Source organism: Choloepus didactylus, chromosome 12 (genome assembly GCF_015220235.1).
Source record: "Choloepus didactylus isolate mChoDid1 chromosome 12, mChoDid1.pri, whole genome shotgun sequence".
In the NCBI taxonomy this organism is placed as follows: Eukaryota; Metazoa; Chordata; class Mammalia; order Pilosa; family Megalonychidae; genus Choloepus; species Choloepus didactylus.
In genome coordinates, this window is record NC_051318.1 from 9,336,807 (window position 1) to 9,408,895 (window position 72,089).

General features: G+C 39.3%; 1 protein-coding gene across 2 annotated transcripts; it reads right to left on the reverse strand.

The window, feature by feature from the left end:
* Nucleotides 1–11,517: 11,517 nt before the first annotated feature.
* USPL1 (ubiquitin specific peptidase like 1) lies at nucleotides 11,518–52,958 on the reverse strand. Of its 2 annotated transcripts, XM_037800293.1 has the most exons (9): nucleotides 52,829–52,958; nucleotides 48,961–49,126; nucleotides 48,277–48,405; nucleotides 44,246–44,888; nucleotides 36,194–36,307; nucleotides 31,384–31,513; nucleotides 22,398–22,523; nucleotides 16,031–16,188; nucleotides 11,518–14,084 (listed from the first exon to the last, which is right to left on the reverse strand). In XM_037800293.1, the coding sequence occupies exons 2-9, from the start codon at nucleotides 49,057–49,059 to the stop codon at nucleotides 12,190–12,192; spliced, it is 3,294 nt and encodes a 1,097-aa protein (XP_037656221.1). In that variant the 5' UTR covers nucleotides 49,060–49,126; nucleotides 52,829–52,958; the 3' UTR covers nucleotides 11,518–12,189. The 2 variants fall into 2 exon arrangements, with proteins under 2 accessions (XP_037656221.1, XP_037656222.1); XM_037800294.1 differs by lacking the exons at nucleotides 11,518–14,084; nucleotides 16,031–16,188; nucleotides 22,398–22,523; nucleotides 31,384–31,513; nucleotides 36,194–36,307 and adding an exon at nucleotides 43,549–44,138.
* Between the last annotated feature and the right edge of the window lie 19,131 nt (nucleotides 52,959–72,089).

The following is a 72,089-nucleotide window of genomic DNA, read 5'->3' on the forward strand; positions in this document are numbered from 1 at the left end:
GGCGGGGTGGGAACGCTCCTGCCCAGCGCAGGCGCCACAGCTCAGAGCTGTGCCAAAAAACCCAGTGTGACAGGAAGTGTTTCCAGCAACACATGCACACACCACATTATTGGGCATGGACAATAGCCTTTCACGTACCCACAGCTAATTGTCCCAGAGCTGGGAAGGCGGAGCTGTGCAAAAAGTGGGAAATTAACACGCCCCATTCAGCCATCCTTACAGCAGGCTGGGAACGCACCTACATGCCTGGCAGCCCAGGGCTTCCCTTGAGGGACAGTGCGCACTTGTGATGTAGCACAACCTTCCCTCAGCAGAGGCCCTAGAAGGGCATGGCTTGGAAGAGGGACCCACTTGGAAATCCCAGGGTCCATAGGCCAATACCAAGGATGTGTGGGTCAGCAGCAGAGATAGTCTGTGGTGAGACTGAAATGAAGGTTTAGACTCTTGCAACAGCCTTAAATCTCCAGGAACACCTGGGAGGTTTGATTATTAAAGCTGCCCTCTCTCCCTAACAGCTGAGACACATGCCCCACATTCAGGGCGGACAGCACCAACAACACTCCCAAACTAGGTGCACCAATTGGACCCCACAAGAATCAGACCCCACACACCACAAAGACAAAGTTGGGGAGAACTGACTTGAGGAGAATAGGTGACTCTCGGACGCCATCTGCTGGTTAGAGAAAGTGTATGCCACCAAGCTGTAGAGCTGACAAATTAGAGATTAGCCTTTGAATAATTCTACATATCCTAAAAGAACCCTATCAAGTAAAGCAAATGCCAAGAGGCCAAAAACAACAGAAAATTTTAAAGCATATGAAAAAAACAGACAATATGGATAACCCAAACCCAAACACCCAAATCAAAAGATCAGAGCAGACACATACTTAGAGCAATCAATCAAAGAACTAAAGACAAACAATGAGAGCATGACACAGGATAGAAAGGACATGAAGAAGAGCATGGCACAGGATATAAAGGTTATGAAGAAGACCCTAGAAGATCATAGAGAAGAAATTGCAAGACTAAATAAAAAAATAGATGATCTTATGGAAGTAAAAGAAACTGTTGACCAAATTATAAGATTCTGGATACTCATAGTACAAGACTAGAGGAAGCTGAACAATGAATCAGTGACCTTGAGGACCACAGAGTGGAAAATGAAAGAACAAAAGAAAGAATGGAGAAAAAAATCAAAAAAATTGAAATGGACCTCAGGGATACGATAGATAAAATAAAACATCCAAATATAAGACTCATAGGTGTCCCAGAATGGGAAGAGAAGGGTAAAGGTCTAGAAAGAGTATTCAAAGAAATTGTTGGGGAAAACTTCCCAAACCTTCTACACAATATAAATACACAAAGCATAAATGCCCAGCAAACTCCAAATAGAATAAATCCAAATAAACCCACTCTGAGACATATTCTGATCAGACTCTCAAATACTGAAGAGAAGGAGCAAGTTCTGAAAGCAGCAAGAGAAAAGCAACTCACCACATACAAAGGAAACACCATAAGACTAAGTAGTGACTACTTAGCAGCCACCATGGAGGCGAGAAGGCAGTGGCATGATATATTTAAAATTCTGAGAGAGAAAAATTTCCAACCAAGAATACTTTATCCAGCAAAGCTCTCCTTAAAATTTGAGGGAGAAATTAAAATTTTCAGAGACAAACAAATGCTGAGAGATTTTGCAAATAAAAGACCTGCCCTACTTCAGATACTAAAGGGAGCCCTACTGACAGAGAAACAAAGAAAGAGAGAGAGATATAGAGAAAGGTTCAGCACTGAAGAGATTCAATATTGGTTCATTAAAGGACAATAACAGAGAGGGGAAAAAATATAGCTGACAAACATAAACCAAAGGATAGGATGGCTGGTTCAAGAAATGCCTTCACAGTAATAACGTTGAATGTAAATGGATTAAACTCCCCAATTAAAAGATATAGATTGGCAGAATAGATCAAAAAAAGATGAACCATCAATAAGTTGCATGCAAGAGACTCACTGTAGACACAGGGATGCAAAGAAATTGAAAGTGGAAGGATGGAAAAAATATTTCAGGCAAGCTACAGCCAAAAGAAAGCAGGAGTAGCAATATTAATATCAGTTAAAATAGACTTTAAATGCAAGGATGTTATGAGAGTCAAAGAAGGCCACTACATACTAATAAAAGGGGCAATTCAACAAGAAGAAATAACAACCATAAATGTTTATGCACCCAATCATGGTGCCACAAAATACATGAGACAAACACTGGCAAAACTAAAGAAGGCACCCAGAACCCATGAATCTTGAAGACAATTGTATAAAAATGTAGCTTATGAGGAGTGACAATGTGATCGGGAAAGCCATATGGACCACACTCCCCTTTGTCTAGTTTATGGATGGATGAGTAGAAAAATGGGGGAAGGAAACAAACAAACAAACAAACAAAAGCACTCAGTGCTCTTTTTTACTTTAATTGCTCTTTTTCACTTTAATTATTATTCTTGTTATTTTTGTGTGTGTGGTAATGAAGGTGTCAGGGATTGATTTTGGTGATGAATGCACAACTACGTAATGGTACTGTGAACAATCAAATATACAATTTGTCTTGTATGACTGCATGGTATGTGAATATATCTCAATAAAATGAATTAAAAAATGACACATGAACACAGCCTTCATCATATATAGGAGTGTAAAAATAAATTTATATTTTTATTCTATCAAACTGAAATAACCTCAAAGAATTATCCTAATACAGTAGAAAGAAAAAAATGCCAAACAAATTCATTATGTCTCAAGTCACTGAAAAAAAGTATTTTCCCAAAAAAATAAAATATGCTTTTCATTTGTAGACATCTGTTCTTCTATAGCTAATTCAAACCAAAACAAACAAAAAACACATACAACCCTGGAGTGTCACAATTTTTCTATTCATTCCCAAGAACAATAAAGCAAACATAATTAAAAAAAAAAAAAAAAAACTAAAGGGAGCAATGATAGTTCCACAATAATTGTGGGAGACTCCAACACATCACCCTCTCCTATAGATAGATCAACCAGACAGAAGATCAATAAGGAAATTGAAAACCTAAACAATCTGATAAATGAATTGGATTTAACAGACATATATAGATCATTACATTACATTCTTCTCTAGTGATCACGGAACTTTCTCCAGAATAGACCATATGCTGGGACATAAAACAAGCCTCAATAAATTTTAAAAATTTTGAAATTATTCAAAGCACATTCTCTGACCACAATGGAATACAATTAGAAGTCAATAACCATCAGAGACAGAAAATTCACAAACACCTGGAGGTTAAAAATGAGGGGAGATGAAAACATTCCTGGATAATCAAAAGCTGAGGGACTTCATCACCAGTAGATCAGTCCTATAAGAAATGCTAAAGGGAATTGTGCAGGCTGAAAGGAAGGAACACTAAACAATTGACTGAAACTACATGAAGAAATAAAGATTTCCAGTAAAGATCTCCTGGTAAATATAAATACCAATACTAGTGTATTTTTGATTTGTAACTCCACTATTTACTTCCTACAGAATCTAAAATACATAAAGTGTAATGATAAATCAGAGGTTTTGGACTCAATGTAAAATATGTAATTTTTGATGAGAACTACATAAAGGTGGAGGAATGGAGGAGTATAGGGACATTGTTCATGGGTCCTATTGAAGTTAAGATGGTATCAAAGAAAACAAGATTGTTATAGATTTAGGATGTCAAATTTAAGCCCCACGTTAAACACAAAGAAAGTATCAGAGAATATGATCATAGAGATGAAAAGTAGAGTATGGGTCAAGAGAAGTGGGGGAAGGGTCAGTGGGAAGCTAATAAGAAATGAGTGTAGGGTTTCAGTTTGGGATGAAGGGAAATTTCTAGTAATGGATGGTGGGAAGTTGATGGCATTGCAACATTGTGAATGTGATTAATCCCACTAAATGGAATGCTTGGGAGGGGTTGGAATAGGAAAATTTATGCTGTATATATGTTTCCACAATTGAAAAAAAAAAGACAGTCTAAATAGATAATGACAATTAAATGCCATAGATGATCCTGGATGAGATCTAAGAATAGAGGAGAAAAGGTTCAAAAGGACACAATTGGGACATAAGAAAAAAATGAAATATAGAATGTAAGCTTTATATCAATGTTTAATTTCTTGAATCTCTTAACTACAATTAATGTGATTACATAAATGAATATTCTTGTTCATAGGAAATGTATATGTGAATTATATTATTTGTTCAAGGATGTGTGAACTTGCTCATATGTTCAGAAGACAGAGCAATAGATAGATGGATAGATAAGGAGGGAGGGAGAGAGGGAAAGAAAGAAATGGTAAAGTGACAAAATATTAGAGTTGGTAGATCTGGGTATTGGTGGAGGGGGGGTTGGGGTACGCTGGAGTTCTGTGTATGGGGTTTGTATTATTTTTGCAACTGTCTTATAAGTTTGAATTTATTTCAAAATAAAAAGTTAAAAAAAATAAGAGGGAGTTTAAAATATTTTCAGACAGACACTGGGAGAGTTTGTGAACAAGAGACCTGCTCTACAAGAAATACTAAAGGGAGTACTACATGCAGATAGGAAAAGACAGGAGAGAGAGGTTTGGTGAAGAGTGTAGAAATGAAGACTATTAGTAAGGGTACAAAGAGAAGGGGAAATAAAAAATAAAATATGACATATAAAATCCAAAAGACGAAATGGTTAGACAGTAGACATTATGTTGAATGAAATTAGCCAGAAACAAAAGGACAAATGCTGTACAGTCTCACCAATATGAACTAACATTAATGAGCGAAACTTGAAAGTTTAAGTTGTGAACACAGGTTATCAGGAGACAGGAAGAGGGTAGAGATCAGACATCTGATGCTGAAGGAGTACAGAATGTTCAATAGGACTGATTGTATAAATCCAGAAATAGCACAGTACTCTGTGATGGTAGCACAATATTGTAAATACTCTGAACAAAGATGAGTGTGAGTACAGGTGAAAGAGGAAGGTTAGGGTCATGTATGATAATGGAAAGACACAAGATAAAGACTGTAGCTGTTTAACTTAGTGAAACCTAGAGTGCTCAACGATGGTGATTAAGCGTACTAATATAAGAATGTTTTTACATGAGGGAGAACAAATGAATGTTAACATTGCAAGGTGCCGAAAACTGGATGGTATAGGGGAAAAATATAATCAATGCAAACTAGAGTCTATAGTTAAGAGTAACATTGTAATATGCTTCCATTAATTGTAACAAAGACAATATACCAAAGCTAAATATCTATAAGAGGAGATATATGGGAGTGGCATGGGATTTTTGGTGGTGGTGGTGGTGTATGACCTTTTAATTGTGTTCTATTTTTTTCTTCTATCTTTTTTTATTCTTCATTTGTTTTCTCCTCTTCCTCTTTCGTTGTAGAAAAGATGGAAATGTCCTCATAAGATGGTGATGGTAAACAATGTGATTATACTGGGAATCATTGTTTACTTAGTATGGATAGTAAGGTGTGTGACTAAAACTGTTTAAAAAATAAACAGAGTTTATTTCATGGAGAAAATGTGGGGAGAAGAATGTACCTATTCACTGTTGGTGGAGAAGTAGAATGGTGCAGCCCATCTGGAGGGCAGGGTGGTGGTTCTGCAGGAAGCTAAGTATGGGGTTGCCATATGGTCCTGCAAACCTGTTATTTGTTGTACACCTGGAGGAACCGAGAGCAGGGACACAAGTAGATATTTGCACACTGGTGTTTGTGGCAGCAGTATTCATGATTTGCAATGGATGGAGGTGGCCTAAGGGTACATTGACTGATAAAGCAAATGTGGAGCTGTGGTGTATACATACAATGAAATATTGAGTTGTGGCAAGAAGGAATGAAGTTGAGGTATGCAACTAGATGAATGGACCTTGAGGACAGTAGGTTAAGTGAAATAAGCCAGAAATGAAATGAGAAACATTATAATGCCTCACTAATATGGACTAACAATAATGTGCAAACTCTGAGAATTCAATTTGGGAGCACAGGTTATCAGGGAAAAGCTTATGTTAAGGTACCTAGATTGTCAGTTCTTACAGCGTCACAGCTATTCATGAGTTGTAACAGTTATTTCTAAATTCTGAGATGCTGAGTTGTGTGTGTGTGTGACCTGGTTGGTCTCTGGAGCTTTGAGTGTCTGTGTGGCACCTGGGACCCTCAGAGCCAGAGTTTGACAGCTGTGAGTGTCAGCATTGTCCCGCGCAGCAACTGTAAAAGAGGTTGAAAAGGAGTTCGGACTTCGATGGGAGATATGAACAAAATGGACTTGGTTGAGATTGGGGTGGATCAGACTAAAGGGTAGTGTATGATATTAACTGTGTTTTAAAACTTTGACTTCTGTATGGGACCAAAGGAAGAGATGTTTATTTGGTGCAAAATCTATATTTTCTTCAGCACGCTATAATTTAACTTGTATAGTCAGTTTACTCAAAAACCATGATTACATGGAACCTCAAATAGGGATTGAGATCTGGTTGGTTTATACATGTTAATGTGAAGCCCCGATACATCCCAAAGTAATTTGGGCAGAGAACAGAAAGTATTTGCAAAACCCCCTTGAGGGACTGGGGAAAAATGTGGAAATATTAAACTTCCCCAGCTAGGAAATTCCTGATATTCTTGCAAGCATCGGGACTACCAGTTTAGCAGGCTGAGCCCTTGATCTTGGGACTTGCCCTTATGAAGCTTGTTACTGCAAAGGAGAGGCTAAGTTTATTAGTAATTCTGCCTGAGAGTCACCCCCAGAGAACCTCTTTTGTTGCTCAGATGTGGTCTCTCTCTCTAAGCCAACTTGGTAGGTAAACTCACTACCCTCTCTTCTATCTGAGACATGACTCCCAGGGGTGTAAATCTCCCTGACAACGTGGGATGTAACTCCTGAGGATGAGCCTGGACCTTGGCACTGTAGGATTGAGAAAGACTTCTGAACCAGAAGGGAGAAGAGAAATGAAACAAAGTAAGTTTCAGTGGCTGAGAAATTTCAAATGGAGTTGAGAGATCATTCCGGAGGTAACTCTTATGCAATATACAGATATTCCTTTTTAGTTTTTAGTTCATTAGAATAGCTAGAAGGAAATATCTGAAACGAACTGCAATCCAGTATCCTTGATTCTTGGAGACAACTGTATAACTAGATAGCTTATACAGTGTGGCTGTGTGATTGTGAAAACCTTATGGCTCACACTCCCTTAACCTAGTGTAAGGACAAATGAGTAGAAAAAAGTAAATTAAAAATAGGGGGGGAGGAGGTGTATGGGATGTTTTGGGTGTTTTTACTTTTATTTTTCTTATTTTTATTTTTATTTTTCAGAGTAATGAAAATGTTCAAAAATTGTGCTGATGAATGCACCATTTGATGACACTGTGAACAACTGTTGTACACTTTGGATGACTGTATAGTATGTGAATATATTTCAACAAAATTGTGTTTAAGAAAAAAAGAATGGTCAACTGGAAACCAAAATTGCCACCTGACAGAGAAGAGCTTAACATCTTTATACACAAAGTGCCAATATAAGTGAGCAAGACCACAACTCAATCACCATAGGACTGAAGGGAGGCCCCGAGCTCTTCACAGGCCCCAGGCTCCCCACTCCCCCAAACTCACATCTCACCTCACCATTTCAACTGCCCAAGAGGTCAATCCCAAGAGAACTCATTATCCCCCACTCCTACCCCCCTAGAAATTCCATCACACCTTCCAATCTTCTTTGCCTCAGACACCCTAGGAACACTAAGCCTCTAGAGACATTCTACTCTGGGTATAATCTCACCCATTCTTCATTCCTCTCCCACCCTCCAACCCGCCCAGTGCCCTCCGGAATCTAGGGTCTCTCACTGACAAGGCCTCCAGGTCCGGGACCTCTTCTGTAAACATCCTCTCCACTACCCTTGCTCTAACCGAAATCTAAATACCCCCTGAAGAAACAGCTTCTCCCACAGCCCTTTCAAGTGGTGGCTTTTCTATCTCCTACATTCCACATACTCTCGGGCCTGGGGATGGGGTAGGTTCTTCCCTCTTTCCTGTTACTATAGCACCTCGCAGCACAGCCATTAGCACCAACCACCCACTACTGCTCCTTCTGCTGCCTACCATTTCCATAGTATTCTGCCTTTCCTTGAGCATTTTAGCTCCTGAGTTACTGTATTTTTCTTGCCACCAGGATTCCTGCTGCCATTTAGATGACTTTGCCTTCCATAAAAACTGTTCAAACACCATCCTAGCCTCTTAGCTCCTATATCTCCTCTTTTTCCACGGCCATCCATTTTCAATTTCATTTCTCAGAGCTTGTCGTCACCAAGACCAGCACTACACCTGAAAGCTCAATTTCAGGCACCCCACTTTCGGACCAGCTTAGTTCCTCCCACTCTGGCATTCTTTGAACCTCCCTCCAATCCACTGAGATCTGTCACTAGTCCCTTCTTCCCTTCTTATCCATCACTATATTCCTTTCCCTTGCATAAAGCCTTAATTCCCTTTCTCCGTCCCACTTTGCCTGACACTGTGGCTAAAGCCAACTTCACAGCTTTGTCCTGCACCTGAGCAGCTAACATGGAGAAAAATAAACCACCGTCTCTACCAGCTGCAGTTAAATTTATGACCAAAAGCCTCTGGCAGGCCCTCAGCAATGCCTAGCTAGTCTACCACATGGGCCTATTCGGTTAGCGTTCCCCTCTCCAGACTAAGAGTTCAAACCTCTGTCTCAACCCACAACCTCTTCTCCTTTCACACCCTCAGCTACTGATCTTACTAATCAGAAGAGAACTTTCTTTTTCTCTAGTTACCAAATCTCCCAATGTCTTTTCTTCCTTAGTATTAAGAAGGATAAACTCGTCTTGATCCTCAGGTCAAACACTCCTCCTCCTACCATGGATCCCATCCCTGGAGAAATTGGCTCCTGCTTCTCTCCTTCACTCCTCTCACATACAACACGTTTGTCTCTCTCCTCGGAACACTGAATTCCACACATAAACATATGACATCTCCCATCTTAAAAACATTACCAACAAAAACTTTGTCCTCACATCCCCCCACCAGGCCCCTGCAAAATGTTTCAAAAGAGTGGGTATGTAATCGAATGTACGATTTGTTTTTGTATGACTGCGTGGTATGTGAATATATCTCAAAAAAAAAAAAAAAAAAAAAAAAAGTGGGTATGTACACTCCACTTCCTTGCCATCCTTTTTCTCTGTTCTCACAGCCCCACTAATCTGTCCTTGTTATCAAGGACCTCCCTATTGTCCATTCTCAGTCCTTACCTCGCGCTACTTCTCGGCAGCATCTGACAGATCATCACCGTCTTTAAAAAAACTTTCTTCCCTAGTTTTCCAGGACACTACCCTCTTCTTTTCTTCCTCCCACTGCCCTTCCATTCCCTGGGGCTGACTTACCTCCCCAGGTGCACTCATCCTGTACCGTGGCATTAAAGATGATCCTTGCATTCATAATTCCCAAATGAACACCTCCCAAGTCTCCACCTTTCTCCTGAGTGCCAGCCTCACATAAGTAAGCATCTCCACTTGGGAGCTTAATAGGACTCTCACACTTATACCCAGAACTGAATTCTTGATTCACCCCCTTTAAATTCTTTCCTTCCTGAACCTGTCCTATCTCAATAAACAGCACTATCCATTTGCTCAGGCAACAGAAGCCTGGGATTCGTCTCTGACTCCTTCCTCACCCCACATTCACTCCATCAACACGTTCTGTTGACTCTTTGAAACGCAACGTAACACCTCTGCAGCTACCTCCATAGTCTCAACAACCACCAGAAGTCTGTTAGACTCTCACTCTCCTCCTGGCCACCCGTAGTCACTCTCCACTTAGTGATCCTTTTAAGCCTCAGATCAGATCATGCTACTGTACTCTTGCCCGATCGCTTCCAGTGGCAGAGTATTCACAATGATCCACAGAGCCCCACAAGATCTGGCTGCTGCCACCCTCTTTGATCTCATGATCGACCCTCTCCTTCTCGCTCACTCTGCCTCTCCCGTCCTCAATCATGCCCAGCACACTGGCTCCTGGGGACTTCTGCTCTTCCTCGTCACTCAGCCTCCTACTTCCACTGAAGTCTGCTCCAATGTCACCCACCTCCAAGAAGCTTTCCTGGGCCAGCCAGTCTTTAATAGTTCTCCCGTTCACTCTTCACCCACTTTTCTTCACAACATTTGCCATCTTGTAACATTATATATGCATCTCCTCTGCTACTGCCTGACATTATATATTTCTCTCCCTGAGTAGAAAGCAAACTCCTAAAAGAGGTATCTTTTGTTTTACTGCTCTACCTCTGGGGATTAGAACTGTGCTAGGAACATAAAAGAAATCTAGAAATACTTGAATGAACCTGTGGGACTTGTTGAATGAATAAACAACAAGCAAAGGATGGGCAAGCAAGAAATTCAACTGGCCAATAAAGTTACAGAAAATGGTCATCCTCATTAGTAATCATGGAAATGTGGGAAAAAATAGCCAAGGTTGTTTTTTTTTTTTTTTTTGCTAGTACTTAGCGTTGGTGAGGTTTCAGGGAAAACAATTATGTAATCATTAAAAGATGTATCTGTAGACCCAGCAATTCCACTCTCAGAAAACAAAACTTTGATCTGTGCAAAAAATTATCAACAAGGGTAATCTTGCTGCAGCACAATTAACAATGGCAAAACACTACAGGTCACCTCAGAATCTAAAAAAGATTTGATAAAGAATGGTACAATGTAATATTCAGAAAAGGATTCAAAAAGTTGCCCAAGACTATTATGTGAAAAAAAAGTTCTTTAAATATTAAGTAAAAATAGATCATAAAAATAGGAACAATAGGACCTCACTTTTATTTAAGTCTATATGAATAAAAATATTAAAATGTTTCCAGTAGTTATTATCACTAAGTGTTAAGATAGATTATCCAAATTCTTTTGGCTTTTTTCTTTACAATAAACATGCATTATTTCACAATCAGAATGTGGGGGGGTAGGTTTGGGAGTAAATTTGACAATTAAGTACTGAGTACTTGCAAAATATGTTACTCCAAGACCACTGCTGTCACCCTTATTTCTCAGTAACTACTGTTACTAACTCAAGTCATCCCAGCAGTGGTGCTGTCTGGGTCCCAAACATTAAATGAAGCTTGAGGTGGAACACATACAATGATGATCTCAACATCTAACTGATACAGCAACCACTTGACTCAATCCCAGTTCTACCACTTACTAGCTCTGGCCTGGTCCATTTCCTTCTCTGTAAAATGGGATAATAATATTTCTGCCATAGGAATGCTGAGGTTTAACTAATTTAATGTTTCCTAGATAACAGAACCCAACATATAGCAAGCCTTATAAACCTTGGTTATTATTCTCTCCTAAAACAGAACTGCTGGATTGTGCCCCATTATGGCTATAGAAATAAACATCTTGGAGAAAAAGTTGGTATGTTATGACAGTATGTAAATTTCTTGCAGATCAACGCAGAAACAGATTCCTTTTCTCAGTTACAGATCATTTATTGAACAATCACTTAACATCACTCAAAGTTTTAATAAGGTTTCCTGCCATCCTTTGTGAGAAGAGAAAAAGGAGACAAATTGTATGGGAGAAGTCTACACTCCATGACACTCGACTGGTCTAAGAAACAGGCTTAGTGTCTTATCTAAGGCCTCAGAACCATTACCAAAACAAATACACATTCACATTCTGTCTGCAAAGCCTTAATTCTGTAAGTGTTTTTCTGAATCAATATAATCAAAATTAAACTTTGTAACCAAACCAGTATAACCCACCCACCCCAAAACTTAATACCCCGAAGGTACGACTTGCCAGAAACTAGGTAATACTTTTCATTTTTAATGTTTTGAAACTCTCATTCTTCTATAAGTACAAAACAAAGCCAAAAAAGGAAGACAAATGTCTGATAATTTTAATGTGTAAAACCAATTATATTATTATATATATAATATATATAATTATATATAATAATATATAATAATATATATATTATTATATAGAATTGGTAGAACCAAAAGTTAAAAAAAAACCCTCAGTAGCTTATATTTTGTTCATAGTTTTCAGACAAGGCCAGTGTATACACACTATCTAAAAACATAACAAGTTTTTCAAGAGCAATAATAAATAAATGAAAAAGAATTAACAAGCATTCAACAAGTCTCAAACAGATATTCATCAAAATGAGGTAAGTCTAATGTGTCATTTGCTAAAGAATTTAACTCTGAGGTGGAAAAAAACTCGTCAAAAATATCAGTCTTCGTGGAACTCTCCAAGTTTAACGCTCTAGTGCAGGAATTATTTGTTAGTGGGTCTGCCTGAACGTCACACTGATTTTTCTTGGTGGGGCTACAGTAATTGTGATCCTGACTCAATTGTAGGTTTGGGGGACTACTGTTTGATTCATTAGGTATTGGTGCTGGGACATGGTTATCTCCCATTTCCAAATACCTAAAGTCAGCATCTCCGTTTTCTGGGAGCTCTGTCGAAACAAGAGTTGTAGGAGACAATAATTCTGCTAAAATTTCTTCATGAGTCTGATTACTGTATGAGGAAACATTAGAAATTGTGGTGCTTCCAGATTTATTATCTGCAATATCAATTTGATATTGTAGTTCACTTAACAAGTCTTCTATCGACTCACAATCATTTGGAGACCCACAATGGGATGCGTCTTCTAAATTTTCACTTGGAAGTGGTCCATTCTGGGGAGAAGACATAAGAGCAGCTAGTTTCTTCTTTTTTGCCTTAAGTTTTTTAAGAAGTTTTAGACGAAGTTTATGAATCTGGCCATCAACTGAGTCTCCATGGTTTGCTGAAGAAACACCATTTCCATTTCCATGAGAACTGTGACTGAGGTGAGCTCCGTATGAGGTGTTTTTACACTTCTCCAAAACTTCCGACTCAGCACTCATGCCGGCGTGCAGACGAGATGCTGTGCTGTCTGAAGATGCATTACTTGGGGGAGCATCACTAACTGGGGGAGGCTTACATCTATGCGACTTCCTGGATACCCGGTTAGCTTTGGGGTTTACACCTTTAGTCTTAAAGCCACCAAAATTCCTTGCCCCTTTAATTGAAGACTGCAAATCAGTTACAGTGTTTCTCTTGTGAGCTGAGACACAAGGTGGCATAAAAGAAGCACCTCTGCTTAATAAGCCTTTAACCCAACTTCCCACAAACGGTTTCTTCTGACTTTCTTTCTGAGACTGACTCTGCAATGCCTTAGCTGTTGTGACTTGTGAATCTGCCACAGTTTCTTTCTTTAAATTAGATACCTCCTGAGAGGCAACATGTTGTTCTGGGGTTAATGTCTCAGTTTGGGGTGAAAGGAATAGTCTTAACCTAATGTTCTTTTCTGGGACAAATGCACCCTCCACTTCCACAGACGTTATCCCTTGGATAAGATCAGGAGCACAAACGCTGGTCACAGACGTGGCATCTGCAGCGCCTTCTGTATTCAGCTGTGTTGACTGCGTGTTTGTACCTACAATGGGAGATGGCAAGCCGAAATCCACAATTTGGTCTTGGATAAGCTCTTCCTTGTGTAAAGCTGACACCACAGAAGCCACTGGTGATTCCTCTGATTGCGATGTATTTGTTGTGACAACTCCTTTATTTTCTCCCACAGGTTTACCTTCTGTTAGGAGACCTTCAGGGTCAACCTGTATTTCTTCCAGTGTCAATGTTATAAAATGACTGTCAGCCAAACCTTCTGGACCTGAAAGTAAATGATCTCCATGAGCCTCAGCTTCATTTTGCGGAAGAGTGTTTGAAGCATCTGACCCACGTGGGGCGCAAGTGGCGGAGGACGCGCCAGTGGAGGAAGGCTCCCCCGCAGAAGATGATGCCGGAGACGCTGGTGTTCCGCCATCAAAGGCATGCTGGTCATTCGTCTTTTTAGGCAGAAGGCAGGCAGCTGCTTTATCTGCCATTTGGGATGTTTTTCTCTCCCAAATAACAATATGAATCTCCGAAGCAGGAACTTCAAATTTCTCATGCCTCTCAGAACACAGGCCTTTCAAGTCATCACATTCCAGCCAGCATCCTGGGAGGATGGAGGAAGAGAGCAGAAGCGTCAGACATTTCCAAACCACCAACCCCCTTTAACTTCCTTCTGGCCTTTTGAATTGCTGTATCACTGAATACAGATCAAAGGACAACCCTCTAAGACATGGTCTTGTCCTTATGGCACCATTTTTCTCTGCCAAATGTTAAGTTTTTATTTGGTAACAAAAGTTATGTATACTTACATATCCAGAAATTTGAAAAACTGAGTTAGTTCCAGATAGTTTACACTCTTTCCTTAAATACCCAGAACACTCAAGACAAAAATATAATATGTTAACTTTTAGGGCTTAAATTTATCCAACATGTCAGAAAATAAAGTACTTTCATATATGTGAATTTTCAAGATAAATAAAGCTTGTTAGCTCAGGTACCAACATTTGTTTTGATTCTTATTTCATCTCTTAGCTTCTGTTTTCTCATTTCTACGTGGGACTGATATCATGGATGACAAAAGAAGTGTTTAAGGAACAGGAAGAGCCCACAGCATCAAATACTACAGCACTAAGGTAAGAACTGTGAAGGGTCCATTATTTACAGCAGTTGGGTGACTGGCAGTTATTGTCACACAATTTACACTGTGTTGTGAGGCAGGTCATGCTGTAGTGAACTAAAGTGTGAACAAGGGGAAAGGAGGTAATTTGTTTCAATTATTCCTTTAAACAAACAAACACACTCAACTGAGAAGGAAAGGAAGGTGCCTAGGTACTGAGGGTGATGAGGGGTTAAGGGAAGGTACATTTATTTCTATTTTACTTACTCTCATGTGGTAATTTGGGAAAAGCTAAGCAAAGGCCTGGATGGGTAACAACCTTTCAATAATCAACAATTATCTGTGCTTTTATTGCTAACTTTTCAAAACAATCCACGTCTCCCCAGAATGCAATGGAAAGTTAAAATAAGTTGGCTTTTTAGTTTTTGTTTATGTTATTGAGAACTACTACCTCCATCGAAATTCTGAATAGGGTAAAACTTTAAAGTAATAGTTGCATTTATAGGATGAGTTTCAGTTCGAAAAGTACTTTTATAACATATTGTGTCATCCAACCAAACCACCCCCAGGAGGGAAACAGGAGTTTCTCAAATATGGTAAGTATCCAAACAATAGAAAATGGTTGTATCAAAGTAACATTGTACCACCTGCCTGGTCTACACTTTAAGGGGATCGAGTTATCTTGCCTAAGACAAAGTGGCCACTGTGAGTGAAACCAACGCAATATTAAACCACATCAGACAAATGGAAGGGAAAAAATTAAGCAAAATTAATGAATTGTACTTAGCCTTCAATTGAGAAGTTTAATTATTTAAATAAAGGTGTAACCTTCAAATGTAGCTGTCAGCAAACTACACATTTCTACTGCACAGCAACAGAAAGTTACATCGTTTCTAATGTGCAATAGTCTTAGAAATAGGTGTGGTTTTTTCTTGCTTATACTTACTAACAACTGGAAACTAAACAAAACTTTTTTTATTTTTGCTGTTCTTTCTCAATTAAAAATTTCAGTATGAGGCACTTTATTTTCAAAAGTACAAGGTTAAATATGCAAAAGCTAAAATTCCTACCATTCATTTCTCGGTAAGTTATATTGACTCATGTAATAAAAAACAAAAGAAAAAATAATAAGTGGAAGAGAGCAAACTGCAAACTAACAGTAATATATGCCTCACAGTCTGTTCAAACAGGAAACACGCACATGTGGCTGTGTACACTCACGAATAAGGTGATGTCACAGGGGAAAAAAGCAGGAAGGACACTCAACTCACCCAACCTCCACGGGGATTGGGCATGGGGGAGGGCAGAGGAATTAAAGGCAAGAATAGACAGAAAAAGGTCCTGGCAAAGTCTGTCTTTTCAATTTTTATTTTTTAAACTAGAGTTTAGTTTTCAGGCCTACTCTCACAAAAGAAATAAGCTTAAACACTTACCATCAGCGCCTAAATTCCATGTGACGAAATGATTATTTGCTTGGTACTGAATTACGGAAGTTACTTGATAAGGAGAGCCTTGGAAATGAAATGAATACCGCTGCAAGTCACTGTGTGGTAAGCCTTCTACAAAGTGCAGCATGAATACGGGGGCTAGTCTGTGGGGGAGAAAGGAAAGGAAAGGTGAACAAATTTAATGCCATGTGTCTGCTTATACCAAAGGGGGTCTGAAACAAACAAGTCCCACATTAAGGCTCTCAAGGCTAACTGCACTCATTTTTCTTGAGAACCTCCAGATGTGTGTCTTAATTAGAAATGGAGAACTTTCTCGAAGAAGCCGGTAACACTAAACCCTTCTCAGAAGGGTATCACTGACAGTTGGAAGCCATCATGCAATAAGGCTCTATCACAGATCATTAAACAAAAATTGCTCTTTCAGCGGCAATACTGCTTTGGCTTAAAGAAGATTGGCAGCTACTTCATAGAATCAAAGGGAAAAAATCCAGACCTTTTAGAATTTCTTTGGCATTGAGTACCCAAATTAGTTGCCTTTGTTGGGTGGGACTGGTGCTATGTGAAAAACAAAGTAACAAACTAAGATATTCAAACAAACATTTAAAAGAAACCCAACATGCTAATAATTTGGCCCACTATGTCTTATCAAATTCAAATTTCTATTTGGGAAAAGCCTAACTGTAACTAAGGACAGAAAAAAATACAACCTACCAGTTGATTTACTGTAAACTTCAAGACATCCATAATTCCAAAAATGCATTTTACCAATACAGTCACATGTCAAACCAGAAAACAGAACCCAAAGATGGATCTCAAATAACTAAATTTAACAAAGCTCTCAAGATTTAGGAAAAATGTCAAAGATCCCTTTTTCCTAATATTTAAACAGCTGTCAAAACTTACCTAACTTCTCAAAATTTATTCAGCAGAAATGAACTTGAATCAACGTCTAAAATGCCGATTATTAAGACTGACAAGGAGAAATTTATAAATTACCTTTGTCAATCATTATGTTAAGAGAATAAACAAATATTCAAATTTAAGTATCCATAAATCAAGTCCTGCAAAATTGTCCATGATGCTAAACTCTTTCCCATGGTTTATCGTACCTTATTTGATCAACCCTAAGACGTAACTGACTGAAAACGTACCACTGTGAAAGAATGCTGCCAATTAAACTCCAGCAGGCCACCAATTTTAAGACCTATCCCCACTTCAGCCAGGTTAAATGTAAAGTACGTGCTTTGAATCAAAGATACCCAGTAAAACTGGAGCTGTATTCTCACAGCTGGATATACACGCTTAGGGCCCTTTAATGATCAATATGTAGTTCCCTCCGCCAAATACAAGACCTTACACAGCTCAAGGCTAGTTACTAAGACAACTCTTGTGGATCCCGAGGCTACACAATCGTGCTAGTTCCCTGTTTTCTTTGTATGAATTTAACATGTAAAATGTTTTCAGGCATGCTTATTAATATGAATAAAAATAAAACCCTGACACATTTCATGCTTTTTGTATGTTCCAAGCCTTCTAAAATGTTCTTTTACAAATCAGCCAAAGTAAAAACTGCACTGACAGAAAGCCACACCCAGCACACTTCCTTGGACATAGGAGATCCTCAAACTCTAGTGAAATACAAGTAAATCCCCCTAGATTCCAAGAAATAACTAGTCAGAAAACTCCAAAGTCTACTTTAAGATTCAGTTAGAGTAGAAACTTGATCTTCTCATGCAGTGGCAAGAAAAAAACAGAAAAGACAACAATCAGAGCAATTACATACATTTTAAGACACCCTCTTAAATGCATTAGCCTCTCTGCCAAAAGATCCAGTGGTACACCGATGCGGAGTGAAATGATGCAGACGTGGGCAAAGTACTCAGCATGCCCTCCACACGACTCCCTTTAACTATGACGTGTCATAAATCTCTGGATTTTAACATCTCTGAAGTGGGATGCACCTTACAACTGATAGCACACAGTTTAATAGGCATCATTTCTTTCTTAACATGTTAAAAGATGACACAATTGATTAAACAATGGCATCTTGGAGCAATCAAATAAAGCACATGCCTCCTCCTCTTTTTCTAGCTCATCTTCCTCTTTCGGCGAGCACTGTTCCCCTGAATCCAACTATTCTCCTCCCATAATTCCAGCCTGTCTCATCTGCTGCCTCTAATGTGGGCTTAGACCCCTAACTTGGCACATTATCCGCAGGCGTCTTCCCACCTACAGTGGGGGCTGGGCTGTCAGTCAAAGATGACGCTGGGAGCTGAGGAGAGCGAGGAGGCTCTGCTTGGACCACAGGAAACCTGCTGGAACAGGGCAACAGAAGTGGAACCAAGAATCCACAAGGGACTTGAATCCACAAGGGACCCCAGGAGGGTTGAACTCCTCCCATTCTATGGTTTTACCCTCAGGAAAAGAAAACAGAAAAGAGGGAAAGAACACCCATGGCAACGCAGGGACCCTGAGTGCCCAAAGACAGCAGGGGAGCGCCAAGTCGGCAAAGTTTTCGATTTTTATCCCAAATGAAGCAATGTAATAATTTGTATTTTAGAAAATTCAAACTTAGCAATGTACATTCAAAACATGTATTTCTCTAAAGTTTCACTAGCTGAGAGATTTCAAATGGAGTTGAGAGGTCACTCTGGTGGACATTCTTATGCTCTATATAGATAGCCCTTCAGGTTTTAATGCACTGGAATAGCTAGAAGTAAATACATGAAACTATCAAACTTCAACCCAGTGGCCTTGATTCTTGAAGACGATTGTGTAACTATGTCGCTTACAAGGGGTGACAGTGTGATTGTGAAAACCATGTGGATTGCAGTCCCCTTTATCCAGTGTATGGATGGATGAGTAGAAAAACGGGGACAAAAACTAAATGAAAAATAGGGTGGGATGGGGGGGGGCGATGATTTGGGTGTTCTTTTTTACTTTTATTTTTTATTCTTATTCTTTCTGGTGTAAGGAAAATGTTCAAAAATAGATTGGGGTGATGAATGAATAACTATATGTTGGTACAATGAACAGTTGGCTGTACACCATGGATGATTGTATGGTATGTGAATATGTCTCAATAAAACTGAATTTAATTAAAAAAAACAAAACCATGTATTTCTCAACCATGAAATGTAGGTTTTAAACAGAAAAAAACTGCAAATGCAATTTTTAAACATCAATACATTTCAGATCTACTATATCATTGTTTGAACTATTTCAGACTCTAAGACAAAAAATGAAATCTATGCAATTAGCCATAATTCAAATAATTAGACTTGGTCCACAAATTGTTCAACAAAGACTTACATACTATGTTCTTTGGAGGTAGTTCAAGAATCTTATAAAAAAAAAAAATAAAACATTTTCTTCCAGACAATGAGGATTTAAATTAAGAAGAATCCTTTTAACTATTTTATACATTGGTATTCCAATGAAAATTTCATAGGGGAGAGTATAGTTTATCTGCCTAAAAAAAGTCTCAAAATCACTGTATTAGATTGTAGAAAGCTCTTTTTTCAAATCATATTTTTTATTGTAGAATATAACATATATACACAGGAGTGATAACTTTCCCAGTGCAATTTAACAAGCAGTTAGAGAGCAAATGTGGAAAGCTCTTTAAGAACCAAAAAGAAATGTCTTAGTTTTCTTCCTACCACTCCTGTATCCTGTACCATACAAAGAGTTGTTTGAGAAATCACTGTTAAATACGGAAACTTAAATAACCAAACTTTTCAAATGTCAACTCAAGACAGTATATGACCAGGTTCCTAAAGAAGACTGTAGCAGTATTGAGGGGCTCATTTCAAGAGTCAGAAAAGTAAAATCCGATTGAAGTTCTTGGGGCTCCTCATCACCATCTTCTGACTGTAACTTCTCAATAATTTACTTGAAGAAAAGTAGCAGCTTTGGGCCCACTAGATGTCATTTACCTGATTTATCCATGGACTCATCTGGGGACACGTTAGAACGTGGGCTATGGGAAGAGGCCTTTAAGTAATGTATAACACTATTTGGTTTTCTGCTGTAAGACTGAATTATGCTTGATATCAGGATGGACCTAATTACTTCTAGGTTATCCTAAAAATCATATTAAATTTACTTCTAAATTCCACTAGACACCATCAAATCAAGACATAAAAATTTCAAAGTAAAGAAATATAAGTACAATTTTACATACTAGTTCAATTTACTTTTGAAGAACAAAGGAAACGTCCAAGTTATAAACTGGCCCCTGAGAATGCAAAACACATTTTCCACTGAAACACTGCTTTATCTAGTGGATACATTTTCAAATCAGAACATAAATCTTCAATGTCAGTAAAGCAATATAATAAAAATAAATTTAATATATAAATTTAATGTATCAATATAATTTAATATTATATGCTGCAATGCAACCAATTAACAAAATAACAGTATCAGTTTATCTTCAACACTGGAGCTTGAGAAAAAGCAGGTATACACAGAGCTAGATGAAATTATACACATCAAGAGCCTCAACCTACCCAATGGTCCATGCAGACACCCACATCCTGCTCCCCCCTACCCTCCTCAGCATCAAGGAAAGGACGTAAAAAAAGTATCCCTCAACATTTCGACCTCCAAAAATTTGATGCCAGACTATGAAGGAAAATTATGGACTTCTGGTTTAGACATCTCCTCTACCCTCCCACTCTGTCTTCCCACTCAAATATCAAGTGATAGTGAAGGAATAAAACAGGTCCAAAAAGGACAAAGTGAGGGAAAGGAGACAAGAGCAAACAAGTCCATGACTATTTAGAAGACAAAAAGCAAACAAGAAGTGCTGATTTACATAGCAGAAGAGATGACAAGACGGGAAGGTGCTTTTGAGTGGGCCCACTGGATGAGAAGGACTTATCTGCCCCACGGGACCCTGAAAAGACTCTGTATTGATAGGCAACAAATGTTGCAGAACGTGGTGGGGGAGGTCTTGGGCTGAAAACCGGGATGGTGACTGGAAGTGTGTATAAAGGGCACCCCCCTTGCAAAAGACCCACAGAGGAATTGGTACAGCCTGGGAGACTGGAGCAGAAGGATGACAAGCAGTGTAAGTGAGGTTTCCAGGAAAAAAGGGAAAAAAAAGGAACCCAAAGTAGAAGCATTTGGTGTTTGGAAAACTTATTGACAGGTGTTTGAAGCAGTTGGAAAAAATTAGCCATGGGTATATAAACAAAGCAAATGAAAACATGACAATTAATAACTCCAGGAAAAATAAGAGTTATAAAAGAAATGGAACAGGCATGCACACTGCTTGCTAAAGAGAGAATAATATATGTACATTCACACCAATGTAAGCACTGATTACTGATTTAACCAAATGTTTAACAGTATCAGAAGGACTTGACCCCAAGCTGGGACCCAGTCCTAATCCTCAACTAGAGAAGAGACGCCAGAACAAGCATATCATTATTTAATGTCATGGAAAATGCCTCCTTTAAGGGTTTAAGGTGCCTGCCCGGGGAGAGGGTGGGGAAGGGAACTGCTCTTCTTCCTTTTAAGCCTTTGGCACTATTAGATTAACAGAGAATTTGTTACCTTGATGAAAACAAATTTAGGAAAGATTCTGAGGGGTTTCATGGCACATCCAAGGGCATCAGAGATTACTGTCACTGGTTATTACATCAAATTATACCTCAAAATGTTTCCTTAATGTTGAGTCAGGGATAAGGGAGGCTGAAAATGAGGGCTAAAGAGATTGTCTATGTGTACATGTGTTAAGAAGAGACAGACAAACTGCCTAAAATGGAATTTGACCTGCCAGTGAAAATCTGGGGCTTCTGGTAACACTGGAAAAGGTATTTCTGGCCAGTCGTCCCACTGAGGACAAACAGAAAAGCTGGACAAAATGTAACACATCTGTCCGAAGACAGCAGAGAGCTCACAAGATGATGAACTATTAGCATGCTGAGGTGTGGAAGAGCACAGAAATCCAGAAAGATGAGCCGATGAGCATTCATGAATCCTCTTAGCTCTTGAAATTAGATTAAGGTAATTCGAGAATTCTAGTGACTTCAGGGACTTGGCCGAGGAGAGAAAAATGGAAGTTTAACATCCCAAAAAGGAGAAAAAGGGTAAAAGAAGAGAAGACACCAGGAGAGTAGAGTCAGACACATCCCTAAGTCAGCTCTTCAGTGGTACCAGCTGGGAATACTTTGCTCATTGGTCAGAGTTCACGACAGACAGAGGCACCTGGCAATTCATGGATACACGTTAGCACAAACTTGGAAAGGTGGGCGGTAGTTGTCATTTTCAATTCTCTACCTTAAAAATTTTTTTAATCCACCTTCTTTTTGTTCTAAATTGTAGGGCAATTTTCACTTACTTTTCCAATACCATTTTCCGCATCTGGGATTTATTGCTGCAGTTGTTACATGGTCCAAAATGGGCAGCATTAAGGGGATGCCACTCGGGGACGACATTCATGAAAGTGACCAGATTCTTCACACACCTATAAAGAAAGAAGACAGAACTTCAACTCACTTGAATTAGATGAACTGAGACTTACAGCAATGTCCAAAATGAAAGACTGTTTCCCCTCACTTGTCTATTCACACTTCCAGGCCCCTCAAAGCACACAGTAAACCAATATGACCCCATCGCTCCTTGGTCCTGCTGAAGAAGCAACCTGTGAAGACTCCACGTCAGTTACCCGGAGGTTTTCAGCAATGATATGAAGAAGTTCTTCTTCTTCTTTTTTTTTTTTTTTGAACATTTTATTTTGAAACAATTATATAGATTTACAGGAAGTTGCAAAAATAGTACAGAGAAGTCATCCAGGGCTCTCAGTGTACATAATTATAGCATGCTATTGAAACCAGGAATCTGAATTGATACACTGTATGAATACTTCTATGTCATTTCATTATGTGTAGATTTTTGTAACCACCACCACAATCAAGAAGCAGAATGATTCCATCTACTGAGGGCTCACTCCTGCTACCCCTTTATAGAATCTGCACCCCCACCCCACCCATAATCCCTGGCAATCACTAATCTGCTCTATAATTTTGTTTTAGGTTATATAAATGGAATCATACAGTATATGACCTTTTGAGGTTGGCTTTTTTTTTTTTTCTACTTAGCATAATGCCCTTAAGAGCCCTCTGAGTTGTATGTTTCAATAGTTCATTCCTTTTTTTTTTTTTTTACATTTTATTTTGAAATAAATTCAAAGTTATAGGAACAGTTGCAAAAACAATACAAACCCCATACACAGAACTCCAGCATTCCCTGACCCCCACCCCTGATACCCCGATCCGCTAACTTTAACATGTTGTCACACTGCTATTTCTTTCCCTCCCTCCCTTCCTATCATCCATCATCTATTGCTGTCTTCTGAACATATAAGAGCTAGCTGCATACATCCTTGAACAAACACTATAATTCACATATACAATTCCCATGAACAAGAACATTCTTTTACGCAATCCCATTAAGCACAGTTAAGAAGTACAAGAGATTCAACAATGATACAAAGCTTACATTCTATATTTCCTTTCCCTTATGTCTCAACTGTGTCCCTTTGAGCCTCCTGTCCTCCATCCTCAGATCCCATCCAGGGTCATCCTTGGCATTCAATTGTCATCTACTTAGAATGTCTCCCCCCCCCCACTCAATTGTGGAAACATATATACAGCCTAAATCTTCCCATTCCACCCCCTCCCTAGCATTCCATTAGTGGGATTAATCACCTTTAGAATGTTGTAATGCTATCACCTTCCCACTATCCAATATTAGAAATTTCCCTTCACCTCAAACAGCAACCCTACACTCATTTCTTAACTCCCCATTGCCCCTTCCCCCAATTCTCTTAACCCATACTCTAACTTTTCATCTCTATGGTCATATTCTCTGATAATTTCTTTGTGTTTACTGTGGGGCATAAATTAAACTCTTAAATCCATAACAATCTTGTTTTTCTTTGATACCAACTTAATTCCAACAGGACACATAAACTATGTACCTATACTCCTCCATTCCCCTACCTTTATATAGTTCTTGTCAAAAATTACATATTTTATGTTGAGTTCAAAACCACTGATTTGTCATTAGAGTTTGTGTATTTTATAACATGTAGGAAGTAAATAGTGGAGTTACAATTCAAAAATTATTGACTTCTATTTGCATTCCATTGTGGTCAGAGATTGTGCTTTGAATATGTTCAATTGTCTTTTTTTTTTGTTAATTTATTGAGGCTTGTTTTACGTCCCAGCATACATTCTGGGGAAAGATCTGTGATCACTAGAGAAAAATGAGTGTCCTAGTGATTTGGAATGTAAGGTTCTATATATGTCTGTTAAAATTCTCTATATCTCTTTCTCCTTTCTTTGTCTCTCTGTCAGTAGGGCTCCCTTTAGTATCTGAAGTAGGGCAGGTCTTTTATTAGCAAAATCTCTCAGCATTCGTTTGTGAAAAATTTAAGCTCTCCCTCAAATTTGAAGGAGAGCTTTGCTGGATAAAGTATTCTTGGTTGGAAATTTTTCTCTCTCAGAATTTTAAATATGTCATGCCACTGCCTTCTCGCCTCCATGGTGGCTGCTAAGTAGTCACTACTTAGTCTTACGTTGTTTCCTTTGTATGTGGTGAGTTGCTTTTCTCTTGCTGCTTTCAGAACTTGCTCCTTCTCTTCAGTATTTGAGAGTCTGATCAGAATATGTCTTGGAGTGGGTTTATTTGGATTTATTCTATTTGGAGTTTGCTGGGCATTTATGCTTTGTGTATTTATATTGTGTAGAAGGTTTGGGAAGTTTTCCCCAACAATTTCTTTGAATACTCTTTCTAGACCTTTACCCTTCTCTTCCCCTTCTGGGACACCAAAGAGTCTTAAATTTGGACGTTTTATTTTATCTATCGTATCCCTGAGATCCTTTTCAATTTTTTTCTCCATTCTTTCTTTCATTCTTTCATTTTCTGTTCTGGGGACCACTAGAACACTGAGTCGTTGTTCAACTTCCTCTAATCTTGTATTATGAGTATCCAGAGTCTTTTTAATTTGGCCAACAATTTCTTTTATTTCCGTAAGATCTTATTTTTATTTAATCTTGCAATTTCTTCTTTATGCTCTTCTAGGGTCTTCTTTATGTCCCTTTTATCCTGCTCCATGGTCTTCTTCATGTCTTCTATATCCTGTGCCATGTTTTCATTCCTCAACTGTAATTGTTTGATTAACTGTGCCAAGTACTGTGTCTCTTCTGATATTCTGATTTGGGTGTTTGGGGTTGGGTTCTCCATATCGCCTGGTTTTATCATATGCCTTAAGATTTTCTGTTGTTTTTGGCCTCTTGGCATTTGCTTTGCTTGATAGGGTTCTTTCAAGTTGTAAAAAAAAAGAAAAAAAAAAAAAACCAATCTAATTTTTCAGAAATACAAGTTGGTGGCGTATACTTTCTCCAACTAACCAGCAGATGACGTCTGCCAGTCATCTATACCCCTCAAGTCAGTTCTCCCCAACTCTGTCTCTGTGGTGTGTGGGGAAATGATTTTTGTGGGGTTCAGTTGGTGAGCTCAGTTTGGGTTTATTGTTGGAGCTGTCCGCCCTGAACGTGGGGCGTATGTCTGGGTGGTCAGGGAGGCAGGGCAGCTTTAATATTCAAACCTCCAAGGTGTTCCTGGAGATTCAAGGCTGTTGCAAGAGTCTAAGCCTTCATTTCAGTTTCTCTTCATTTCACTTTCTCTGTCGCTGACCCACAAACCACCGGCATTGACATAGCGTCCCTGGGTTTTCCGAGCGGGGCCCCCTTCTCAACTGTGATCTTGCAGGACCTCTGTTGAGGGAAGGCTGTGCTATGTCACTAGTGTGTGTCATCCCTCAAGGGAAGCCCTCGGCCGCCGGGCCATGCAGGGGCGCTCCCAGCCTGATGCAAAGATTAGCCTGTAATTCTTGACTGGTGAAAGTTCTGAATGAAAGGCAGGTAGCAGAGCTGGGCCCCACCCCTTTCCTCTTTAGAGAAGATGGATGCCTTAGGGGGAGGTCATTAGCATTTCAACGGTCTCTCTCTGCCTGTGCCACACCCTTGTCTGGGTCACAGAACTGGGAACTGAAAATGGCTGAGGCTTTCTCCACTGAGTCGAAAAAGGAACAGAGCTAGTCTGAGGTGACCCTCCAGCTCTCCAAGGTCAGTCGTTACCCAAAGCCTCTGTCTGCTTGTTGGGGATTCGTACCTCGTAGTGAGCAGTTCACACTTGCTAATTAAAACCCCAGTTGGAGCTCAGCTGAGTTATATTTGCTTGCTGGGAGAAAGCTTCTCTCTGGCACGAGGCTTTGTAGCTCGGGCTGTGGGGGAGGGGTCTCCTGATTTGGATCCGCAGTTCTTACTTACAGGTTTTATGCTGTGATCTCGGGCAATCCTCCCAATTCAGGTTAGTGTATGATGAGTGGACGGTCACGTTTGTCCCCCTGCAGTTATTCCGGATTATTTACTAGTAGTTTCTGGTTTTTTTAAAATTGTTCCAGGGGGACTACTTAGCTTCCACTCCTCTCTATGCCGCCATCTTGGATTGACCCATCAGTTCTGAAGATGTTATTCTAAAGCAAGGTTTCCTTCAAGAATCACTGGCTTGCTTTTAAACCAGGTTTTTTCCTAATCTTTCATTTTAAAAACCTTTAAATTTTTTAAAGCTTTTAAAGTGGAATCAACCAGAAGGCAAGGGTCTAGAGGAAATGATTTTCTGGCACTTCTCATGCAAACTCAAATTTTAAGATTCCTTTTGTGGAAGAAAGGGGCTTTTTGCTGTTTACAAGGTTTTTTTTTTTTTGAATTCTAAAAATTACTCCCCCCCCACCATGTTTTTAGTACTTCCCGTGTTCCCCCATTCAATTCTGGTGGCCACGATCAGACGGAAGCAAGTGTGAGGAGCCCTTCTCTTGCATCTGCAGTGGAAACCTCAGGAGCGTCCGTCCACTGCTCCAACAGATGCATCCACTGGCCTGTGCACGGACAGTTCTGTGACGGGGCCGTCCCATGTGTTAACGGATGTGAGCAGCACCCCTGGCCTCAACCCACTAGGTGCCAACAGAACCCCCAGTTGTGACCACCAGAGCCTCCTGACATCGCCAGATATCCCAGGGTGGGCACAAAAATCACCCCTGGTTGAGAACCAATGTTCTAAGGTTTTCAGAATATACTAAGAGCTCACCCCTTACTTAACTACCTCACAATGTGGCTAGTCATTACTGAAAACCAAAACCAAAACGAGGCATCTTCAATTATATAATAGTGAATGCACTCAACCTAATTTTCCTGATTCTTGATAAAAAGTAGAACATCAGCTGCAGAACACATTTTTCACAGGTTATTTGCACTTTAATGTGAATACCTGATAACAGTCATCTAAAAAGACCTTTAAAAACTACCTCTTCATCATAACTGTGTTCACTTCAATAAAAAAAAAAATCTTTAAAAAAAAAGGCAATTACATATTATCTAACAGACACTAGCTTTTTTTTTTGAATCTGCAGATTTTGAGATACATTCACACACCATATATTCCATCCAAAGTATACAATCAGTCTCACAGGGTCATCACACTCAATTTTAGACAATTTTCATTGCTCCAAAAAGAAAAATAAGAGACAGAAAAAAAGGAAAACCCGAAACACTCTATATCCCTTATCCACCCCATTACTGACCCCTACGATTGATGTGGTACACCTGTTACTGCTGATGAAAGAATATTAAGGTATTAAAAACTGTAACACCTTAAGAGCCTGAAATAGGTGATTTCCCCCATATACCACTCTATTATTAACTCTTCGTACAAGTGTCATACATTTGTAGTAGTTCATGCAAGAATTTATTTATATTTGTAGTGTTATTCGGTAACACACATGACTTTAAACAATCCCTTTCAATCAAATTCACCTACAATATGCACTATTACTTATAATCCCAATAATGAACTATTATCACCTCTATCCATTCCCAAACACTTAAGTTCAACCTTGTTAACAATTCTGTACATATTTGGTAACCACTCCCCCTTCTCTAGCTTCTGTCTATCTCTAGGTACCCTTTATTCTACATTTTAGGACTCTGACTTTACATATTCTAGTTAGTTCATATTAGTGAAATAATACAAATATCCCTCCTTTGTGTCTGACTTATTTCATGCAGCATTAAGTCCTCAAGGTTCATCCATGTTGTCACGTGCTTCAGGGCCTCATTCCTTCTTACTGCTGCATAAAATTCCATCGTATGTTTATCCACTCATCTGCTGATGGACACTTGGATTGTTACCATCTTTTGGCAACTGTGAATAATGCCACTATGAACATCAGTGTGCAAATGTCTGTTCTTGTCCCTGCTTTCAGTTCTTCTGGGTATATACTGAGTAGTGGGATTGCCCATTGTTGTAGGGCAACTCAGTATTTAGTTTTCTGAGGAATCACCAAACTGCCTTCCACAGCGGCTATACCATTTTACATTCCCACCAGCAGTGAAGAATAAGTGTTCTTATTTCTCTACATCCTCTCCAACATTTGAAGTTTCCTGTTTGTTTAATAGCAGCCGTTCTTACAGGTGTGAGATGATATCTCCTTGTGGTTTTGATTTGCATTTCCCTAATAACTAATGAAGATGAACATCTTTTCATGAGTTTTTTAGCTATTTGTATTTCCTCTTTGGAAAAATGTCTATTCATATCTTTTGCTCATTTCATAACTGGGTTGTTTGTCCTTTTATTGTTGAGTTGTAGGATTTCTTTACATACACTGGGTATCTAGCCCTTATCAGATATATGATTACCAAATATTCTCTCCCACTGAGGTGGCTGCTGCTTCACCTTTCTGACAAAGCCCTTTGAAGCACAGAATTGTTCAGTTTTGAGAAGCTCCATTTATCTACTTTTTCTTTCGTTGCTGTGAACAGCTTCTTTTTAAACAGTAACAAATACTGATAAGATAACCACTGAACATTAAAAATAGATCAGTACTCAGAGAAGCTAACACTTTAGAAGCAAACAACAAATGCACTGACTATACTTCTGTTAAACTCTTGATTCTCGAAATAATCAAGTCATGGGTCCTGTTTTCTAAGTTTACAAAAGGATCTTCGTCTCAGCAAATAAAAATGCCAATGCTCCAGATAACACTACGGTCACTAAGAGCAAGGCCTTGTGCTGGGAGTCTGCTCCTGAGACCGGGATTGTAACTGCCTCCAGAAGATACTTTCTGAAGGAAACACTCAAACTGGCACTAAAAACAGGAGCAGAAAAACAAATTAATTTGCTCAGATATTCTTCCCTCAGATTAAGTGAAAATAAGCTTTAAGTCATGGCATATTAGAACATATTTAATGAAATGTCACTTCATTTGGGCTTTCCCTCTGTTATTTTTGTAAGGAACCAAAAAAAAATGAAACCAAAGTGGCTGGTGGCTCCTTTCCTTAAGCTCCCGGAGCACTTACTATGCACTTTCAAAATGCACTGATCACCCTGCAGTCAGAGAAAACTACAAGCAGCCAACACAGCAAATTCACTCATTCCCTGGCCCCCTGTTATGTGTTGACATGTGCTCTCCCTAACCAGTCTGGAGTCAGCCAGGATAGAGATTATTTCCAGTGTCAAGGTGAGTCCAGGCTCACAAAACACACTCAACAAAAGTTTTATTTAATAATTTTGAGAGACTCCAAATTTTCTAACTTACTGTTAGGTAAGTTTAAGAAGTGAGAGAAACATTTACCTCTATCACAATTATGTGAATAAAAGACCAAAGGAGCCAGTTTGCTAATTGTTTTTAATCTACCAGCAGCAACTTTCTCTGATATGGACAAAGAGAAGGAAGCATAACTGATGAAAAGCTACTGTTAAGCTGATTTTAATCATCGAGCTTGTTCCTATTATCTAAAATCCAACAAGTCTTGGATGAGGAGAAAAATGGGGATAAAAAAACTAAACGAAAAATAGGGCGTGGTGGGGGTGTTTTCGGTGTTCTTCTTTACTTTTATTTTTTATTCTTATTTTCACTTTTTCTGGTACAAGGAAAATGATCAAAAAATAGATTGGGGTGATGAATGGAGGAGAGAACCAGATAATTTATGTATAGATCAATGCTAGGAGACCTGGAAACAGGTATTTGTTCTCATACTAATTCACTTGTGTACAGAAAACTATTTGCTTACACATAACCAGGTATGAGTGAAACGCTAGTTCTTGCCCTGTTCTAGTACTTTGGGAGCTAATTGGTAAGAAAAAAAAAAAATTAAATTAAATTAAATGTTTCTGGCTCTGTTGCCTGCATTCCCTAGGGCACTGCCAAGATTCAACTCTCCCTGATTGCCCCTTAAATTCCTAAAAAGAATCTCATTTTGACAATGGATATCTAAGTACTTTTTTTTTTTCATAGTTTTATTTAATCATTTTGAGAGACTCCAAATTTTCTAACTTACTGTTAGGTGAGTTTAAGAAGTGAGGAAAACATTTATCTCTATCGCAATAATGTGAATAAAGGACCAACAGAGCCAGTTTGCCAATTGTTTTTAATCTATTAGCAGCAACTTTCTCGGACATGGACAAAGAGAAGGAAGCACAGCTGACAAAAATGACCCTCCCTGACCCTTTTTCTAAAACTTAATTCCTCTCATCACATTGTTGGTTTAGGAAGGCAAAAGCAACTCGCAGCCTCTCTCCTCACCCTGCTTCCTCCCACGGCTGACCATGGACTTGGCACCCCAACCGTGACCTCCCTAATTCTGGCCTGCTGTCAGCAGGAGAAGGAGAAAGTCTGGCCGAGGCAGGAGGAGCTGGTGGTGACTGGGCTTTCATGAGACCAAGGGAAGGGAGAGAAAGTGCAAGTCACCTCTGAGAAATAGCTGCCAGTCTCTAGGAGCTTAAAATCTGTTTCCAAGATGTTAAAAACTTAAAACAAACTAACAAAAACTCTCATCTCAAACATAGGAGTCAACTACCCGCATGTTTTCCAGGAATTCTCAGCAATTCTCTGTGCTGCCCTTACTCAGCAGGGAAACCAGGGGATGGGGGAGAGAGGCAGAATGTCCTGTTTTTCCCATTTGTTCCCACTTTCCATTAAAGGACTTTAGAAAACTCGGACTCACAATCTATCAAACCATGGAGTTTTGACCCTTTCAGTTTAAAGAAGCAAGGAGACTGCAGTTATCTGGTGCTAAAATTTTTCTTTTTGAATTGGTCTCTCCTACTAGTAGACAGATTTCAAGATACAACAAGAAATCTGGTCAAGGGAGAAGGAATGAGGGAGAGTGGCGCAGTCTAGGTGGAAGCAAGTTTTACTCAAGTGTCATTTCGCTGAACCACTTGCAAAAGAACAAATCCTTTTTAAAAAACAGAAAACTAACCTGTTTTGATACTTGTGTCCACAAAGTGAACATTCAAAGGTCCAAGAAAAAGAATACATGAAGAGCTTTTCAATGCGAGGTTCTATTTTTAAGAGCAGGGGAAATGCAAACACAGGACTTTCCGTATCACCTTCAAAAAGAAAAGCAAGAAATTATTCCTCAGAACTAACAACTGAAAAAAAGCGACGATTATCAATGGTTGTCTTTTCTCACATATTCCTGGAGAAAGTCACTCATGGTTGGGGAAGAAAAGTTTTTAAAGCAGTTTCCTAACAATGTCCAGCACAGAGATTTAATTAACACATCAGCCCCTTTTATTTTTCTTGGTGGACATCTATGAAAACTTCTTGACAACAGACACAAAAGAACTATACTGTCTTCTCAGATCTTTCTTTTCTCAGGGGAAAAAGAAATCCTCAGAACTACAGTAGCCCCAGAGCATTTTAAAACAAAAATGATGTTAACAGTTTGGTACTAAAAATAATATAACCAGTCAAACACTGCAGACTAATTTCAAAGTTGGATGAACCATTTAAATGCCTTTTCTCCCTGTTCTCCATGCGGAGGGGACACCACCCCCGGGAGCTGGGGGACTGTCCAGTCTGGCTCTCCGGACCCTTCACCCACTCTTCCCAATCTCTTACTCTAATCTTCTCCTTTAACAATGAAACTTCCACAGCTTTCAGACTAGGAAGATGTGAATTTTGTTGTCATTAAAACGAAACAAAAGCTGGCCTGTGCATCATGGGATTGAGAACATCTTCTTGACCAAAAGGGGGATGCGAGATGAAACGCAATAAAGCTTCATTGGCTGAGAGATTTCAAATGGAGTAAAGGTCACTCTGGTGGACATTCTTATGCAGTATATAGATAACACTTTTTAGGTTTTAATATATTGGAATAGCTAGAAGTAAATACCTGAAACTACCAAACTCCAACCCAGTAGCCTTGACTCTTGAAGTCAATTGTGTAACAATGTAGCTTACAAGGGGTGACAGTGTGATTGTGAAAACCGTGTGAATCGCACTCCCTTTATCCAGTGTATAGATGGATGAGTAGAAAAATGGGGACAAAACCCAAATGAAAAATAGGGTGGGATGGGGCGGGAGGTGATTTGGGTGGTCTTTTTTCATTTTTATTTTTTATTTTGATTCTGATTCTTTCTGATGTAAGGAAAATGTTCAAAAATAGATTGGGGTGATGAGTGCATAATTATAGGATGGTACTGTGAACAGTTGATTGTACACCATGGATGACTGCAAGGTATGTGAATATATCTCAATAAAACTGAATTAAAAAAAAAAGAAAGCTGGCTTGTGAATGCTACTTCCAGTTCTGAGGTCAGCAAACAAGTGAAGGGTTTACACTCTCCCTCTTACATTCGTTCATTCCCCGACTGGTCTCTCTCCTTTCTATCCTCAGTGTCCTAAGAAGCTGCCTTACTAGAGAGAACCTGAGCCCCTCTATCCCTCCCTCCACTGGGACTGCACCCCACTTCCATGGTTCAGTTCTCCCCGCCCCCGCCTGGAATTCGTCTGCCCAGAACTCGCCCACAAGGAGGAGCATGGGTGTCACTGCCTAAGCCAGTCTACAAACACCAGGCGGCACTGCGGCTATTTTAGTAGTCACCTTCGTCTTATGATCTAGCTGTTACTTTTAAACAAAAACATAAAATCAAATCAGTATCTTTTTAAAAACAGAAATACAAATCAATCTCCTAAAAGTGAAAACATGCAACACACTAACAACATATAAACAGTACATAATATAGCACCACTTTTGGAATTGGTTGTCAGCCTTCAAATGCTAATTCTATTGTAACTAAATATTAATTGAAAAAGCTAATAATTCACATTTCAGAAATGGCAACAGAAAATCTTCAGGTCCAAAATACAAAAAAAATTCTCAGTGAATCAAAAGATAATCAAAAGTTCTAAAAACATACTGTGTTAAGTAAATTACATGATTTTAAGTAAATTATATGATTACAGATGATTTTAGATCATTTATATAGCTCCTGACAGAATTATTTTTCCTTTGGTGCAGCTCATATTACAAATTTCACTATTAAGTACAAATCATCTACTAGAAAACATATAATATCAATACCTAATCCCGATTTTTATAATGTCCTGCCTAATTAGTTAAATGGTTTCTTTATTTCTAGTATTTTAATCCCCAACTACTCACCCAAACCCTTACCTATCTATTTTGCATATCCCAAACCAACAATTTCCCTAATATACCTTCACTTCTCTTCCCCTGATGTAAACCCTTCCCTGACTCCTGGCTCTCTGGCTACTCGAGTTTTCTCTTCCATTATTACCTGGCTTGTTAATGTCTTTGGAATATTTTTCTACCAGGCTGTCTTTTTTTTTAATTGATGCACAAGGGTTTCTTATAAGACATTCTGGATACTATTTTCTTATTCTATCTTTGCCCAGAGATTTTTAACTTTAATGTAATCGAATTTACCTATCTTTTTATTCATGTATCTTATTTAAGAAATTCTTCCCTACCGTGAAGTGATAAAGATATGCACCTATATTTTCTTCCAAAAGGTTTACAACTCTGCTTTGCACATTTAGGCCTTTAAGTATTCCGACGTTTCTTTCTGATCATGGTGTGACGTGGGGATCCCATTTTCCCTCCTGTGTCAGTAACCAACTGTCCTGGCACTGTTTGCCGGAGAGCGTCCTCTCTCTGCATGGCCACCTCTGTCGCAGTGTAAGAAACCAACAGCGCAGGGCTCGGCCCTGCCGCTCCACTGTGCCCCACTGGCCCCTCACACCACCACGCACTGCCCAGAGGCGAACGTCCTCTTTAGACTGAGAGAAAGAGGATAGTTTATGAGGTATTTAAAAAACAATAATCAAAACAACACAGGCTGATCTTCAGGGTCAGTACAGATCAACTTCTACATCTTTAGTATTTTAAAATACACTCAATGATGATGCAGACATTGTAAGGTTTTCAAGTGCTCTTTGAAGCAAAGATCACATTTTGTTAGTGAGACTGAAAGCTTTAGTATGGCAGCTATCAACCACTGTTGAACGGGTAGTACAAATGAGAGGGATTTTATTGTATTGGAAGAACTGTAAGCTTGCCCAATTGTTATGCTTGTACAAAATAGTAATTTAAAAATGCCTTCTCTGTTGTATAGAAAACCAGGCCCAGGATGGGGGCTGGAGCCAATTCACTTGTTCCGAATATAGTCATGAGGGATATGTGGTGGTGCCTCAGACTCAGGGAGAAACCACTCTTGAATTCAAATGGGAACTGAACAGTGACCCTAAATAAAACATGCTAGGTCAGGCTAGGAGGGAAACACCTGCAAAATGCAACATGGAAGCCCCTCAGTCTGTACTCTAGGGATCTTACAGAGAACACTCCTCTGAAGCAAGTACTTGCCCAACAGATCAGCGGCTGCCTGGGGCTAGCAGTGAGGGGAGGGGGCTGCCTAGCAAGGAGCTGGAGAAAACCTTTAGGGTGACAGAACTGTCCCATTATCTTGACTGCAGTGGTGGTTACACACATGTATACATTTTCAAAATCTGCAGAGCTGCCCACTATCAGGGTCAATCTTACTGTATGTAATTTATACTTTTTTTTAAAACAGAGAAAAAGTATTCATCCCATTCTCCCATCTGAGATCCCACCTTAGGCTGAATTAGAACAGCCCTTTAGACCAAAAGGAGAAATGCCAGAGAGCTGGCATATGGAAAATCAGTTATGACTGTAAGAACAGAGTGAACTTATATATGTAGGAGTCCATAAACATAAAGTAGAAAAACTAGGGGGCAGAAACATGGGACAAGAAAAGCAGGTCAAAAGCTGCTACCATGGATAAGACACTGCTTCCAGATAAATATGTGGGCATGATGAAAAAGATGCCACTCTTTGAGAGAAAAATTCTAAGGCATTGCTGTTCTACACAATTTAATATGGATAATATAATAATAGAGGGCATTATATATTCTACTATAATACAATATTAATAGAAGAGTTAATACAAGGGATAAAAGGGAAAGAAAACAAAAGAACATCAACAGCTACTTTCCATAATACTAAAAATACATGGAAAGACACAGAGACTCCAGCTCCTTTGCTCCACTCTGTACTCAGAGGCCAAAAGTCAATTCGTAGGACCCATCCTTGGGCCTTTATAAAGGCGAGAAAACTTTCCCAAAAGATCATCATCAGCAAAACAAAAACAATTGAAAAAAAAGGTCATCAGCATATTTTTCCCCATGTCCCACTGGCCAGTAGTGTACCATCTGCCCATTCCTACACCAACCACCCTCAAGGGGAAAAATTATTATGGTTGGCTTAGACCAGAGATTCTCAACTCTGCCTACACACAAGAATCACACAGGAGCTTCTAAAAATTACAGATACCTGAGCCTTACCCCCCGAGATACTGATTTAATTCATCTGGTATGAACCCGTAGCACTCATATTTACTTTCAAATTCCTTAGGCACTTTTTAATGCCCAGTCAAGGTCAAAATCTCTGGATTAGTCTGCTGAAGGGAGGGGAAGCCATGGATGAGGCAGCCAGCAGTGCTCCCTAACTCACCTAACTCTGAGGAGGGCACCTGCTCACAGGTGGGAACACCAGCCTGCGTATCGACAGGGGCCAGCCCACCCACCAAGGACTTCACCACCAGGAGATTGTTAAGCCAAAGCACTCAGATTCTCTCTCCTGAAAACCTGATCACCCAGAGTAATAACACAGGATTATACTCCCTTAGGCTTTAAGTATTTCTTAATACTGAAATAAATTGTGTTAAATTACACAAATTACTTACCTAATGTGCATCTAAGCTGGGGTTGAAGCCTAATGAAAATCTCATCTCTGACTTCATTCAGACAGGTCTCTACCTTCGCAAATATTTCTGAAGTAAGTTTTTTACAATCCCCATCTAAAAATAAAATACAGAATAGGATCAATTCCTCATTAGTCTATACCTTTCCACAAAAAAAAAATGAAGACATTACCAGAATTAAGTTCATCAGAATCAATAAATTTTGCAGAGACAAAAGACAAAATATAAAATTTCCTTAATTCTTCCCCTTCTCTCTGTGGTAACCATTTATTCCCTCATTATCAGTATTGTTATCAGTACTGTATCATTAATACCTACTGCCTGGGTCAAACCTCAGTTTAAGCCTTTCTTACCCAAATAATCTCAGGCCCACCAAAACAGCTCAGCTTTCACATACTCTGCCTATTTCTGAAACATCTGATGCTATCTCTTAACGAGCAATTATTTTGTGCTAGAGACATCTAATTCATGTATTCCATTTTGTGTATCTTTTATTGAACTTAGGTTATAGGAGCAAATAAATTTGTAGAGTCTTAATTAAGCCATGATTATTTCCCAAATTAGTATCAGATACAGTTCCCTCCTCCTATGTCTTCTTTTTGGGGAAAGTGGGGGGGGGGGTTTTCAATGACGTACTGTATACAATTCTATACTCTGCTGTTTTCACACAATTCTGCCTCATTTGTCTTTTTTTACTAATAATGCATCAATATTTGTTCGTCAACTGTAACAAAGGTACCACACTAATGCATCATGTTAATAGGGAAACCTCTGTGGGGGGGTGGGTGGCAACTGTGCTTTCTGTGCAATTTTCTGTAATCCTAAAACTGCTCGAATAATAGTTTATTATTTTTAAAAAAATTAAAAAGCTTTGCAAGCTAGCTACTATACTCTGAAGTACTGTTTTAAAGTGATCATTCCCCTATTGCTGGACATTTTGGTTGTTGTTTTTTCACTTTTATGAATACCATCATGACCATCATGATAAACATCATTTGGGCACATTTTTGTCAATGTTTTTAACCATTCCTTTTGGGAAAAAGTCCTCAAAACGAAATTATTATGACAGGAAACTCTGCAAGATTAATAAGAAAATTATTTTGAATAAAAGCTTCTATATGTAACTGCCTCCATATACAACTGCCTCTAGTTACACCTAAGCTACAAATGGATCTTTTCACTGAAATCGTCAGTGAACAGTTCATGCAGACTTTATAATACTCTGCTTGCATGTTCCACTAATGAAATACCTGTAATATATAATATGTATCCTTTAAAATATCCTGTAACATGAAGTAAGCATTAACAAGAACTTTTGTTATGTGACCATGCCCAAAAGAGAAAATTTACAATGCAAAGTAATGCAGTGTAAACAAATGCAATTGCAACAGATTACAAAAACTACGAATTATTCTATAAAAAATTAAAAGACAAAATATAAAATTAAAATTAATGCTGATATTAAAATCAGAATTTGAATAGAAGGTATTCTCTTCTGCAAGAATCAACTGCACAAGTACCACCACCTCCTCAACACTGGGTTCGTATGACTATAGAAACAAGATTAGAGTCCCCCCCCCAAAAAAAATCAAAGACAAACATGCTGTGAGGATTGAATTTTCTAAATTTTTAAACATTTCAAATGGCATATTAAAAAAACTCAGCCTCAAAGGTATTCAAATTTAAAGAAAATATTGCTTATTTAATAAACTGGCAAATACTTTTAAAATGTTTTATAACCAAAGGTGGTTACAGTGCTCTGGGATATTTTCTTCTATATAACGAAGATGGAATTATATGCCGGCACAACCTTCCTGCAAAGCCATTCAACAACATTTGAATATAGTCAAATATATTCACATCCATATATTGAATATATATGAATATATTTGTATATATATGTTTAATATTAAAATGTCATTTGATAGGAATATGTATAGAATATATGTATATTCATATATAGTGAATATATTCACATATATTGAATATATGAATATTTAATATTCATATTTTAATATCCCTTCTAGGATATAATCAGCAATGGAGTCAAAGGAAATATGGATGTTTTGTCACAGTGTTTATTCAAAATAGCGAAAAATGGTAAGCAATCTAAATGGTTAACAATGGGGAAACAACGTCCAGGACTCATAGAAGGACATAGGAGAAACTGTTGATTACATAGCATGAAAAACTCATGCCTTCATTTTTAGTACATTAATGAACTAGAAAATACCTACAATGGAAAATGAAGAAAGCTTTGTATGTTGTCTGTCAAAAAATACATACACAAATAAGATCAGAGAAAATATAGACCAAGACACTTCAAGTAAGTTAAATAAAGGTGGGCATTCTTGCCCTAAAAAGTCTTAATAGTCAAAATACTGTGGTATTGGGGCAGTAATCAACGAAGAGACCAATGGGTCAAAATTGAGAGTTAAGAAACATCTGCAAACATATATGGAATGTTGCCATGTGACAGATCAACTGAGAAGACGACTCATTAAAAGTAGAGCTAGATAAATGTGGCCACTCTCTCCCTAAGCACACTTGGCAGGGAAACTCACTGCCCTCCCTACTACATGGGACATGACTCCCAGGAGTGTACACCTCCCTGGCAATGCTGGACATAACTCCTGGGGATGAGCCTGGACCAGCATCGTGGGATTGAGAAAACCTTCCTAATCAAAAGGGGGAAGCGAAATGAAACAAAATAAAGTTTCAGTGGCTGAGAGACTTCAAATAGAGTTGAGAGATCATTCTGGAGGGTATATTCTTATGTGCTATATAGATATCCCTTTGTAGTTTTTAGTGTGCTAGGATAGCTAGAAGGAAATACCTGAAACTGTTGAACTGCAACCCAGTAGCCTTGACTCTTGAAGATGATTGTATAACTATGTCATCCTACACAGTATGACTGTGTGATTGTGAAAACCTTGTGGCTTACACTCCCTTTATCCAGGATATAGACAGATGAGTAGAAAAATGGAGATAAAAACTAATTGAAAAACAGGGTGGTTTGGAGGGATGGGATGTTTTAGGTGTTCTTTTTTACTTGTATTTTTATTCTTATTTTTATTTTGGGGAGAGTAATGTAAATGTTTAAAAAATTGTGGTGATGAATGCACAACTATACGATGATATTGTGAACTGATTGTACATTGTGAATGACTGTATGGTATGTGAATATATCCCAATAAAACTGAATTTTAAAAAAGAAAAGAAAAGGGGGGGCGGTGCGGGGAGCTAGAAAAACTGGCCATGGAAATGAGTGAAAAATTGGACCCCTTACATCACCCCATACTCAAAAATTAACTGCAGCTGAATTGAGAATTTCAAAGTCAAAAGCAAAACTTTATGACTTTTCAGTAAAAATATAGAAGAATTACTTTCTGACCTTGGGAAAAGTAAAAATTCCTTTATAAAACCACAAACATGACTAGCTGCCAAAGGAAAGACGAACATCTATACAACAAAAGACTTGTCAAATAAAGTAAAAACACAAGCCACAAATTGGAAGACGACTAAATGACATAAAAAAGCAACAAGGATATATGGAAATTCATACAAATCAATAAGAACATGACAAGCAACAGAACAAACAAGGATAAGACACAAACACACACTTCACAGACGAGGGAACACACAGTCAATGTACACATGAACAGCCATTCAACCTCTTTGAGACCTGGGAAAGTCAAATCAAGTTGACAAACCATTTTACACCATTCAAATAGCAAAAATCTCTGTCTGAAAATAACCCAGGGTGGGAAACGGTCTTATACACTGGTAAAGGGCGTATTAACTGGTACAACCACTAGGAAAGCAACCTGCCATTACCCTGTGTATCTGGACTCAGTGCATACATAGCTTTAGCAATTCCGTTCCCATGGCACATCCAAGGGAAATCTCAAGAGACTTTTCCAAGAATGTTCGTAGCCACAGTATTTGTAATGGCAAAAAATAAGCCAACTGGAGGCAGGGCAAGATGGCGTCATAGAGAGGAGTGGAAGCTAAGTAGCCCCCCGGGAACAACTACAAAACACCAGAAACAACTAGTAAATAATCCAGAATAACTGTGGGGGGACAAACAAGACCATCCACTCATCATACACCAACCTGAATTGGGAGGAATGCCCGAGAACACAGCATAAAATCTGTAAGTAAAACCTGCAGAGCCAAGTCGCGAGACCCCCTCCCCCATAGCCTGAGCTGCAAAGCCTCATGGTGCCACAGAGAAGCTCTCTCCCAGCAAGCAAATATAGCTCAGCTGAGCTCCAACTGGGGTTTTAAGTAGCGAGTGTGAACTGCTCACTACATGTACACATCCCCAAAAAACAGATAGAGGCTTTGGGTGACGACTGACCTTGGAGAGCTGGAGGGTCGCCTTGGACTGGGTCTGAAGGGGACTATCTGTTTCTTTTTCGGCTCAGTGGAGAAAGCCCCAGTCATTTTCAGTTTCTAAGGCTGTGACTTGGGGAAGGGTGGAGACAACACAAGCAGAGAGGGAGACCAATGAAATGCTAATGACCTCCACCTGGGGGGTCTGTCTTTTCTAGGAGGAAAGGGGTAGGGCCCTTTCCATTCAGAACCAGACCCCAGAGCCTGGGGGAACACAGCCATACCTCCTCACACCAGTCAAGAATTATAGGCACAGGCATCACCCGCTGGGCAGAAAAGCACAGTGACCTGAGGCATCAAAGGGTGGAGCAATTTTCTAAGACACACCCGCAGGGAAACCAGATACTGAATATTTCTTCCCTCTGGGACCTGAGCCTGTTCTGGTCTGGGAAAACCTGATTTGGATAACCAAGGAAACCATGCCTAGACAACAGAAAATTTCAACCTACACTAAGAAAAACAAAGTTATGGCCCAGTCAAAGGAACAAACGCACACTTCAACTGAGATACAGGAATTTAAACAACTAATGCTAAATCAATTCAAAAAGTTTAGAGAAGATATTGCAAAAGAGATAGAGGCTATAAAGGAAACACTGGGCATACATATGGCAGAAATCAAAAGTTCAAAAAAACAAGTAGTAGAATCTATGGAAATGAAAGGCACAACACAAGAGATGAAAGATACAATGGAAACATACAACAGCAGATCTCAAGAGGCAGAAGAAAACACTCAGGAACTGGAGAACAAAACACCTGAAACCCTACACACAAAGGAGCAGATGGAGAAAAGAATGAAAAAACTATGAGGAACGTCTCTGGGAACTCAAGGATGAAACAAAGTACAATAATGTACGTATCATTGGTGTCCCAGAAGGAGAAGAGAAGGGAAAGGGGGCAGAAGCAATAATAGAGGAAATAATCAATGAAAATTTCCCATCTCTTATGAAAGATAAAATTACAGATCCAAGAAGCGCAGCGTACTTCAAACAGAAGAGATCTGAATGGGCCTATGCCAAGACACTTAATAATCAGATTATCAAATGTCAAAGACAAAGAGAGAATCCTGAAAGCAGCAAGAGAAAAGCGATCCACTACATACAAAGGAAGCTTAATAAGACTATGTGCAGATCTCTCAGCAGAAACCATGGAGGCAAGAAGGAAGTGGTGTGATACATTTAAGATACTGAAAGAGAAAAACTGCCAACCAAGAATCCTATATCCAGCAAAGCTGTCCTTCAAATATGAGAGAGAGCTCAAAATATTTTCTGACAAACAATCAGAGACTTTGTGAACAAGACACCTGCCCTACAGGAAATACTAAAGGGAGCACTACAGGGTGATAGAAGACAGGAGTGTGTGGTTTGGAACACAATTTTGGGAGATGGTAGCACAACAATGTAAGTACACTGAACAAAGGTAACTATGAATATGGTTGAGAGAGGAAGGTGGGGAGCATGTGAGACACCACAAGAAAGGAGGAAAGATAAAGACTGGGACTGTGTAACTTGGTGAAATCTAGAGTATTCAACAATTGTGATAAAATGTACAAATATGCTCTTTTACGAGAGAGAACAAGCAAATGTCAACCTTGCAAGGTGTTAAAAATGGGGAGGCATTGGGGGAGGGATGCAATCAGCATAAACTAGAGACTGTAACTAATAGAATCATTGTATTATGCTTCCTTTAATGTAACAAAGGTGATATACCAAGGTGAATGCAGATAAGAGGGGGGGATAGGGGAGGCATGTTAGACACTTGACATTGGTGGTATTGTCTGATTCTTTATTCTACTTTGATTTAAGGTTATTTTTCCTTTTGCTGCTTCCTGTCATTTTTTTTTTCCTCTTTCTTTTGCCCCTCTACCTTCTTTGACTCTCCCTCCTGCCTTGTGGAAGAAATGCAGATGCCCTTATATAGATAGTGGTGAAGGTGGTGAACACATAAATGTATGACCATGCAGAGAACCATCGATTATTTACTTGGGATGGAATGTATGGTGAGTGAACAAAACCATATTAAAAAAAAAAATGGGTTGATGACAAAACCTCGAGGGCAATATACTGAGTGAAATAAGCCAGACACATAAGGACAATTATTGCAGGGTCTCACTGATAGAAACTAATTATAATATGTAAACTCATAGACATGAAATATAAGGGACCAACATATAGGACGAGGCTTAAGAATGGGGAGTGGTTGCTTAGTATGAGCAGAATGTTCAATTAGGATGAACTTAAATGTTTGGAAATGAACAGGGGTGTTGGTAGCAAGATGTGAGAATAACTAACAGTGCCGAATGGTGTGTGAATGATGTGGAAAGGGGAAGCTCAGAGTCATATGGGTCACCAGAAGGAAAGCTGGAGGTCAAAAGATGGGAATGTATAAAACTGTATCCTATGGTGGGCAATGTCCATGATCAACTGTACAAATACTAGAAATCGCTTCCATGAACCAGAACAAATGTATGACAATACAATTAGAAGTTAATAATAGAGGGGCATATAGGGAAGAACTATATACCTATTACAAACTATATACTACAATTAGTAGTATTTCAACACTTTTTCATAAACAGTAACAAATGTACTATATCAATACTACGAGTCAACAATTGAGGGGGTTTGTTTAGGGATAGGGGAGGATTAGAGTTTCCTTTTCTTTTTTTCTTTTTTCATCTTTCACTTTATTTCTTGTCTGGAGTAATGAAAAGTTTCTAAAAATTGAACAAAAATTAAGTATGATGGATGCACAGCTGTATGAGGGTACCCAGGGGCAAGTGATTGTACACTTTGGATCTTTAGGTAATTGTATGGTATCTGAACAATCTCAATAAAAATAAATAAATAAATAAATAAATAAATAAATAAATAAAAATAAGCCAACTATTCACTGACGCTATTATGTATATAATGAAAATGTTATATAGCCATGAAAATTAATGAACCACAACTATAAGCAACCTCACAGAGAAATCTTTATTTAAAAAGTTTCAGAAGACCTAATTGTCCAAGACCCTTTTTATAAAGTTCAAAACAAACTAAATTAAGCAATATATTGTTAAGCCCTACATATGTGGAAAAAACTATTAAGAAAGGAATGATAAAACACATTTCAGGATAACAATGTGGAATGGGGGATGGGACAGAGAGATAAACATAGGTAGAGACAAGGTATTGGAAGTGTTTTAATTTTGAGGGGGGTTGGGAAGTGGGTTCGTGGGCATCCTATTATGTAGGAAATAAGAGAAAACAAAAATATATCCCTAATCATATAGAGAGCTTTATGAGTTGTGGGATTGTGTGACTTTTATTCCCCTCTTTACTCTGCTTTTCAGTAGTTTTCAACCTCAAAATTTTATTTGCAGGATTCTATGGAACACCATTACTCCAACAGATTAAGATACACCCACTCCTCCTTCTCCTTTACTATAAGTTTTTGAAAAAGACAGCCTTGTGGTCAGTCACAATAATGCATCTGGCATTATCTCAAGGTTCATGGATTGGTCCCTGGGCTCCTTGCTCCCAGGTTCCTACAAAAGATAGAAGCTACTGATGAATCTTTTCCACATGCTGTGATGGAAAAAAACTCAAAATTAACGTCTTTAAAATTAAGGAGAAATAAAATGTTAGTACCAACCTTTAACTCCATCCAATCGACTGGTGCACAGAAGCCCATTTGCCTGATTATATTTTGTAAACAACCGCCAGATTACAGATTCCTCTTTAGAACACAGCTCAGCCACAGTGCTTTTTAACCCTTCCAAGTGCACCACTGCCGAGAGGATGCAGTCCAACCAACAGAGAGCATAAGCGTTTTTCCACTGTACATATAACGTCTGGCCAAATGATGGACGTTTGCTTTCCAACGGCATTTCCAGTTCAGATGTGCCTCCTTCATTTTGAGGGGACATTCCCCTGGTCCCAGAGGCGTCAACTGGAGAAGGATCCTCTTCTTTGTCAGCCAAGTCAAACATATCAGTTTCCAAAATCTCATTCTGCTCCACGGAATCAGCTGCCCTAATTGGACTCTGTTGATCACTTTGTAGCAAATCAGGTAAGTCTGATGAGGTTTCACCACATGCTTCTCCATTATGCTTGCTGCTCAAAGACTGTTCACCAACAATATGACTTCTGGTCTTTTTGGAATTTGCTAAAAGAGGTGACTCCTTATAGCTGGTTTCCAAGATCTTTCTTTTTTGAGCCTTATTTGGAATGTGAGAATCTTCCAAATCAGGAGAAATTAAGTTATTAAGTGATTTAAAGCCCAAAGGATAGATGCACTGGAAAGAAAAAAATAAAATGATAAAAACTACAAAAATCCAAATAAACTCAAGTTTTACTTTACAGTTTCTACGTCATGAAAAACATGTATAAAATTTTAGCACTAATTTAACATAAGAGGGTATAATATTTAAGAATCTAATCTGGAAGGAACCACCATTTAAAATTAATAAAAAATTGGGCTCCCAAAAGATTAATTTTTCCTAGTTAATTTGAACAATCAAAGATTTAATCTGAGTCACTCTAGGCTAAACCAACAAGAAAACATAGATATTTTTGCCTTAATAAAAAAATCTGGCAAACAAATTTAAGAATTTCATACTTATAGAAATATTCTATGATGAGTGTGTTACTCTTTTGGGATTATATACTGCATAACATTAAAAATTAGATAAGTATTTCCAAACAGAAAAAATGTATGGAGTAATTTCCACGTTTCCCATATTTTGAAACTGAACCTTAATCTGAAGGTATTGATACTTTGTGATTTAGATAATGATTTTTAATGACTTCATTAAATCTATGCATTAATAGAATTCAACCAAGTATCAAAAATGTAAACAAATCACTAAAATAATCAGTGAATTTTCCCCAAGTTTGAAAAAGACCAAAATATTTTACAAGGCAAATTCAAGAGACCTGTACACTAAATGCCCTTTAAAACATGTCTCCTCGACACAAACACGGTGGACTGCGACTTCTGTGGCCTCCAGGGACTGACACCCTTTGGCCTTCATACCCTTGGATAGTCAGTCCCTGCCACCCGACCCTGGACTGAGCCATGTGACATGCACGAGACATCAGCAAGCAGGATGCACCTGAGGCCAGCTACACATCTGCACACTAGGGCTCATCCTCTGGAACATCCTTCTTAGAGCTGGCCACCTCACATGGAGAGGCCCTCATGGAGAAGAACAGGGACCCTGGGCTGACCGCCAAGGCTGAGGGAGCTCCTGGCCAGCAGCTGGCACCACCTCCCAGCAAGTGAACACCTCGGCTTTCCCAGCCGACACTGGGAAACTGAAGTGCCTGCTCAACCCACAGAATCATGAGAAATAAGAAATTAAGTTTTCAGGTAATTTGTTTCACAGCAATGATAACTGAAATGCACTAAATCCCCCCGTTTTAGTTACAGCTGCTTCTATACAAGCAAACACTATACTCATAATACTGCATTTATTATGAAATCCTTAAATTAACCAATCTTTTAATCAATGTATAACTGGACAAATTCTCAATTCTTCTGTCACCAACTAGCTGTACAGCCTCCATCAACTAATAACTGACCCTTAACTTTGTATCTGGAGATTATTTCCTAAACCTACCATGTGTCAGAAATCTGAGAACACTTTAAAATCACAAGCAATGCTTGTATTCAAAGAGTCATTATAAATAGATACACAGAGCAGTAACTTTAGTCCAGCCCAACCATCTCATTTAAAATCTAACGTGGAAAAAAAAAATCTACTGTTGTCTCTCTCACTGATTTTTGAACACCTAAAATAGAGCCCATCCCTGCTCCAGGAATACCCTTCCAGCAATCCTAGGCCCCTCTCCCCTGTATCAACTGTTTTTCCCTCTCCACTGGATACAACCAAACAAACTTGCATGTGTTTTTCCCAACTTAAAAAAAAAAGCTCCCAGTACCTTCATATGTAGACTTTTCAATTCTTCCATTTTCTATCAAATCCCCTCTAACCAGGCTTTTATCACTACTGCTTCACCAAACCTCTTCTTGTCAAGGTCTCCGAGGCCTCCACCATGCTCACGTCAGTGTTCCGTGGAGTCCTCCCTTTCCTTGAGCTCTCTGCGGCACTTGACAGTAAACCACTCCTTTCATCAAATCTTTTCACTTGCCTTCCAGGCCTTGCTCTCTCCTTCCTCACTGTCTGCTTCTTCTCAGACTCCTTTGCTGGTTCCACACCATCTCCCCAACCTCTTATGGCTGGAGTGTTCCAGGGTTTAGCACTTGGATCTTCTCTTCTACATTCCTAAGTAAACGCACCCTCGCCTTCTCAGATCCGCCACGCTGGCTTCCTTCACTATGGCCCGAACCTGAGGGCAGCCTGCGCTCCCTGCCGGCCTGTGCACCGGCTACACCCCAGCCCTTCACCTCTTTCAGGACTCGGCTGAAATGTCACTTCCACAGCAAAGCATTCCCCCTGACCGCTCTATTTAAAACTGCAAAGTCCCCCCCTCCCTGGCACTCCAGTCCCTGCTGCTTTAATTTTCTCTACAGCACTTTTCATCATGTGACACACAAAAAAAACACATTTTACTCATTTACTGTGTTGGTTTCCCACTCTAGAACATAACCTCTTTGAGGGCAAGAAATTTTGGTGTTTTTTTCAATATTGAAATTTAGCATCTAGAACAGTGCCCAACAAACTGATGCTCAAAAAATTTTGACCAAATAAATATATAAAGAAATCTCTTTCTATCTGTCAGAATGCCTGAGATTTTTAAAATATTTTTTAAAATGTAGGTCATACCCAGCAAAACTACCTATCACTAACAGTGTGGTTTCGTCTAATATTTTCCAAACTTAGCTAATCATCAGACTTGCCCTCAAAACTTACAAAAGTACAAAATTCTGGGCCAAATCAGCATCTAGGAGTAAGACGTAGAAAATTTTTAAAGGCAGTCCAAGCAGTTTTGATGAACTGCTACTTTAGCTGAAATAAAACAGATCTGAAATCAAAAGACTTCATTCCAATCACAGCTCCACCACTCTACGAAGAGCTCGTGTCCCTAAACCCTCTGAATCTGCGTCATTCATAAAGTGGGCGTACCTATCTGTAAAGCTTAGAGACTTAATCATATATAAAACAGTTTCATAAATTGCCAAGTACAATAAATACATGTAGAGTGTTACAGCATTTAATGAGTTCTCTTAAAAAAGTTGTACCAGTAAGAACAAATTACTATAATTAATTCTAAGAGATATTTAGAGCCATTTAAAGCCCTACATACATAATGCTTATCTCAGAGCACATACATCTGTTTTTAGACAAACCAATTTCTGAAATACACTAGACATTAATAACTTTTCCAATTAGTCCCACAGTTAATAAATCAAAGAAATGAAAAGGTACCCACTACAGGTTAACAGGTAACAAAGACTCCCATTAGTTTTGTTTAAACAAAAAAACTTGAAACGTATTGCTCCTCTCACTTGTCAGGTCAAACCTAATGGTAATACACAAACATCTCAGGAAACCAGATGGAAAAGTAAAAACTATTTGAAACTGCATACCAGACAGATTAAGAAACTCAAATTATCTATGTATTAAAAATCTACATTCTAAGAAATAAAACATTGGCACAAATTTAAATACTAAAGAAAAAGCAAAAGGCTAAAGCCTGTATATCAGGTTAATACTTTACCTGCAGATCCTCACACAAAAAGATAGATTCTTGAAAGCTAATTCGGTAAGTCTTCAAGGCTTTTAACTTTCCCTTCTCTCTACAAGCTGGGCAATACTCATCTGATGTAACTTTAGCTGAATCACAATTCTAAAAGAGAAATAAAGCAAATTAAAATATAGGCATTCTACATTATATCAAATCACAAAAAAGTTAAATGGAAAGTTAACCAGAAACAAAAATTATAATTTTCACTAGCAGTGTCCTGGCAAGATATTTTAAATATGGCAGATAAAAGAAATGCATGTAAGATTTTAACTATAGTCATTATTCAAAAATTAAAATTTACGGTCTTTTTGGTAATCCTAAATATTAAATTTTAAGTGTTAAGAACTGCATCAGTTTTATTTGCAAAGGACAATGGAATAACACAGCCAGGAAAAATGTATGCTCCATATTTTTGAAAAATGGTAAACTATAAAAGACTTTATGGCTTACTATTTGTGTTATGTCCACTTTCACGTATCAATAAAACACAGAGAGGTAAACACATTAATACAATCTTTCGCCATTGCTGTAAGATTTCCGTGGAAGATACAATTTTTTAGAAGTTAATGATAAAATTAAAACCGAATTTGAATCTCAAAAGATAGAGGAAATAAAGCAAACAAACTTTGCACTGAGGCAAAGAATGAGTTCACTAACTTTTCCCAAATACCCCACCACGGGGAGTGAAGATATCCCTATATGAGTCCCTTGTCCAATCACTGGCAAACCATTTCCAATCTTCAGGGAATCCATCATTCCGAGTCATTGGCTAATTTATGTCACTTGAAACATGTCAATATCACTAAGGATTTTTCAATGAACCCTGGAAAAAAAAAGTCAATAGGCAATTAAATAAAAGTCCTATTTACATTGAAAAATACTACTTAATAACATATATATATACACATAAAGTATATTTTGAGAGTTCTATGTCCTGAGATAAACATAGTCTGAAGTGATCTTAAGTGAAAACAAAATATCTAAATTTATTTATAAATCTCACAGATTTGTGGGGATACAGCAGAAAGTGGCAACAGGACCAATTTTCATAGATGCAGATTACAAAAAGCTTGTGGTAGAGGTAGCTATTATTAAAAGCCAACTAAACTGACCCAAGTTTGACAATGTTTAGAGTCTATGCACAACTTGAAATGAATATGCCAACATTATACTAAGAAAGTACTTAAAAAACCCCAGCTCCATTGTACCATCACTTGAAAAGAACAAAAGAAACAATGAACCACATATCCCATATGTTCCTACTGTTTTCAACCACCAAACAATATTTCACCAGTTGAGAATAGCACTACTTTTTAAAAGCTATCCACAAAATACTACTTTATATTAAAGTAAATGATCTGTATCAGAATAAAAATATAAACACTGTCATGATACAAATTACACACATGACAAGCCTGTTGAGTGCATTTCCACAAGTAGAACCATGTTCAGCAAAGTCAAAATTAAGACAGAACAGAAGTCAGTGTAAGGAAAAACTAAGAGCAGTGTAAATACAGATTTAAAATAAAGTGAGATCTTGAAGACATCCTGTTGAGTCAAGCTAGACACAAAAGGACAAATATTGTATGATCTTACTGATATGAAATAATTAGAATAAGATAAGCAAATTCATAGAGTCAAAACTAGAATACAGATTACCAGATGTGTGTGTTTGGGTGAGGGGTGGGATAGGGAATAGGGAATTAACACTTAAATTGTACAGTTTCTGTTTGGGGTGATTATAAAGTTTTGGTAATGGATGCTAGTGATGGTAGCACAACATTGGGAATATAATTTACAACACTGAACTATATATTTGAATGTGGTTAAAAGGGGAAATTTTAAGTGTCTATGTATTACTAGAATAAAACTTTAAAAACAAACACAGGACTGTACAAGACAAGCAGTGAACCCTGTTGTAAATAATGAACTATAGTTAATGATAAAATTATATAAACATTCTTTCATGAATTGTTAACAAATGAATCACACTACTACAAGTTCTTAATAGAGTGATATACAGAACTTTATTTTATGCGTGATTATTTTTGTAAACCTACAACTTCTCTAATAAATAGAAAATAAAAAACCATAGAACTGTATAACACAGTGAACCCTCATGTAAACTATGGACTACAGTTAATAGTATAATTGTAATAATATTGCCTCATCGATTTTAACAAAGGTACCACACTAATTCAAATTGTTAATAATAGAAAAAAAATGTGTATATGAGGAAGCTATATGGGGAACTCTATTTTCTGCATAATTTTTCTATAAACCTACAACCTCTCTGATAAAAAAAAAATTAAAATAAATTAGAAACCAGATACAAGAGACCCTTAAGCAGAGATGAATTACCACTTGGCTGGGAGGTTGTAAAAATTTCAAGCACAGGTGACTCAACTAGATGGTTTTTAAGACCCTTCCCAAACCCAAGAATCCATGATGCTACAACAACCATCTCCTGGGAATCAGTGGCTCACAGATTCACTCTAAAAACTAATTATGCTATTCTGTTTCCAGCTGTATAAATTTCACCCACCATTCAAGCCAAAGAATAATTTTGAAAACAAAAATGCTTTTTTAAAAAAGTCAGTATCAATGAATCTCAATTTCCTATTCCCAAGGAAATAACTGTAAGGCAGAGTTTTTGAATCACAACACTACAGACATTTTGGACCAGTTCTTTGTTGTGGGGGCCTTCCTGTGTATCATAGCATCCCTGGCCTCTACATACTAGATGCCAGTAGCACCCTCTCCCCAGTAGTGACAACTAAAAATGTCTTTGGGGGACAGGGGGAAGGATCACCCCAGGGAGAACCGCTGCCATAAAGGTTAATATAACTGTGATGCTCTTCTCTTTTTAAGCTCCTCATATGCAACACTGACTTATTAACTTTGACTGAGTCTATTTATAATTTACTTAGGAAACAAACTTCTACAGTTGTAGAGTAGCTAAAAGCATGGGCTTTGCACTAGCAGATTGGGGTGCATAAATTTCTTGCTTGTAAAACTGATTTAAGAATTAAATGAGATAAAGCATGTAAAATTCTTACCAACCCACCTGGAATAAATAATAGCTACTATTTTTATAGTGCTAACCTTATACTAACTTCACTCTGTCTATAAAACAAGCAGCACATCTCTTAACAGTCTTCAGTATTCTCAAAAGAAAAACTGGGAAGTTATGTAGTTGAATGAGTTATTTTTCATGAAAATTTCTATTTCCCTTAGGGATCTAGAAAACTTTTTTTCCGGACAGTTCTCTCAATTATAAAACTAAAACATGGGGAAGAGGATGCTGAATATCCAAAAACTAAGCCTTCAATTCTGCTCCCCTGATCCCATCACCCAACATTTCAATAAGGAAAGCCGGTAGGTTGGTGTTTGATATCCCAAAATCCAAAAATATACAGAACCCCCTCTGCCCAAAAGAAAATTCAATTTAAAAAATACCAGAGATAAGCTACTTAGTTCTTTCAAATTCAATTTGCTTTGTCCTAGTATACAAAACCCTGGAGTGGTTCTTACAACTATATCTTATTTAGTCCCTAAATAACTGCCTTTACTGCCCCTCTTCAAAAATAACGTTTCCCCCTTTCTGTTTCTCACCTAAATTTTGATGTCTCCAACCTTCCAAACGCAGGGATTTGAGGATTTGAGTCCTCTACTCTCACTTCCCTCTTCTTTACGCAGTACAAGTCACCCAATTCTGTACAACCTTGGAAATGTCTCAAATCCTACCTCTCAAATCCCATCCCCACTCTAACATCACTGCCAAAGTGATGCTCCTACAAAACAAATCTGAGACTGTCACTGCTCAGCTTAGAATCACCTATTTACCCCAGACTATGAGAAAAATCCAGCTTTTCTTTTCGTCTCTATTCCACTCCACCGTTCTTCTAACACTGCCCTTTCATACTTCTGTGAGCCACTAACTCTCCCAGGGTCCGGTAAGAAACTAGTTACGGTGCAACCAACGTGTAAAACTGGCCTTGGAAATCACGAATCGTAGGCAATTAAACTTAATTCACGGTCTGGTGTGCAAAATGGAAAAAAGCCGCTTGGAGAGGGCCTTCTACCCATTTGAGCTTGCCCGCCAAGATCAGGTAGGTTCAGCCCGTAAACTGTCAAAGGCGAGACCACAACGGACTTGACGCCGAAGAACGGGGTCGACTTGCAGCGTCCAGCCCTGAGGGGCCCCAAACCAGCCTTCCTGGATCAGAGACGGGTAGGACCCAGCCAGGAACCCAACGTGGGAAACCCAAAAAGGCGCAGGGTTCACCCATCCTCCTCAGGAGCGTGAAACAAACTCTGGTTTCTCTTCGGCATTCACCTCTCTGCGCCCAAACGGACGGGTAACGCTATCCCGACACCTGATTCATCAGCCCTCCCCACCCACCCACCCACCCAGCCCAGCCCAGCCCAGCCCGGTTGTGCAGACCACGCCGTGGTCGCCGCAGCTCCGGAGCCCCTTCCCCACCTCGAGATCTAAAGGAAACGACCCCATCCTCTCCGTTACCTGCCGCGGGCACGCCCCTTCTTCGCACCGGGTCGATCCTAACTCCTGTTCCAGCTTGAGTCCACACCACCCAGCGCAACGTTCCCTCCACGTTCCTCTCTGGCGGCTCCTCCCCAACCCGCCGGCCGCCGGGGAAAGCAGCTTCCGGTTTGAGTCCGCAGCAATAAAGTCCCCCTTCCTGCTCCGCGCGGGGCCTGAAAGGCCGCGGGCCCGGAGGGGAAGGCGAGGGCGGGAGCACTTCCGGCCGGGCTCCGCAGAGGCGTGGCCGCCCGCCCAGCTGCCGCAGCCGCAATTTCAGCCGCAGCGACGACTCCGGGCGGGGCCGGGGCGGGCTGAGAGTGGCGGGGTTTGGGGAGGCGAGGTTTCTGGAAGCTGCTGGAAAGCGCTCGAGCGGCGGAGGTGACGCCGGCGGCCAAGGGGTGGGGCGTGACCAAACTAGTGCGCGGCGCGCCGCGGAGGGATTATAGCGAGGGAAGATCCCGGCGCCGGCCGAGCCGGGGTGGGACGTTGTCGCCTGGGGGTGGGCGGGCCGAGGGGCGCAGGGAGGGCTTCCCCCTTTTCGGAAGGAAGGGTCTGGCCGGCGCGTACGCCAGCTTCCTCGCGTCCAGGTCGCGCGACGCCCCCAGAGCCGGCTCCCCCAAAGCCTGGGCCGAGCCGTCACAGTGCGTGTTCACAACAAGGGTCACCACACGGGGGGTGTCCCTAACCCCCGTCATCGAGGCCAGGGGCTTTTCCACGAGGGCTCTGGGGTGTTCCTCCTCCCTTCCTCCCTCCCAGATCTTCTCACGGTAAGGGGAGTGGCCAGAGCGCGGGGGCTCTGCCGTCCCTGCCCGGCTCTCGCGCCCCAGCCGCCCACCTGCCCTGCTGCGCCCGTCCCGGCGGCTCGGCCTGGTTCTAACCTCAGAGAAGGGGGCCGTTCTCGTTTCCCTTCTAAGTGGCTTGAGGGGCCTCGTGAGCTGTTTGTGGGCCTGCTTTCTGAACCTTAGAGGTAGCAGACGTCCTTTCGGTCCTAGGTTAACAGTTCGCAGTTTCTGACCGTTTCTTTACAGAGTAACCACGAATTGCCATTTTGGAGCGTGTGTGGTCTTAAGATGATTATATTCAGGAGGAATGCAGATAATTTTGATCGGGTGATAGGAAGGAGGCAAGTTCCACATACCCAGACATTCTTAGGTAAAAAGAATTTTAGTTTTCGGTACTTCGAATGCAAATAATGAAGAAAGCCAACTAGGAAGTTTGCTTTGTTTTTCTCCAGGCTGAAGATATAGGTTGGTTAGTTTTTGTTTACCTTTTCTGTTGAACGAGATTACAAGTAATCTAATGTACTGGATATTTATTATGAGATCTGCCTAGTTAGGGTTTGAGGTTTTAAAATTTTTTTTTTAATGAATTTTGTTGATAATTTGAGAAAGTAGCATTTCAGTAGCCCAAATGAGGGTTTTTTTCTGGTGCACCATTGCTATTTTTTGTTTTTAAAATGGAATCCACTATTTGTGTTTAATAAACGCATGCTGAATGTTACTCGTAAATTGAACAGAACAATTGGTTCAGTTACAATGCAGCTAAATTTTTCAATTTTAAGATTGAAAAACCAGCATCACCAAAGTGAATTATATAAAAAATCGAATATTGTCTGCAAAGTTGATTTGTTGCCTTTTAGTGCAAATTTGAACTTTTGCCAGAGAAAAAATAAATGTAGTATTGACAGAAAAAATGGGGGTGTAGCGAAAGTAAAGAGTTTGTGTGTGCTATTTTGACCCCAGAGCTTTTCTCCTAAAAGGTAGAAGATATTCTGATGTAGGAGAGGTTGACTAGAAAATTTCCTTTCATTTTCATTATAGATTAATGGTCCCACGTCGAGAAAATTGTATACATTTCTGCTTCTTCCTTGCCAATATATTTGGAATGCCTTTTTCTGTGTATGCTGGTCACCAAAACAGTGCAGTTACCTCCAGTGGGAGTAAAGCCCAATGCATCAATCCCCTTATCAGCAGTGTGGGACAAAAATTTTGTTTACCCATTTCCATTTGTAAGCTCACGTGATTTAATCAAAGGGAACTTTTATTAAATTATAACTGATGAAAAAACAGAGGAATACATTGTACAAGTAGGGTTGCCATTTTTTCTTCTCATGATGGTAGCTCCTGTGCTTTCTGCTAGGTTGGATTCCTTGACTACCGAGCAAGTCTTCAGCTTCGTGTGATTGTTTGCTCTGGTCTCATCAAAAAGATGAGAGTTGACTGACTAACTGTGCACTCTTGTGAGTACAGTCTGTAGTCCCCTGTCTAATTCCAACCACCAGAAAGCTCTGAAAACCAAAAGCTCTTTAAGCTTGAGACAAAACTCATTTAGCAACAAAATCTAACCTGAACTAATGAGCATTTATGGTCTCTATCCCCTATGTTTTGCTGAAAAAAATAGCGATGTGTTTGTTTATAGGGCGCAGCTTCTGGCTGTTGGGATTTGGGGTCTTACGTAATGGTTTGTGTACCTTGTATCATTTTTTAAGTTCCAAGAAGTTCTTATTTCTAAAACACATTCAGCCTCTGGGTTTTGGTTAAGGGGTTGTGGACCTTTAGTATTATTTCTGGCAGTACACTTATACTAGGCATTTGTATATTTAAAAAACGAAAATCTCTTGAGACATTTTAGTTCTTGGCCCTCAGTGAATTCAGTGAGTTAGAAGGATAGAAAAAACAAACACATTATTTATTGTACTGTAATATGTGCAATGACAGAGATATATTCAAGCCCTTTGTAAGTATAGCCATGTAGTGATCCAAAAAGACATTAGTTAGTCCCAGGGTTTGAGGTTATTTATATGTTTCAGACTCTAAAATTTAGATTGAGCATGGCAACTCATTATGTAGCCCACATTTACTTGGCTCTGTTTTGCCCATGCAAAATGACAGAGAAGAGTCCTAGAGTGGATATTGGAATGTCTGATTTCCAGTCTCATCTCTTTTGTTATGTGATCTTACACAAGTCACTTAATTTTGAAGGCCTCACTTTACACATCTGTAAGATGAGAAGTTTGGAATAGATGTATTTCTTAAAGAAGATTCTTTATAGTTCCAAAATTCTACCTGCAAATATTTACTCTTGGAACTAACTACATACTTTTTAAAATATGTTTCCCGCTAAGGACATTATCTCATTTCATCTCAAGCTGTGTTCTTAGTCATATAAATTCTGTTTTGTTTGAGTTAGGTAATATGTTCACGTGGTTCAAAATTCAAAAGGTACTAAAGGATATGCAGTGAAAAATCGGTCTTCCACATCTGTCCCTCAACCACCCAGTGCCCTGCCTAGGAAGCAGCCAATGGTAACAGTTTCTGTTTCAAAAAATATATATGTATACTCATGAAGTACAAGCAAATAAGTACTATTTTTTTTCTCTTTTTTATGATACATACCATTTGTACTGTATATGTACCTTATTTTCTTCATTTGTCTTAGAAGTTGTTTGATATCAGATAAGTGTTTCCTCATTTTTTACAGCTGCATAATATTCCATTGTGTGGATATATCATTTTTCATCAGTCCTCCTGAACATTTAGTTTTTTTTCCAGATCTTTGTTAAAAACGTGCAGTGAGTAACTGTATATTCATCATGTTCTGCATACATGAATATTTCTGTGTGCCACTAGACAGTGGCACACCTCTATTGGAATAGTGACATGATTGATAGAAATATTTTAATGATGAATAGCTTAAAAGGCCATGTATTTCTAAGGTTCCATCTACTTTGATTTATGTGTTCCCTACACCAGTATAATACAGCGGTATATGGGAGTCAGCACACTATTTGATTCTAAAGTAAACATTTTGAGACAAATCACAACACCTGAGTGTTTCTTCGTTTGCGCCCCAGATGAAGCAGATGGATGATGTTTAGGGATCTTGTCCTAAAAACAAGCAAATACATGAAACACTAAAATCACGTGGCAGAGCAGAATTTTCAGCAAGAGACATATGAAGACAGAGACCGATGGATGGAGTAGCAGATCTGTGCCTTCCATCTTTTGCTCACTCCAGAGCATATGCTCATTGAGTGCTATTTCAATTGATTTTTTTCTTTGAAGCTTTTTTGCCAGGCACGTATAGTTGAATTTGTGTAAAATGCAATTTTTGTGAATTCCACTTTACCAATAAGAAAATTGAGCATGGAGGAAGTAAACTGTTTACCCAGGTTTGCATAACAAAGTGTCAGCCTTGGTACTGAGACCTAAATCCTCTGATTTCTAATCCTGGGCTTTTCCCAGAATAGCACACGCTCTCCCAGTTCACATGGAGCTCCAGCAGTAGATCTGAGCATGGCCAGTGGTTGGGGATTGCTTTCGGCACATTTACTCTGCCTAGAATCTAGAGCAACCTAGAGTTCAGAAAGTGACAGGGCATTTTTCTGAGGGCAAAACAACATTCTATAAGAAATTACTGAAATAATCATACAACTTGCTGATTAGCAATCAGGAGCTGACATAGAGAAACTCTCCTAATTGGGGCATGGTTGTCACTTCAAGATGAATTTATGAGTCATAAGGATTGGAAAGAATTTAGGGTTATTTGGAAATGAGTAGTCTTAAGTTCCCAGAGCTCATGCCATCATTTTAATTTAGCCAGGAAATTTTAAACTCTTATACATGTCAGAAAAGGAAAAGTGGTGCTAGAAACAATAACAAAAGAATGGAAAAACAGAAGGTCAGGGTGTGTGCTGCAGTAACTATTTTCCTAAAGCTGGCACTGGCACACCTGCCCCCCTTTCGGTCCTGTGCTGGCAGGGCTAGTTCTCGTCTCTGCCTAATTTACTTTCTCCTTCAAGCCACAGCTGAATTGTCATGGGACCCGCTGCCCACCTTATCTGAGGAGCCCTCAACTCCCACTCTCATTTTCTGTTTGCACCTGCTGCTTGTTTTCCTCATAGCAGTCTTCTCAACTTTTAATAACATACTCATTTAAGTTATTTAACATCTGTCCCCCTCTTAGGTTGTGAGCTCTGTGAGGGCATGCACAGCTATTTCATTTGCCATTGTAGATGCAGTGTCTGTACATAGCACGTATCTGTTGAGTAAATAAATGAATGACCTTGGTGGCTCCTAATTCCCAGTTGACATGGCTGACCAAATCCACTCTTACAAGGAAATGTTTACAACAGCATATTTCCCTCAGGTTCTCATATTTATTAGTTCAAGTTTAGTTTGGAAGATCTACACATATTTGATATGTTCATCTTATTGAGGAAAATATTATTGAATGTGCAAGGTATTGTGCTAAATTCGAGGGAATGCAAAGGTGAATAATGCAAAGTCTTTATTCCTAAAGACAAGTAGAAACATTTGTAAACAGCTTTCATATAAGGCAGAATGATGTAAATGCTGAATTAGTTACAAGCAATCTTCTGTAGGAGAAACAGAGGAAAAAAAATGATTAATTTTGGCAGGGGCCCACAGTGAGTTTTGACTTTGGTTTTGAAGATAAAAAAAAAAATAGAACAGAAGTCCCTATAGATAGAGAATAGAGAAGAATAAATGTTCAGCTTCAAATTTTTTAAAGTCCTTAAAATGTTGATACCACAAAGGATTGTTATAAAGCATTATTGTAAAACCATCTTTAAAATCTCAGTTATAAATACAATTACTTTGGCCTTAAACATTATGCTTCTAAATTTAAGGCTATCCCTAAAATCAATTTGACTGTATTTACTGTGTTGGCAGTTTCCCACTAGTTGTTAAGTCATCAGTTCAATCTAACAGTTGGATTCTGACTGATGGCTAATTGGAGTTAGTAATTATTTAGTGAACTAATTAGTTAAGTCAAAACCACTGAATATTGAAAACACATTTTTTTAAAAAGTGCTTTTTAAACACATAGTTTTTAATGTACTGTTCTCTGACCACATCACAAGTTTAAGTATAGACTTCTTTTTGATGGTCCAGTCTGATTTCTTTTAAAGTTTTATTTCTGCTTTCCTCCATCTATGTGTTTTTCTAAGCAATATAGACCTCCTTCCTGTCCTATGGAAAAAAAAAAGAAAAAAAAACTAGGCTTTAGATTCACAAATTCTTGTCAAATTTGCCACTTATTAATCCCAGTTCTGCCACTTTCCAATTTTGTTACTTGAGACAAAATATTTAACATCCTTGAGGGCCAATTTCGTCTGTAAAATGAAAATATCTATTAATACCATTTCTGTGGCACGTCAGGCAAATTATTTTCACTTCTCTGAGCCTCAGTTTTTCCGTATATGATCTTCAATGAGGTAAAATGTAGAATAGTGTCTGCCCTTAGCAATTACTGCTTTCCCTTCTCCTCTTCCATCTCATCTAAACCTTGCTTGTCCGTTAAAGTTCACTTCAAGTTCTGTGAGCCATCACCTTGTCTGGGTTAGCTCACCATGGTCTCTCTTTCCAAAGTCATGGCACTCACCATGTGTACCACTGGTTCATAAATTGGAGTGTGTCGGATAATACTGGAAAAATGCACTTGCATGGGTCCTATTCCTTAGACCTGAGAACCTATATTTTTACCTTCCTCTCACGGATATTCTAATGCTAACTGAAGATCCAAGGATCACAATTTCTCACTTATTTCTTCATAATCATGTGCTTCTTACACTTCATGTTTGTTAGGTAGTTCTTATATTACTGTGTAACCCTCCAGGTGTTTTGCTTTTCACCCCAAATATACTGTGAGCCCTGCAAGGGCACAAAATACCCATTAGCCCCATTTCGTTTAGGGGCTAATAAGTAATGCCCATTTTTTCCCTCTGCCTGAGTTTGGATCTGGTTACAAAATGTTGCAGAAGTCAGGCCGATGAAGATTAAAATGTAGCTTAATTACCAAAAAAAGGTTTAGAAATGTGGCTTAGGTTTGCAGCAACAATGAACTTCCTACTATTGCCCTCTAGAATTAGGCAGATTTAAACCTCCAGCTTCTCCATTTACAAGAATAGAGCTTATTCCACTACACTTACCAAGTAACAGACAGCAGACTAGAACAAATGGCCCTCTTCAGTCAGCCGAATCCCAAATGGAAAGGAGAAAGGAGGTGGCCGGGGCACATGCTTTGTTCTCTCCGACTTGCCATCGTATTGCTTACCTCTTCCTACCCTAGGAAGGAGTTAGTGAGGGGCTGAGAGGTCAGCCGTAAATACTTACTCTGAGGAAGTTTCCTGTGGAGTATGAAAAAGCTTTCATATCCTCACAGTGCTCAATGGGTTTGTTAATGGACTTAAATACCTTTTATGAAAATGGCTGTGATTCTTTTTTTAATTCAGTTTTATTGAGATGTATTCACATATCATACAGTCATCCATGGTGTACAATCAGCTGTTCGTAGTTCCATCTTACAGATGTACATTCATCACTGCAGTCAATTTTTGAACATTTTCATTACTCCAAAAAGATTGAAAATAAGAATAAAATTTAAAAGTAAAAAAGAACACCCAAATCATTCTACCACCACCCCCATCCCATCCTATTTTTCATTTAGTTTTTGTCCCCATTTTCCTACTCATCCATCCATACCCTGGATAAAGGGAGTATGAGCCACAAGGTTTTCACAAACATGCCGTCACACCATGTGAGCTACATGGTTATACAATCATCTTCAATGATCAAGGCTACTGGGTTGCAATGCAGTTCAGCGGTTTAGAGTATTTCCTTCTAGCTATTCCATTACACTAAAACCTAAAAAGGGATATCTATATAGCACATAAGAATGCCCTCCCAAGTGACCTCTCAGCTCCATTTGAGATCTCTCGGCCACTGAAATTTAATTTTGTTCATTTTGCTTCCCCCTTTTGATCAAGAAGATTTTCTCAATCCCATGATGCTGGTCCAGGCTCATCCCTGGGAGTCATGTCCTGCGTTGCCAGGGAGATTTGCACCCCTGGGAGTCATGGCCTATGTGGGGGGGGAGGGTAGTAAGTTCATCTGCCGAGTTGGCTTAGCTAGAGAGAGGGCCACATCTGAGCAACAAAGAGGCACTCAGGGAGACTCTTAGGCATAATTATATGCAGGTTTAGCCTTTCCTTTGCAATAATAAGCTTCATAACGGTAAGCCCCAAGATCGAGGGTTCGGCCTACTAAATTATTAGTCCTCAATGTTTGTGAGAATATGAGTAATAACCCAGGTTTGGACATCTAACATTTCCCCATTTTCCCCCAGTTCCTCAGAGTTGCCCTGCAAATATATTTTTATTCTCTGCCTAAATTACTTTAGGATGTATTGGGATTTCACACTAACCTGTACAAACCTACCAGATCTCACTTCCTATTCAAAGTTCCTTGTAATTATGGTGTTTGAATAAATTGACCATACAGGTTAAATTATTTAGTGTGCTGCAGAAAATATAGATCCTGCACCAAATAAACATCTCTTCCCTTGGTGTCACACAGAAGTTGAAGTTTTAAAACACAGTCAATGTCATCCTTTACCCTTTGGCTTGATCTGCCTTAGTCCTAACCAGATCTGTTTCATTCATATCTCTTAAATGAAGTCTGGACTCTTTTTCAGCTTTTTATTAACAGTTGCTATATGAGATAATACTGACATTCATAGCTGCTGAGCTCTAGCTTTGAGTTTGAGGTGTCACACACACACCCAGAGTTCCACAGACCAACCAGTTTATACACAGAGTTCAGCATCTCAGAATTTGGAGATAGTCATTACAACTCCGAAACAGATGTGGCTACTGTAAGAGCTTACAATATAGGGACCATTACAAAGGATTCCCCTGATAAGCTGTGCTGTAGTTTCAATTCTCAGAGTTTATACATTGTAGTTAGTCCATATTAGTGAGGCATGATAATGTTTGTCTTTTCATTTCTAGCGTACTTCACTCAAAATGCTGTCCACAAGATCCATTCTCCTCACAGTTGCTGAGTATTCCGTTGTATGCGTATACCACAGTTCACCATTCTGTTCATCAGTCAGTGTACCCTTAGGCCACCTCCATCCACTGCAAATCCAAACACCAATGTGCAAATGTTGTTTCATGGCCCTGCTCTCAGATCTTCCAAGTGTATACCCCATAATGAGGTGGCAGGGCCTTATGGCACCCGCATACCTAGCTTCTTGTGAAACTAGCACACTGACCTCCAGAAAGGCTACACCATTCTACCTCCCCACCAACAGTAAATAGGTCCATCCCTCTCTCCATGTTCTCTCCAGCACTTGTATCCCTGTTTATATTTTTCCCTGCAATTTTATAGAGATGTAGTCACAGACCATACAATCATCTACAGTGTACAATCAGTTGTTCACAGTATCTTCATATAGTTGTGCGTTCATCACCACAATCAGCACTTGAACATATTCATTACTATGAAAAAAATTTTTTAAAGAATAATAAAAAAGATAAAAAGTACCATACAATACGATATAATAATAAGGTTAGACAACACCACCACTGCCAAGAATTCCATGTCCCTCCCTCATATCCCTCTCTCATAGACATTTAGCTTTGGTGTATTGACTTTGTTATATTTAATGGAAGCATATTACAGTGTTACTGTTAACTGTAGGCTCCAGTTTGCTTTGATTATATTTTTCCCCAATACCATCCTTTTTTCAACACCTTGAGATCCTTTGATTCTTAGTACCTAAGTGAAAAGTTACAAAGCTACACCTTCAAAAAGTTAAATTGAAAAGTAAATTTTTTTCGGTGTATGTGCCAGTTTGAATGTATTATGTCCCCCCAAACGCCATTATCTTTGATGTAATCTTGTGTGGGCAGACCTATCAGTGTTAATTAGATTGTAATTCTTTGAGTGTTTCTGTGGAGATGAGCCCACCCAACTGTGGGTGATGACTGATTGGATAATTTCCATGGAGGTGTTACCCCACCCATTCAGGGTGGGTCTAAATTAAATCACTGGAGCCATGTAAATGAGCTGGCAAACAGAAGGAACTCAGTGCAGCTGTGAGTGACATTTTGAAGAGGACCTACAGCCAACAGGGACACTTTGAAGAAAGCACAGGAGCTGCAGATGAGAGACAGTTTGAAGACAGCCGTTGAAAGCAGACTATTGGTCCGGAGAAGTCAAGAGAGGACAAATACCCAAGTGCAATAAGAGTGACATTTTTGAGGAACTGCAGCCTAGATAGGAACATCTTGGGAGAAAGCCAAGATGCCAGCCATGTGCCTTCCCAGCTAACAGAGGTTTTCCAGACACCATTGGCCATCCTCCAGCGAAAGTACTGATTGCTGATGTGTTACCTTGGACACATTATGGCCTTAAGACTGTAACTTTGTAACCAAATAAATCCCCTTTATAAAAGCCGATCCATTTCTGGTGTTTTGCATTCTGGCAGCATTAGCAAACTGGAACAGTATATGTTATTGTATTGGTTAATCTTTTTCTAACCCCCAGACAACTTAAAACAATGAACATTTACCATTTTGCGCAGTTTCCAATGGGCAGGAGTCCAGGGGTGGCTTAACCAGATGGTTCCAGTTTAGGGTCTTATAAGGTTGTGGCCAAGCTGCCTGCTGGAGCTGCCATCATCTGCAGGCTGCTTGAGTGTGCTCACAACATGGCAGCTGGCTTTCTCCCAGAGCAAGTGACCAGAGAGAGGCAGAAACTGGCTGTCTTTTATAGCCTCGCCATCACTCTGCCATGGTCTGTGGGTCACACAGACCAACCCCAGAACACGGGAGACCCACCCAGTGGTGTGAATTCCAGGGGGCAGGGGTTGTGGGCCGCCGTCTTGAAGGTTGGCTTCCACAAGAATTGTACTTGTACCTCACAGTGCTTCAAAGGGGAGGAAACGACTCAGTAATATTTAATATCCTGTTAAAATTATTAAAATAATGGTAGTTTGTGAAATCATTATATTTTTGTATATATGCCATTACGTCACTTTCTAGCTGGAAAATAAGTTGAGAGAGTGTGTCCAGGAGATGATTCTCTACCACTAGCCCCTCCTTCCTGTTCAGGGCTGTTCCTAAGTCAGTAGTTTACATGGGCAGGTCAGGGACAGTTGGTTTGCGTCATCTTCCAGATGGTCCGTGAAAGTTTGTGGGATCTATAGGCAGACTTATTACAAGGTGATGATAGCTACAATTTTGATGTTAGAATGTGTTAATAATTTATAATGGTCTCCTGAGAGGTGCCTCATAAAGTCTAAGTCTCATCTTCCAGTTTCTTCAGGGGATGTTTTTTTTTTTTGCAGTGGTAATCAGGATGAGGTGGAATCGATGGTTAGTGGAGGTCGTTTACCTCACTGAAATAGGCCGTGGGCCCAAAGGGTTAAAAACCATTCTAAGTAAGCAGACAGTAGTTTGATTAATATTTTAATACCAAAAGAATAAGGAAGTCCAAGTAAGGGAACTAAAATGGTTAAGAATATAATTTAGATTTCATAAAGTGTGCTAAATAATTTTGGGTTTTAGAAGAGAACAATGTTAGAGGGAACCTGAAATGTTCATTCAATAAAAGAGTATAAAATTCATTTGTCCTCTATTTTTTAAGGCTTTTCAACACCATGGAAAAGAATAATTTCAAGATTATGGCAGAAAATGTTTTAAGATAAATTGGCAATGCCTAAATGTTCTTTGGGTTCTAGCCACAAGCATCATTGCATCATTTTGCTTTGAAGTTGCTTAAAGAACTGTATACATGAATGAAAAGTAGTAGAAGCCCAGATATTCGCATAACCAGTATTCTCATCTGCCTTTAAGCTATTTATTGCAAAGGAAGAAGAGAACATGTGCAGGAGGCATACACCAGGCCCAGTTAACTCATTAGCCTGTCGTAATTTCCAGTCATGTAGGCACACTGACAGCAGCTTTCACCCTCAAGTATTAGGAGGTGCTATTTTGCTCATCAGGAAGGAAATTTCAGGAAACTCATTTTACTTTCCAAATGTAATTTGTCATGATTAATCAATAAAATCATGTTCGGTTTGGGTTCTGATTAACTTTAAGATGCGATTTCCTATGAATTCTTATGGTAAACAAGAGGTGGTAGTACATTTTTTCTGAATATGGAATATGTAAACCTTGGAAGTTGCTCACTTGAGTCTTCAGAGCTAATAGCTGGTGGTTGAATGAAACAATTCTTGGAAAAGGTTGAGAATTTTTTGAAAATGAAAAGAGGGAGGTATAGGAAAGTTGAGAAGTGTTAATTTTAAGATCTTGTGCTGGTGATAACAAATAGACTCACTACCCTCAGAAATTCCCATTCTAAGATAGAACAACAAGTTCAATGGCATGACAAAGAATCAATCAATCAAATCCAAAAAGTAGAATATTCTGTAAGACTAGTCTTCTTAAAAAGCCAGTTTTAAAAGACCAAATAAGCCTGATGACCAAACGCAATGCATGGACCTTGAGTAGATCCTAGTTTTGAAACTATTGCTGTAAAACACATTTTGGGGAAATGTGAATATTCCTGGCCACAGAACATATTTACATACAGTTTAAATTTTCCTAAGTGTGCTGGTGCCTATATGGTTATTTAGGTGGATGGCCTTATTATAGGAGATATATTTGATTTAGGGTGAAGTTACCTTCAGATAACTTAGAAAAATAGATACATGTATACACATATGCATGTATAGGTAAAGCACAGATGATACAATATTAACAAATGTTGACTCCAGGCGGTAGATACAAGGATAGTTGTCATACTGTTCTTTCAGCTTTTCTGTGTATAAAATAAGTTGGAGAGGGGAAAAAAAACCCTCCAGATACCCTGTTTCTGTACTCTACAGGGAAAGACCTCAAAAGAGTTTATCATTGTGTAAAACTGCTGTCTCTACTCTCCTTTGGAATCCACACCAGTCAGGCTTTAATTTGCGCCTCCCCATCCAAACTGCTCATTTTTCCATCAGCTCTGGCTTCCATGTTGCAGATTCTGGTATTCACTTTTGAGTCCCCTTTGGGCTAGACTTCTCAGCATTTGACACAGTTGATCATTCTCGCCTACTCTGTTCTCCTTCATGGCTTCTCCATCCCACCTTTCACTTCCTTCTCTTTTGGTTCTTCCTCTTCTGCAGGCACTGAAGTACCTCAGGCTCAGTCCTCAGAGCTCTTCTCAATTTGCATTCACAGCCTAAGTGATCTTATCCTGTCCTATAGCCTTGAATGCTATTTAGATGCTCAGACTTCCAAGTTTATACCTCCAGCCCTGAACTTCAGACTCCTGTATTCAGCTGCCAACCTAATAGATTCACTCGGATGTTGCTGTAGTTTCCTAGGCCACTCCAAGCAAATACCATGAAATGGGTTGCCTTAAACAATAGGAATTTATTGTTACAGTTTTGAGGCAGTGAAAATGTCCTAATCAAGGCATCATCAAGGCAGTGTTTTCTTCCCGAAGAGACCAACTGCTGGTGATCCTTGGCTCCTCTGCCACGTGGCAAAGCAATGCTGGCGTCTCCTGGCCTCTCCCTTCTCTTCTGGGTTTTACGACTTTCAGCTTCTTGCTTCCTTGGCTTTCTCTCTTTGAATTTCATTCTCTTATAAAGGACATCAGGAATAGGTTTAGGAGCCATCCTGGTTGAGGTGGGCCACACCTTAACTGAAGTAACCTCATCAAAAGGGCCTACATACACGGGATCCACACCCACAGGAAAGGATTAGATGTATGAATGTGTTTTCTCTGGGGTGCATCCAGCTTCAAACCACCACAGATTTCAGGTAGGCATTTCAAATTTATTATGTCCAAAACTGAACTCTTGATTCTGGTTAACCATCTCTGTCTACCCCCAAAGAAAACAAAGCATCCACTTCTTACCTGTGACTACCACAGTCTTCCTTGTCTCAGTGTGAAGACCACGATCTTCTAACTGTTATGGCCGAAAATCTTTGATTCCTCTTTCTTCCCTATTTACATTTAATCCCTCAGCAAATATGGTCAGCTCTCCTTTCAAAATATATCCCAAATCTGACCACTTCTTTAGCTCCCACCACTGCCTTCTTAATCCAACCAGCCGTTCGATTTCAGATTCCAGCAGGGTTCCTTGGCCTCTGCACTGTTGACATTTTGGACCAGATGACTCTTTTGTAAGAGACTGTCCTTGTCTGTTGAGTCTTTATCAGCATCCTGGCCTCTACCCACAAGATGCAAGTCGCAACCTGTACCCCCAGTTGTGATAGCCAAAAATGTCTCCAGATGTGGCCACATGTCCTCTGGGAAGCAAAATTGCCCCAGTCAAGGACCACTGGATTACAGTAGTATCCTCCTGTTCTCCTTGCTTCCTTCCCTGCCTCCCTACAGTCCATTCTCCATCTGGCAACCAGTGTATCATTTCAAGACATAGATCAGGCCACTCCTTTGCTCAAAGCCTTCCTGTGGCTTCCCATCTTATTAGGGTAAAATCTGTAAGTCCCCGCAGACCCCTTCCCCTATTCTCTCTCTCTCACACACACACACACACACACACAGAGAGAGAGAGAGAGGAGACCAGTTGGAGACCAGCTTTTTCTCTTTGTGCAGATTGTAAAGAACACCCCTTCCCCTTGGTGAATGCAACTCCTTACCCTGGTTTATTTTTCTTTGCTGCATCTCTCATTACCTGGTATGGATTGAATTGTGTCCCCCGAAAAGATACATTGACGTCCCAATCCCCATTACCTCAGAATGTGACTGTACTTGAGAGTTTGAGAGTAGGGCCATCACAGATTGAAGAAGGCAAGTTAAATGAGGTCATGCCGGAGAAGGGTAGGCCCTTAATCCAATGGGACCGTTATCTTTAAGAAAAGAGGCAAATTGGGCCCAGAAGAGAGGAACCACTGAGGCAGAGAAAGCCCTGGATTGCTGGCAAGCTACCACCAGAAGCCAGGAGAGAGGCAGGGAACAGATTCTTCTCTACAGTCTTCAAAGAAAGCGTGGGCCTACCAACACCTTGGTTTCAGACTTCCAGCTTCCAGAAGTATGAGACAATAAGTTTCTGTCGTTTTAAGCCCCCCAGTCTGTGGTACTTGATCATGGCAGCCTTACATATTATTTGTTGACTGAATGGTAAGATGAGACCTATAATTGCAGTGATCTATATTTAGTACCAAGATAAGTGCTAAAAGTGCACCCTATCCAGCCTAAGAACTTCAAGCAAGGCTTAACACCTAACCCAGCCTCGGAGATTCTAGAAAGATCTGCCAGAAGAAACAATGCCTAAATAGGACTTAGTCTGGCCATGTAGAGGAGAGAAAGGGAATTAACGTAGAAGAAGAGGAGAAGGAGTGGAGCAAATAATTAGTTCAATTTTGAACTGACTCCAGGACTTCCAGGAGGAGACTACCATCTCCTTATTACAGATGAGTCTTGATCTCAGGAGTGATACCAGACTGCACGTGGAGATTTGGGAATCATAATAAATATGGGGAAGATGAGAGAAGGTTTACACATCAAAATTGGAAGAAAGCCTTGAAATTTAGCCTGATAAATTCCCTAGACAAATGCTACAGAGAGAAATGAAGGGAGGAAAAGAGAGTCTGGTGATGTGTTTCTCTGAAACCAGGGAAACAAGCGAGCTGGAGTCAGTTGATTGTGGGCACTTTGGGACTCCTTCCCTGTCCGGTTTAAGCAGAATCATTTGTGTTTCCTCGGAACTTGTTGAGGTGTTGATTACATCCAACAAATAGAGCCTGCTGGCTAAGGCTGTGCATATAGGTACTAACGTTTAAATTTCTATGCATTTGAAAAAGCATATTTTCAAACTTGGAGATCTTTGGAGGAAAAAATCTATTAAACTATGGAATATGAAGTGTTCTTTTTCCTATACTTTTAATTTGAGATTGTAAACTAACATTTTTTAGTCTGTTACAGTCGTCTATTGACTGTGCAATAAGCCGCCCCAAAACTTTGTTGCTTAAAAAAATGGTTTTTTATTTCTCTTGTTTCTGTGGGAGACTGGAAAGTTCTTCTGCGAGTCTCTCCTGGGCTTGCTCATGTAGCTGCCTGGGCTGAAGGGTCTGAAATGGCCTTTCTGACATGCCTGTGGCCTTGGCGCTGGCTGAAGGTGGGGCTCCCTCACCCCCCACACCAACTTTTATCCTTTGGGCTTTTTAGCATGGTGGCAGGCTATTTATTGCAAGAGCTCCTTCAAGGCCTCCTCTCAGAAGTTGCACCTTATTAATTCTGCTGTACTCAATCGCACTATCATGGATGTGGATTAACTCAGTTAAAATTCACAACAATGCTATCAAAAGTAGACACCACAATTACCCTTATTTTTAAAATGAGGAGATTAAACCTTAGCACTAGTAGTTTGACCCGAAGACACCCAACAGGCAAGCTACAGAACCAGAGAAAGGTTTCAGTCCTATCAGCAAGCTCTGTGATATTAACTTATGGAACCTATTCCTCATCCGTAAAAGGCATTAATACTACCAGTGATGGTTTGGTTCATGTGTCAACTTGGCCAGGTGATAGTGCCCTGTTGTCTGGTCAAGCAAGCACTGGTCTCACTGCTACTGCAAGGACATTTTGTGGACTTAAATCATCAGTAAGTTGATTGTATCTATGACTGGTTACACCCACAGTTAACTAAGGAGAGTGTCTTCAACAATGAGAGACGTTTAATCTAATCAGTTGAAGGCTTTAAAAGGAGAAGTGATGACTTCAGCAGTCAGAGGGGAGAATTTTCATCTCCACTTCAGCCAGCCAGCCTTTCCTAGGGAATTCATCGAAAACCTTCATCAGAGTTGCCAACTTGCAGCCTGCCCTATGAAATTTGGACTTGTGCATCCATCCCTAAAGTTGCATGAGATAGTTTTATAAAACCTCATAATATTTACAGCTGTCTCCTGTTGCTTCTATTTCCCTAAAGAACCCTGATAACACACTACCATAGAGAATTGCTTTTAGGATTGAGTGCTTAATACACATAGCAGGTATTAAAAAATGCTAATTTTATCAATTCCCCTTTACCCTTCTCAGGTTTCCTTATTAGATGGAAATATGTTTTTATACATGCTATTTGTCTCATTATCTTAAACAAAACTTGAATAACCTAGATGATAATTATTATTAAAGGAGACACTGATTAACATTCCAGTAGCAGAACAGTGAGAACGTGAATTCTATTCTAATGGAGTTAGTTATTTTAAGACTGTGGTCTGAGCTTTTCAAACCTAAGGTGTTAGTGGCTGATGATCACTTAATATATTTGTCTTCCAGAGATTGTCTACATTTTCAGAGGAAATAAATGCCAGAAGGAATAGATAAGAATTTTAGGTTTTCCGGCAAGCCAGTGAGGAAGCTGGGATTAGTAAAGTGATGTTTCAGCCATGGTCCTTGTGGTGACCAACCACCACGGCCAGCCCTGGCAAGTTAGCAAGTAAATCACCATGGTTTGCATACAATTTATAGATTTGGATCCCTATAGACAAAAGAGAGAGAGATGCCTTTTGATACATTCAGGTCATTATGCTCTGTTATTTCATTTGGATATGTGACATTTAGGTAAACACAGATGCAGTTACTGTACTACAAACTGCAAACTACAGTGCTGGCAAGTTAAAGTTTGGGTCCGTTTTCCACCCCTACACATGGTGCTTAGTATTATTTTTTATTTCTTCAAAACAAAAAAAAAATGTTTGTAATAGGAGAACAAATCAGATTATAGAAACTATTTCTCACAAACTTACCAAATCGAGTTATAGCTCCTGGCATATTTGGAGTATAGCTGATGAGAAGTGTCTTATTCTTCATTTTGCCACCATGGCCATAACTCCTTCCCTTGCTTTTCTGTGTACTCTTCACCCTACCCTACGACGCCTCGTCCACCCCAGCACACACGCATAGCAGGTCCTGGCTCTTTCACTTGCACTCCCTGTATTTTTAGGCATGTTATCTTTAAGCAAGTGTCGTTTATTTTTCTAAGCAACGGAAAAATCGTCTATGTTATTTTTCTATCTTCACTTTGTAAGAAAACATTAAAGAAGGGGTTAAGGCCTTAACATTTGTTGAGCAACTGTTTTGTGCTAGGTCCTGTGCTATCCACATTACCTAAACCCTCTCATTTAGTGAGAAAACAGCAGCGGCTGATTTAGAAAGAGAAGAGGCAGGAAAGCAGCAGTGATGCTAGCTTGTGACACTGCTTTAGGACTTGGAGCCTCTGCCCATCGCTCTACTTCCTACGTCATTACCTTTGCCATTATCAGGTCCACGATACCCAGTATTTATGAAAAGCACCTTAATTATTTAAACCTCCATATTTAAATCATTTTATGAGATGTGAAAGCAGCATATCCTTGGAGTACGTGTCCGTTAGCGTGGGCCTGGCGGTAACATGGAGTACTGCAGCTCCTGAGAGGGTGTCATTGCCAGGCGTAAGTAATTTGCGTGCACACGCCCCTTCCTAATGGACAGTAACTGAAGGGAAAATGGCAGAAGCTGCAACCTTCTGGACTATCGGTATGAGTCTGAGGAAGGGAGAGCTAGCTCTGAGGACACTGGAAGCGTGCCTGGGCTGATGTAAAATATGCTCCACTTAGCTATGAAAAGAATTTGAAATAGTTTCATTGGGCTTGGGATGCTGAAGAAAAGAAACCCAAAGAAAAAGAGGCTTGTTAACACTAAAAGATGAGGGCTTAGCAAACCAGGGTCTGTGGGTCAAATGTGGACTGAAGCCTGTGTTTTTACATCTTGTGGGCTAAGAATAGTTTTTACATGTTTAAAGGGTTGTAAAGAAAAAATAGAAGAAAAAGAATATGTTACAGAGATCTCATGTGGCCCACAAAGCCTAAAGTATTCACTCTCTTGCCCTTTCCAGAAAAAGTTTGCCATCCCCAGCATATGTCACAGAAGATCTGCTTCGTGTTTTCTAGTGTTGAGACACTGGTACTATACTGTAAACAGTTGAATTTGAGGAATCTTGCTGAACATTTGTAGTTATTTCATAGAATTATCTAATTTAGACCTTAGAGAATGAGATCATTCTTTTTAAACCATTGTTTTGCAAGAGACCAAAGAAGTGTAAAAGAAGTCATTCCAGAACCTACAACTATGAAGGAGCAGAACTGGTAATAAAATGTAGATCCTCTGACCTACATGTTTGTGCCGGTTTGGATGTATTATGTCTCCCAAAACTCCATGTTCTTTGTGCAGTCTTGTGGGAGCAAACGTATTAGTGTTGATTGGTTTGGACTCCTTTGATTGAGTGTTTCCATGGAGATGTGACTCAAATCAACTGTGGGCAAGACCTTTGATTGAGGTGTTACCCCACCCATTCAGCTGGGTCTTAATTGAATCACTGGAGTCCTATAAAAGTGTTCACAGACAGAAGGAGGTGCTGCAGCCAAGAGAAA

Coding starts and splice junctions, on each gene's coding strand:
- USPL1 (XM_037800293.1), bottom strand. CDS start 49,059: ATGATGGATTCCCTGAAGATTGGAAATGGTTTGCCAGTGATTGGACAA. Junction 48,406..48,960: donor TGGTGGGGTATTTGGGAAAA/GTTAGTGAACTC, acceptor TTTCTCTTTTAG/AATTGTGATTCAGCTAAAGT. Junction 31,514..36,193: donor CCAGCTTAGATGCACATTAG/GTAAGTAATTTG, acceptor TTCTTTTTGAAG/GTGATACGGAAAGTCCTGTG.